The following is a 70,685-nucleotide window of genomic DNA, read 5'->3' as shown; positions in this document are numbered from 1 at the left end:
GTCCAGCGACGAATCGGAGCGGAGTCGCTTGGGCTCCCTCTCGCCCAGATGCAGGGAGAAGCAAATGTCTTCAGGTGAATTCTCTAGCTCCGCAAGGTTGTTCAGGTCGCCATTGGCTTCTTGGCCTTCGCGTGCTGGAGACATGCCAATGAGGAATTGGCGCTCCTCGACGTTGGTGACGCCTTCCACCGTGTCGACATGGAACTCATCGGGTCCTGTGGAGGTGGCTGAATTGTCTCTTGGAAGCTGTTGGATGTTGATTCCAAGAGGCTCGTAAATCTTGTCAACTTTCTCATTTTCTTGAGGACCAGCAACAGGTGACGATTCCCCAGCAGTTGAATTAGCTGCTGCTGCAGCAGCAGCTAGAATAATTCGTTGTTCCTCTAGGGCCTCTGTACCAAAGATCAAAGAGTTCCATTGGAGTTTCTCAGTTATTTGTTACAACCGAAAGGACTAAATATCATGTTGTGGTAGAGATTTCAGTTTTAAGAAAGCACAAACCTTGTAGTCCTTCACTTGTAGTGATTAGATCAAGCTCCAATAGATCCAGAAGCCGTCCGAGATCAACCCCACTTGTCCAGTTCTCAGGACCCTGACCACTTTTGAGCTTCAACCTCCCCCGATTGGCTGTGCCACCCCATATAATCCCTATGGGCTGTGGCTTTTCGCCATCTTTTCCTGTTAAGATTATAAGGCTTCCACTATCCCCTTCAAGATCAAATGTTTGTTGGTTCTCCCCAACAACAAGAAAGTCTGTGAAGAAGCATATGCCCTTCTCATCATTGTATTCAAGAGCGTATGCCACAACGGTCCCTGTCGTCAAACCAGAGCTTCTTCCAACTTTGACAACCTGTCTTCCGATGAGACTGCTAATTGGGGATTGTAGATCGATTGCCTTTACATCACCTATGACTCCAACTCCTTTGACTGAGGTATTAACACTAGTTATGTCATAATCATCAGCAAACGGTATAAATGCACCATCAGCTCTGACAAATGTCTCTGCAGATTAAATGATTTGTTACAGAACAAATATGTTATGAAAAATTAGATGACAGCTAAAGAAGCAATGAGCAGAAGTTAATGCATTTTAACAAGGATCTGGCACAAGATGCTACAAGCTGCAACCATATGCCAAAACATGAAGGCTCCAGAAATAAATTGTTCTGGCAGGGCAAAATGTTACCTGGATTTGTTCCCGCATAGATACCATACCAAACATCATCTGTGATAAATGATGTTGCTCGCTCAACAGCACCTAGGTATACACCAGGCCCAAGATTCGGGGGCAAGGGATGGAACATCTTCTGGTTAGGGTAATCCAGGTCAACCGCAACATGCCTGTTTGTCAGGAAGCCTACTTGCTTATTACCAGTTCGACTCTTCACAATGGCACCCAATGTACCATATGTTTCAAGGCTAGCTACCTGAAGATTAAAAAAAGAAACAAATGCAAGTTAGCTGTGTCAATTTCATGAAGTTGGGTGCGTACGTACAGAAGTGAAGAACTAAATATATTGTGCTCTACAGGGAAAATATATTGCAACGAAAAAGAGCAGAAATAATCTTTTCTCAGCAAAGAAGGCCATATATAAATAAAAACACGAGTACTTAAGAATGGCCAACCTGATAAAACAGTCAAAGAAAGATGCAGTATTAACCTATCTGTTTTGTCATGCAGAATCAAGAAAATGGTAACTTCAACATGAAAAGGCAATATAACCTGTGAACCAGAGCCGATAGATGGATCACTACCACGCAGACCATCAACAAGCTCGTCATACAATTGTTCCTTTGGAGTTGGTGCTGGTGCCCCATAGTAAGAGAATTCAACAACATCGACATCACACCACACTCCCCCCGGTCCCTATGTATGACACAGTAAATTCATTATGTAATTGCATATGACCTAAATATATTGCTAAACCACATGATCCGTATACCTCAAGGTGAGCCGGAAGGCACTGTGTAGGGCTGAGCCACTTCCTGTGCACCTTCCGAGCAACAAAAACAAGGATGGCAGGAGTATCAGTCAATGTACCCTTCTTGATTCGAAAGCCTATTGCTGTACCAAGACTAAAGCGACGTAGGATCTTGCTGTGGAATGCTCTTATAATCATCAAATCAAGCAAGGTGGTGGCCCTTTGCCCTGTTGGCAAGCGGCCAAGATGTCCAGGTAACACACCCTTCTGTAGGTTCCCAAAGTAATTAGCGCGGCCTTCGGCAGACCCGTGCATTAGAGTAGATGTTGGCCAAGAAAAATATGCAGCGCTGCTTTCAGAGTGCTGACCACCTGATGCAATTGGTTGGAGAGGAGATGGGCAACAGTTATGGTTGCATCCGTTTCTCTCCATATCCAGTGCTGATCCCTCTGACTGTGATGACCCTGCATGCGCCTTCCAAATATCTGAGGGCCACATTATGCAAGTATCATCTAGTTCTGTTGAGCTTTAGAAATCCTCACTGTTGAGTAACTTTACCACTGAGAATAGAAACATAAAGAAACAAAGTAGGTTACTCTAAGTTCATGGAGATTAATTAAGAAAACTAAAATAAAATTGCATCAGGTATCAGCTACAAAATGACAGGTTATAATAAGGAATTTACCTACAAATTTTGACTACAAAATCAGAATTCGTAAGCATGTATAACTGCCAGAGGAAGCAGGGGAATCAGTGTCACTGCACCGTATTCCAAGGAAATAAGTATCAAAAACGTTGCAAGATAGACAGCATAAAAAGCACTACAATGGGGATGGCGTAAACAGAATAAAGCTCTCTTTGCAGAGAATAAGTGCAAAGTTATCTGCAAGTACCATTCCTTCCACTGGAATAAAAATACTTGGACAAATGGAATGCTAGACAACTATAGAGGTCGAAGTTACAAAACTAAATGAAACATAACGCCAGCAAACATTTTTAAGGTAAAAAGCAAATACGGGGATACACAAATGTCCCATACATTGTCTGGAATGTTAAATATGACCACGAATGGAATCATCATAAACCTATCATATAGAAGGCATCACATAGTTTCCCATACAACATAGTGTAGTTTAACTGAGGGAAGAGATACATGTCACATCAAAATTGAGACAGCAAAGTATTTTCTATTTTATTTTATCCAAAATTCAGATGTAAAACAAGAGGTGCTATGAGAATATCTAACATATGGGCACCTTATGTGAGACACCAAAATTCTATGAACTCAATAAATAAGTTGTATTGTTTATGGGAAGTTCCACAGTGATGCACATATTGGTAAAAAAATAGTTATATTTATGTTCTAATATTAACTGCGTTCCCTCAAAATTAAAGCTGAAAAAGAAGGAAGAGGACTGGAGAAAGCATAGTTCACAACCTAGGAGATGATCACAACTACATGGGTGCATAGGGGAAAGATAGACCATCAACAATGAGGAAAATGAATGAAGCTAGGGAGATCAGAGATGTGTTCCCTCACAATGACTATTATAATCACTAAGTAATAAGGGATCTCTCACAATGCATATCACAGAGGACCTGGCCTAGACACTGGAAATCGAAATGGTTTATGACTTGGATTTTCAATTTCATCCCCCAATCAGGGCACCCATAGTGCTGCACCCGTGGATGGTAACATCACAGGGCCACATCGTGGGTGGGTATTCATCAACTGACCCCATTCCAATCATGCAAGTTATCCAAAAAGGCAGGCATATTTTCAAAGGAATCTATCTAAAAGAGAGAGAAGCGGGGGAAGAAACATAATTTGCTGTAATTTCCACTAATCTCTCAAACATGGATAAATGAGAAAAATACAACACAGATAAGCCTAAAATGCGAAGCAGCAGAGCAAAAGAACAGCACGGAGCATAATCCCCTCCATGTTCATAAAGACACCCTCCCAGTTTCTACTCAGAATGCAAAGGATCTATCCCTAAAACTGAAAGAATCGAAAACTTCACATCATTTCATCGGTAGCAAAGCAAGAAACAGGCCCTCTAATCTACAGACGAACCAACAAAATCGACATGGTCAAAGAACAGCACACCAGAATGGCCAAGAACAGCAAAGTCACCAACCAGCCGAAGCAGAATCAATCAGAGACGAGCCAAAATGCCACGGGAGCTCCTCTTCCTCCTCCTCCTCCTCCTCAGCACGGACAACGGCGACGCAGTCTCTCCCACCTGCTGCTGCAACCCATATCTGAACCTAAAATCTCCCTTTCATCCAAGCACGAGAAGAGCACCAGCAAGGGGCGTGCACGGGGAGGGGAAAAAAAGGCGAGAGACGCCGGCGCACTAGCTCTCTCTCTCTCTCTCACCCCACCCACCACTACCACGGATCGACCACCACCGCGCGCACATGGTGTAGGACCCCCCCCCCCACACACCCCCCGGGGTGGAAAAAGGAGGAAAGGGAAAGGACGCCGAGGAGCGCCCAACCGGCCGGTAGTTGAGTTGGAAGACGCCGCGGCTTTTCTCGCGCACTTGGCACCGGCGCTACTCGCCGCCGCCGCGAGCTTCTTGGATCTGTGACCCTCTCTCTCTCTCTCTCTCTCTCTCTCTCTCTCTCTCTCTCTCTCTCTCTCTCCGGCGAGATTCTTAGGGGGGCGGGGAGAACGGTACCTGCGGCAGGAGGAGGAGGAGGAGAAAGAGCGGTGGAGCTCCATGGATGGTCGTCGCCGGGGAGGGAGGCGGTGGTCGGAGGGGGGGGGACCACCAGTCCACGAGCCCAGTAGTAGGAGTAGGAGGAGGAGGACGCTTCTGTGGGGAAGAACGGAGGGGGAGGCGCTGTCAACGCATCCTCGTCCAGGGGAGGGCGGCTCGCGAGAGAAGGGCTCGCCGGCGGCCGGCCGGGCTGCTGCCGCGGGGGAAGAGCGCCGGTGAGGGGGGTGGGAGAGAGACGAACTGGGGGGAGGAGGAAAGAACGAGCTCTCATCGATTTTGGACACTTTGGTCTTTTCACGTGCCTAGGGGCCTAGGAGTGAAAAAAAAAAGATAGTAATTAAGATAAATAAAAACTGTCACAACGGTAAATGAGTACTACTAATAGAGTTGTCATCTCCCTTTTTAAGCCAAATTTTGGTAACTCTAACTGGAAATCATGCTCCAACGGAGTTGTCATCTCTCGCTACAAGCTTGACCAAATGAATCATTTCACTAGCTGAACTCGGGGAGTCATTTTGTGTTGCCAATCATAGGCCCCACCACTCAACCCCATCCCCTCTCTGTTTGTGGCATAGCCTCGCTAGAGACGATGACCGTCACCCGCCATCCACACTATTGGTGTTCCGTGTTATTGTCGTGCCGCCGTCCTACGCCATCATGCTCGTCGTGGTCGTCGCCTATCGCTGCCCCGCGCCATTACAACCGCCGTCTGTCGATATCCCACAACATCACCGCTAGGGGTGAAAATAGGGCGGGTATTTCCCAACCGCCTGCCCGACCTGAGGCTCGCGGGAGGAATATGGGAAAAAAAAACCTGATACTATCTGAGTTCGAATATTCGCTAGGAAAATATGGGGTACGATACGGGAAGACATGTATCCGCCCGTATGTCCCATATTATAAAATATGTATGACAATTTATTATAAATCCACCTAAAACGTGATAAAAGATTGGTTAATCATTATTTTACGTGTTCATATGTAATATTTTATATTTTTTCTTGATGTATCTCTTTAGTGCTTTAATTACCTTATTATATTTAATATATGAATTAGAGATACAAATTAATATCCGTTCCCGAATCCGATGCGAAGGAAATAATATGGGATAGGATTAGAGGATGAGTGATATGTTATTCGGTACTAACCGTACCCGGCTCCGAATTTAAAAGACAATACGGGTTATGATATGGGAATGTCATAATTTGATTTGTAACCGCCCGTTTTCACCCCTAATCACCGCCTTCCATCCATGTTGTCACTGTCGTCGCTTGGATCCACAGGATAGGAAAAGGGGAAGGGCGACGTCGTGCCACCGTCTATGCTACCATCTATGTCACCATCTATGTCATTGCCACAGCCAAGATAAGCATTGTGAAAGGGAGTGGAGGGATTGTGCAGGGAAGGGGAAGAAGAAGTGGGAAGGAGAAGAGAGAGAGAGCAGGGGTGAAGGAGAAGGGTGAAAAGGTAGGGAGACTAACATGTAGGATTCATTATTAGATTGGAGAGTGTATTGGAGAAGCTGTTGAAGTAAAAGGTAAATTTGACTATCTAATTTTTTGGCAAACTGATCATATGGGTGTTTTTAGGAGTTAAATTTGGATAAAGTACTCTAGAGTAAGTATATTGGCGGATGATGGTGATGGTATTTTAGGTTGTATCACGTTGGGACGGTATTGAGGTGAACAACGTTGGCATTTTATAATAGCAAAATGTCTCGTAGGTTAGCTAGAAATAAAAGTTGCTAAAAATCACTACACTACTTCTCGTTCACGATTGCCATGAAGATTTATTTCTTTATCCGAAAGAATAGCTAGCTACGATAATGGGTTAATCTGATCCATGATATTACAATTTAACAGTATTTAAGATATGCCACTACTTACCATTCGGTATATTTTCCAAAAGAAATTTTACTAAATCTAACCATTGAAGTTTTCCAAAAGAAAATATTTTCCCTCTAGCTCAGTTTTTGGACGCGACTATATGTTTCCTCTTTGTTGCTCTTCGAGTCTCTACCTATGTGTTTGTGTGCAAACTGCATACCCCTTTTTTTTAACGTAGAAACCAATGACCCTCTCTCCTTGCATCTTAGTGCAGCACGCAATTACCCGTTGCATCTCCCCTTCTCTTTCTTGCTCTCTCCAAGTAATTGTGTATATGTCACATGAATATATAATTTCTTACCTTTAAACTATTTTTTGTTGTTAAATTATTTATTTGATTTACGTTTCGATTGTGCCTTTATATCTGCAATTTAATCTTTATAACAAGATGTCACATAATTATATTCTAATACAAATATATTTCCTACAAAATTATTATTTCAATACTTATAAAAGAAATAGTCCATCATCTTGTAAAATATTTCAACTCAAATAGTGAAATGCTTCAAAGATATAAAACATTAAAAAACCGTAAAACCAATTACCACCGTACAAAATGTCCCAACGAGTGAAATACTTAATTTTGTTGCAATATTTTTTTATCATGTATGGAACATCAAAAGATACATGCTAAAAAAGCAAAGAACATCATGCATAATATTTACAAATAAATAAAGCATTAGAATATACTTATTGAAACATCTCAATAAAATCATGTGCAACGTTAAAGAAGATACATGAAAATAAAACTAAAAAGTTAGAAATATAATCATATAAAATCTTGCTATAAAATTTAAACATCAAAAGATACATGCTAAAAAAGCAAAGAACATCATGCGTAATATTTACAAATAAATAAAGCATTAGAATATACTTATTGAAACATCTCAATAAAATCATGTGCAACGTTAAAGAAGATACATGAAAATAAAACTAAAAAGTTAGAAATATAATCATATAAAATCTTGTTATAAAATTTAATTACAATGAGTACAAGAGTACAAATTTGATTGTTGATCGGATAAGCAATTAAGAAGAAAAAACATTTTTAAGATTGCTTAGAGTATACAAGCATGCATGCATAGTTGTCGTGGGTGTATGGACTCGCTAGCGAAGGCATCTGGTTTTTCCAACACTTTTTCTTAATTTTTGATAAAGAATATAAAATTGCTTATAGTTTAGAATGGGGAGGTGGTAACACTTTATTAAGTCGGTGCATCGAGAGTTTATGGTGTTTTATAGCTGGGTATTGTTTAGCGTGGATTCTTACGATAATTAATGTTTCTTTAAGAAGATACGCGTACGACTGTTTAGTAAGCAAAGTACTCCTAAACATGATAAGGGTGAGGGTGAGGACTTCTACTTATTTGGTAAGCAAGCACTCCTCCAAAAAACATGATAAAGCAAAATGGGAGTGAAAAATTGCATAAAAAAAGCAAGCACTCCTCCAAGAACAAGATAAAGCAGTTGGGCCAAATTAAAGTCGGAGTGAAAAATTGCAAATAATAATAATATGATAAAGCGTGAGTGAAAAATTGCAAAAAGAAAAAAAAAAGGTTGGCCCAAAATAAAATGGGAGTGGAAAATTGCAAAATAAAGAAAAAAAATCCGACCTGCCGGATTCGAACCAGCGACCTAAGGATTTAACTGCAACGACTACAGTCCTCCGCTCTACCAACTGAGCTAAGGTCGGTTTGTGGTTAACACTTCTTGTTATTATGTATAGAACTTAAATAAGCAGGTGGTGTGTTCCTGCAAAAGCAGGCTAACTCGATACAAATGGTTGATAAATTGATAGAGGCCTTTTCACTAACACACCATTCAGGTGATGTGTTACTGTACTAGATTGTGATTCCAGAATATCTTTTTGCATATGTTAGGGTCAAGCCGTCTGCCATTAGATGCGCGACCAAAGCACAATTGCCAATCACAAGCACTAGGCATATCCATACATTGTGGCAGTCATTCAAAACAGTTGTGAGGATGATCGAAGCAGTACATATGAGTCTTCTTCCATTACAGAGCTATAAACTGCCTCTAAACTGCTCGTGTAGATGAGGCAAGTTTTGCAAGCATATATAGCACAGCTGCTCAAGTGAACGGTGAAAAATCTAGTAAACTCGAAGCCAGTCATTGAGCTCAATCATCAATATGTTCGAGCAAACTAAGTCATGTACTCCTGTTGTGTCTCAAACATGAGTCGGATGGTGACTGACTGGCAATTCACATAATTTTATGCGCCGATATATGTTACTGCCTGTTCAAGTTGCAAACAGATCTTCGGCTCAAAACAACTGATTGTAACCATATTCAGTGGATCAACAAGAATATGCAGTTTACCGTGCTTGCCAGTCATTTTCCAATGCAAAATTTGCTGAATATGCTGCTCAGGACTTCTTCAGAGATATCCTCCCCGCTGATTGTTGCAAGAGCCAATGCTGCTTCCCTCAAGTCTATAGTCCAGAAGTCCATCGGCAACTGCTCGTTGATAGATGACTCTAGCCTAGTAAAAGCTTGTTGGGTCCTCAATAGCTGTTCAAATTGCCTCTGCATAATGCATACAAAAGAGTTTCACAAGCAGTTAAAGCATCATGCATATGCAACATTTTGAATTTCTTAACAGCTGAACTATTTCCCTTCTGTTATTGAGAATACTATGTTACCTACCTGATTTACAGTCCATCGCCGTCCCTCTGATGGTACAGGCTCAAGACCTCTGACCTCTATTATAGCCTTCTCCAACTCAGAAATGCCTTTACCAGTGACTGCACATGTTTGCACATGTTTTTTGAAAACTCCATGGAATTGTTCAAACTGTTCTCCTGAAATAAATGGTGCACAATCTACCTTGTTGATTACAAGGACCATTGGCACTGGAGCACCTGAAGATTTCTGATATTCAAAAGAGAACATAAAATAGTCACTATGTAGTACTGTTGAATGGACACAGACAAGATATCTAATAGGAGTTCTATAACTGTAAGGACTACCGAACAAGGAACGTAAAACTTATACCAAAGTCAGCTAGGCAGCAATACTGAACAAGGCAGGAAAACTGGCAAGAAGATGAAACTGAACGTACCTTACTGATCAACACATGCTCAATAAGTTTAGTGTCATCTTCAGTCCACCCATCAACTGCACTTATTGTCATAATAATCAGATCAGCTCCCAGTGCAGCAGCTTCTGATCGTTCCACACCTGTGTAAGAGCCCAATTAAAGACTTATGTCAGGACAAGCTAAGCGCCTAAGCCTTTACCATTATACAAGTATGCACTGTGCAGCATTGAATATTTCCAAGATAATATCTCACCAATTTTTTCCACGATGTCATCAGTTTCTCTTATACCAGCAGTATCTAGAAGGGTAATAGGGATGCCATGAATTGAGACATTTGCTTCTACTACATCCCTTGTGGTTCCAGCTATTTCAGTAACAATAGCCCTTTCACTCTGCAAGCTAATCATTTAAATTCCAATATCAACTATTTTGGATGCAATCCAAGAGAAATCACAACCACGTATGGCATTCCACGTATAAGGAATGTGGTGCATGAAAAAAAAAAAAAAGAGAACTGCAAACATTACTCCTAACTATCCACACTGTAGGAATTTGCTGAAAAAAGAACAAATTTTAGTTTTGTATTTAGTTCAGAATTTGCTGAAAAGGAACAAAGTGAAACCCGTCCAAATTTATGTGTGGCTCATGTAGTCCATGGGTCTGTGCCATTTGGTAAGCAGTACTAAGCTACTGACAAAAAGTGCATGTTGGCCTATGTGAGGATAAAAGATCAAGCGAGTTGCTAAGCATGCGCAACCCCGTCCACATCTGGGATTCAAGTGAATCTAGGTCCCATGACGTTACACAAAGTAAAACAATTACTCATACAAATCAGATGGCATTAGGAGCATAGGGCATGCACATCAGTGTCTTAGTATGGACATAGGTTTCATGAGCATGCTAACATAAAAAGAGACAACTGGAAAACACACGACGGTTAACTATGCAAAAGATATAGGAGGGATATCTAAGCACATACCTTACTCCAAGCATTCAGCAGGCTTGACTTGCCAACATTTGGGCGGCCAATTATTGCTACCTGCCAGAAATTATAAAATCATTTTTTATTTTCATATTCATCGTGTTTTTATTTCAACCCTTAAATAGAAATATACAATACAAAGAAAATACCTGCAGACCAGATTGTAGCAGCTTATCATAATTAGCAGTGTCCAAAGCATCCTGAACCTCTTGTCTCATACCATTAATTTTGCTGACCAGCATTGTTAGATCCAAAGGAGGCAATTCATCTTCAAAGTCTAGACGGGCCTCAATCTCAGTGAGCAATTCTATGCACCTTGATCTCAGTGATTTTACTAGTGCAGAAAAGCCTCCCTGCATCCAAAACATATTTAGAATTCAGACCACCACGCATGTTGTGCAAGCATTCAGTTTCTTAATAAAGCTTTCCACAATGGGCTTCTCAAAGGAGCTGAACTGAAGCTCGTGATGTAAAAATTTTCAAATTTACAGAAAGAAACAACAGTTTCAGTTACTTCCTGTTCTCGAGTATTTAACCATTCGGTATCTCTGCTAAATCCCAAACCTTTCTAACACTTCCCCACCTATATTTTATTTTGTTTTTGTGTACCCAAAACAAGTTGCCACAACATAAGCTCATGACATACTCACACGTACCTGTATGCCAGCCAATGCTGAGTCTGCCGCAGCTGCAGATTTGGCTGAAATGAGCCTTGACACATTCTCCGCTTGTGCCAAGTCCAACCTCCCATTCAGAAACGCACGAACAGTGAACTCACCTGGAAAAGACATAAATTTGGCGATGAGCCGTAATGCATTGAAAAAACATACTCCCTCCGTATTTTAATGTATGACGCCGTTGACTTTTTAACCAACGTTTGACCATTCGTTTTATTCAAAATTTTTGTGCAAATATGAAAATACTTATGTCATGCTTAAAGAATATTTGATGAAGAATCAAGTCACAATAAAATAAATTATAATTACATAAATTTTTTGAATAAGACGAATGGTCAAACGTTGGACAAAAAATCAACGGCGTCATACATTAAAATATGGAGGTAGTATATAGCAACAAATTATCTGTCATTGTTAGCTCTATGAGCTAAGAAATTTGTAGGACAAGCATGGTAAGAAGGGGAAATCAACATATCCATCGATTAAGTAGGAAGCCAACCAGGGTCAGCAAGCCTAGCACCAGCTTCCAAGCAGGCCCTGAGCACACGCCGCAAGCACAGGTCATTCCCATGGCACTGGAGCTCCACCACATCCTCCCGCGTGTACGATCTCGGAGCTAGCATCGGCACCACTAAGACCTGACAGGAATCGCGAGATTTAGCACGCGCGGATAATCAAATCAAAACAAAACCAACGCGCAGTAGTGTACCTCGTCGATGACGCCGCCATCGCGGTCGAGCGCGACCCCGTACTCGACGAAATGGCTGCGCGGCCGCCACGGCGGCGCCGCCCTCCTGGCCGGCCGGAACACGCGCCCCGCGACGGCGGCCGCGTCGGGGCCGGATAGCCGCACGATCCCCACCGCCGCGGGGCCGCCGCCGAGGGAGGTGACGATGGCGGCGATGGTCCCGGGGCCCGCTCCGCCTCCGCCGCCGCCATAGTCCGGCGGCGGCTGGACGGAGCCGCGGGTGGAGGGGGAGGGGGAGCGGTCGTCGGCGGGGAGGAGGTGGGAGTGGCGGGAGAAGAGGGCCTCGGCGCGCGTGGTGAGGGTTCTGGGGCTAGGGTTTAGGACGACGCGGCGGCGGCGGTGGAGGAGGGGTGGGAGTGGGAGAGGGCGGCATAGGAAGAGGGGCGGGAGGAGGAGGCGAGAGAGAGCGCGAGCCATTGGATTGGGATAAACCGCGAGTCGCCGGAGATATTGGAACGGAGAATAGTTGGGAAGATTTTGCTCTGCTTATTAGAGAAGGATAATAATGGAGCTCACTTTCTACTATTAGCCAATTTTAAAGCTATAAGGTTGGCTACAATTTTCTTCTCATCTCTCTATCTCTCACTTATATATTAATTGTATTTGTCTTGGAGCTTGTATTAAGTTAGCTCTTGCATGAGAGCCAACACCCTTAACTTTTTGTTACATCTCTCCTCCACGTAAGTATAGACTTATAGCTCACTATTATACTTGCTCTTATGGCGCCGCGATGGTTCTTTTGTGGACCGTTGGTTTGCAAACCTAGGATGCCGATTATACTCTATTTGCTTTGGGCATATTTAGATTAGGTACAATAGCGCTATTAAGCCGGCTCCAAAACTTATTAATCAGCTTAATCTGATATTAAGGAAAAAATTGCAGAGAAAAAAACAAGCGGGCGCTTGCACAACGGCCCAAACCGTAACGCTCGTGTGCAGTAAGAAGAGACGATAAAAAATGCGTTTATGTGGGTCCCACATAGATCCCTATCTGATATATCCATATAAGTATTTAATGTATGTATGTTTTAGCTAACTTGTAGTTAGCTTGTTGTATGAGTTGGCTTTTAAGTTAGGTTTGCTTGAGAGCAAGTTTAATAGCATAGCTCACTACTAGCTCCAAATCATTTATAGCCAATATAATAGCCAATTCATACAATAGTTGTTTGCTATACTATTAATATCTGATTCCGCCTGTCATACACACATTACGTTTTGGAGTCTGTGTTGCAGCTGACTACAGATCTGTAGCCCGCTGCTCTTCTCTCTCTTCGTTTATATCTTTAAAATATGTTTATAGCTGGCTTATAGCCTGCTATTGTACGTGCTCTGACACGACAAAATTTTATAGCTTGCTGCTAATTGCACTATTGACCTTGCTCTTCGATCCGTGTCATTGTTTTAAGAAAAATCTACTGAGTGCACGCACGATAATGTGGGCAGGTAACCATCCCACAACACGTAAAATGGTACTCCCTCCATCTAAAATATAAAAGACTGGTATCCAACCAAAATCCCTTATATTTTGATATGGAGGGAGTAGTAGCTAAACCATTTTTAAAATAGATTAATATATTTGTAAGGCAACTTCGAATTTTTTTAATAAGAAAACACTATTTAATAATTTTTGAAAGCGTGCGTGTGGAAAATAAAGAACTTAAACTTGTGGGGATGTGTACAAACGAACTTAACCTAACTTGTGCCATGTAAGGGTATTCTCGACGTATGTTTCTTAAGTAAAGTAGGACATATAAAACTAGGTTACAACAATAGTTGAATGGAAAAGAAAAAGAGTGAGACATGAGAGCGTTTAATGTTTTTTTTATGATTATTACCATGTAGTAGTGTTATTGTCTGGTATAGTTAGAGCAAGTTTAATAGTATAGCCCACTACCAGCTCCAATTCATTTATAGCCGATCTAATAGCCAATTCATACAATAGTGGCTTACTATATTATTAATATATGGTCTCACCTTTCATACACACATTATGTCTTAAAGTCCTTGCTACAGCTGGCTACATATCTATATCCCGCTACTCATCTCTCTCATCTTTTATCTCATTAAAATATGTTTATAGCTGGTTAATAGTCTACTATTGTACCTACTCTTATTACCTATTCTACTACCCATCTCCATAAATAGTAAAATAGGTAGTGAGGAGTCTTATTACCTACTTTAAATGGTAAAGTAGGTGGTATTACCCTCCTTTTATTCATACTGTGGATGCCCTTAAGAGATGCCAAATAATTTGGCACTCGGTTCAAGCTAAATGAGTATCAAGATTTTTAGATTTTTAGTATTGTCAATACTCCGGTTCTTTTGTAGGTTGTGCTCTATACAAACACTTTCTTAAATTTTACTTTCTCATTTTTCACATACATGTTTCCGAACCTGCTAAATTGTGTATTTTTATAAAAATATTTTCTATCAAAAAATTGTTTAAAAAAGTCATATTAATATTTTAAGTTTTTAAACTAATACTTAATTAATGATGCACTAATTCATGCTCCGTTTTGCGTGTCGAAAAGGAAACGCTCCCAATCTCCTCTTCTGAACTCAGCCCAAGGCCTCCTCAGTTTGGAACTGAGGGGATTGTATAGGATCGAGGAGAAATAAATCTAAATAATGATAGACATGAAATAAATTATCTCTAATCCCTTTCTACTGGGATTAACCGAATGTAAGTTCTAAATGAGTACTCCCTTCATTATAATTTACTTGTGGTTCATATATCTAAAATTTTTATATTGTTCTCACATAATATTCCAAAGTATTTTTAAAGGTGTATTTATCCTTTTCTACGATTCTATATTCTAAAGCATTTGATGTATTTCTCCTTCTACAAATCATTAGTACAACCAGTACTTAGAGCAAGTTTAATAGTATAGCCCACTACTAGCTCCAATTCATCTATAGCTGATCTAATAGCCAATTCATACAATAGTTGCTTACTATACTATTAATATATGGTCCCACCTATCATACACACATTATATCTTGGAGTCCGCGCTGCAGCTGGCTACAAATCTGTAACCCATTGCTTTTCTCTCTGATCTTTTATCTCATTAAAATATGTTTACAGCTGGCTAATAGCCTGGTATTGTACCGCTCTTAGTAGCACTTCTCACAAAGAATTTTAGTATTGCTTTGGAAAATGGTGACTAGAATTTTAGTGCTTACACATACAGATACTGACTTGAGTTAGAGCAAGTTTAATAGTATAGCCAACTATTAGCTCCAAATTATCTATAGCTAATGTAATAGCTAATTCATACAATAGTTGCTTACTATAATATTAATATCTGGTCCTACCTGTTATACACACATAACGTTTTAGAGTCCGTGCTGCAGCTGGCTACAAATCTGTAGCCCGCTGCTTTTCTCTCTCTCCCTTTATTTCTTTAAAATATGTTTATAGCTGGCTTATAGCCTGCTATTGTACCTGCTCTTATAGAGTATAGTAGTTTTTCACGAAGTACTCCTTCCTCCATAAATAAGTAATCCCCTTATCCCAATTTGATTATCCTGAAACATCCATCATTCTGAAATTAATTCTCATTGACTAAGTGTTCCATCTCTTCGTGTCTAACGAAAATTTATTCACACTTTAAATATTGCATGGGTTGAATCAATATAAATTAATCTTGATTGGTTGTATGCATGCAGGTCATTTCATGATGCATATTTACTCTTTACACAAATAAATAATATTTTTATTAGATAATAATATTTTGGAAAAATCTCAAAAATCTTAGGTGATGATTAAATTGTGATAGAGGGAGAACAATTTTAGCATATAGATTTATCCCCATGTAAGTATATAATAGAGTGATCCATTAGAACTCTTTAATACTATTTTTTTAATTTCTTCTCGTTTTTACTATCTCTGTTCCATTTTAAGTGCAGCCATGATTTTCCACGCCCCAACTTTAATCGTTCGTCTTATTTGAAAAAAATTTTGAAAAGAAAATAAAACATAAGTTATTCATGTTTTATCATGTCATAAAAAAAATACTAATTATAAAAAAAATTTAAATAAGACGGACGATCAAAGTTAGGTGCGGAAACATATAGTTGCAGTTAAAATGGGACGGGGGAGTAGCTGTCAAAGCAACACTGATTTCTCCTCTTGTTTTTTCGTCTACCTTACTTTTCTCTCCGTATTAAATGAATAACATAATTAGTCTTTTAATTTATTCATGGATATATTTAAACTACACTTATTTAGAAACATACTACAATTTTTTAGAAATGATGTACTCTGATTCTTGACGTTTTAAACATGTTCGTGGCTAATAACTTTAAAAATATTTATTTTATAAATATATTTGAGCAACCTATATATTTATCTTTGAAAGCAATATAATAAAAACAAAAATTTATTAATTGATTGTGTATATATTACAATAGAGAAACACAATCACAAATACTATTTTAGAGATCGTATCATTACTTAAAACATCATGAATTATGATACGGGAGGATATTACTAATATACATGATCATTTCTAAGTACATACTCCAATACATGCGGTACTATTTATTCAACATTCCAACCCATCGATCTACGATAAATTATGCCAGAAAACGATGGGATACTGTAAGCCAGCCACCCCGGCCCCTCGATCCCACTCCACGCATGAATGCTTCACAATTACTCCACTACTCTTGAGATGGTTCATCTTCCGAGAGCTTAGCCAAGTGTGTGTATACATGCCGTATGCGTGAACATCCCTAGTTACGAAGAGAGTTCTCTAGCTCGGGAAGCATTCAGCATCTCCTTTCTCTTCCGATGGCCACCGCCGCCTCAACTGCGTCTTCCACCACCAGCCCACCGCACACCACCACCATGTCCACTCACTCCACTGAGCTTGTCAAGGGCTCGCATGAGTTCACCGTCGCCGGCTACAGCCTGCAGAAGAGGAACGGCACCGGACACTTCGTCAGGTCCGGCTCATTCGAGGTCGGTGGATACAGCTGGGCGATCCGATTCTACCCTGCTGGCAGCACAAAGGAAGAAGAAAGACACGTGTCCGTGTTCCTCGAGCTGGGAAGCACTGTGGTAGAGAAAGTTACCGCAAGGTTCAGATTCCGCGTCAATGGCGCTACCGCGAGCTCGTGGGGCCAGTTTAACGACTTCACACTTAGCAGCAAAACATGGGGGTACCAGAAATTTATGGAGATAGAAACCGTGGAGTCGGAGTACCTGATCAACGACTGCCTGACGATGCACTGCGACGTGGAGGTTGTCAAGGAGTTGAAGACCGGAGCAACCATGAGCCGCTTCATCACGGTGCCGCCGCCAGCCATCTGCTGTCATCTCGAGCAGCTTCTGGAGAGCAAGGAAGGCTGCGACGTGACCTTTCAGGTCGAGCGCAGCGACTACGACGCGCACAGGGTGGTGCTCTCGGCGCGGTCGCCGGTGTTCCGCGCCCAGTTCTTCGGCCCAATGGCGGACACCGGCGGCGGAGACAGGTACGTGCGCATCCTTGACATGAAACCGACGGTCTTCGAGGCCGTGCTCCGGTTCATCTACACGGACAGGTTGCCGCCCGTCGAGGACGGCGAAGCTGCCGCCAGCAGCTGCTGGAGGGAAGACGTCAGAGAGATGGCCCGCAGCTGAAGGCGGTGTGCATGGAGTACGTCGCGTCGCCTGGCATGCTGGCAACTGTGGTGGCGACCGACGGGTTCAGGGAGCTCAAGGCTTCATGTCCCTCGCTGCTCGCCGAGGTGCTGGAGAAACTTGGAAGCTACCCTGGATGCCTGGAGCTTTTCGATGAAGATGATGATGATGTGTTATCATCGGAGCAGTAAAATTTTAGCCTTCGAACAGTGCTAGTGTTCAATCATTTCTTGATCTCCAATGTAACTGGTTTCTTCCTACAATGTTTTCGATCGTACTACTCCGTGTATTCCAAGCACAAGCAGTATCTGATCTTATTTCCTTTTACTACTAGCTAAGGAGAATAATATTGCTGATATTCCCCAAATTTCTCTTTTGGAGAATGAAGCTTTAACTTAGGAGTTTATTGAAAAAGTAATTAAGGAGGCCATTTTCTAAATAGAACACAACAAAGCACCGGGTTCTGATGGATTTCCTGCTAAGTTTTATCATGTTTTTTTAAGAATGTTATTAAAGTTGACTTGTTAGAACTTTTTAAAGATTTTCATAGTGGGTGTTTGCCTTTATCTTCTTTGAACTATGGTACCATTATTCTTTTGCCCAAGTGCGTAGAGGCAATGAAAATTCAACAATATAGGCCTGTACTTAATGTTGTACTTAATGTTAGTTTTAAGATTTTTACTAAAGTTGCTACTAATAGAATTATGAGTGTTGCTCAAAAGGCCTACTCAAACTGTTTTTATTCCTGGGAGGAACATTATAGGAGTGGTTATTCTACATGAGACGTTGTATGAATTACATCGTAAAGGTAAAAGCGGGGTAATCTTTAAGATTGATTTTGAAAAAGCTAATGATAAAGTTAAATTGTCTTTTGTTCAACAGACGTTGAGGATGAAGGGCTTCTCTCCTAAATGGTGTTAGTGGATAGATTCTTTTATTCAAGGTGATTATGTTGGTATAAAAGTTAATGGTAACAATTTTCGAACTTACAAAGGTCTTAGGCAAGGGGTTCCTTTATCTCCAATCCTTTTTAATATAGTAGATAATATGCTTGCTAATTAAGAGGGATAAAGAGGCGGGTCTCTTGAAAGGGGTAATTCCTCATTAGTAGATGATGGTTTGTCTATTTTTGCAATATGCAGATGATACCACCATCTTTTTGGAGCATGATTTGCAACATGCAAAGAATCTAAAATTGATTTTATCTGTATTTGAAAAGTTATCTGGCTTAAAAATCAATTTTCACAAAAGTGAATTATTTTTGTTTTGGCTAGGCAAATGAGTGTTATGATCAATATTCTAATATCTTTGGTTGTAAATTGGGCTCTTTTCCTGTTAAATATCTAGGAATTCCAATGCATTTTAGGAAGCATTCTAATAAATATTGGAAAGTTATTGAAGAAAGAATTGAGAAAAAACTTAGTAGTTGGAAAGGTAAGCATCTGTCTGTTGGAGGTAGATTGGTTTCGATTAATTCTGTACTCTCGAGTTTAGCTATGTTTATGATATCTTTCTTTGAAATACCAAAAGGGGTTCTTCAAAAAATAGATTATTATAGATCACGGTTCTTTTGGCAAGGGGATGATCATAAGAAAAAATACATGCTCAGTAGATAGGATATTACTCCCTCCGTCCCAAAATGTAAGCATTTCTAGCTATGAATCTGGAGATTCATAGCTAAAAGTTGTTATATTTTGGGACGAAGATAGTATTTGTCAACTCAAGGCCCAGGAGGGTTTTGGGTTACATAATTTGGAAAAACAAAATAAATGTCTTTTGAGTAAGTGGTTGTATAAGTTAATAAATAAGGAAGGGGTTTGGCGAGACTTATTGAAGAGGAAGTATCTTTTATAATAAGTTTATAACCCAAGTTGACAAGAAATAAGGTGACTCCCATTTTTAGTATGGGCTCATGAAAGTCAAGAGTACATACTTAGATTTGGGTTTTTGGATTGGAACAAATAAGATTTTGGGAAGATAAATGGCTAGGCAAATTGGCCCTCATAGATATCCATCTATATATGCTATTGTCCGAAGGAAATTGTCTTCTATTGCCACTGACATATGATCCGTTCCGCTTAATGTTTCTTTCAGAAGAGGTTTAGTTGGTCAGAATCTTGTATATTGGCATGAATTGTGTATTTGTATGGTACATATCTAGTTGAATCTTTCTTCTGATTGTTTTAGATAGAATTATCATCACAATGGTAGGTTCTCGGTAAGATCAATATACCTAGCTTTGATTAATAATGGTTATATTGAGAGGAATAAGTGTATTTGGAAGCTTAAGATGGCGCTTAAGATTAAGATATTTATGTGGTACTTGCTTAAAGGGGTTGTGTTAACCAAGGACAATTTGGTTGGACGGAATTGGAATGGCAGCTTGAGGTGCTGATTTTGTATGAAGAATGAGTCTATTCAACATCTCTTTATGGATTGTCATTATGCAAAGTTCATATGGATTATAGTTCAGTTTTCTTTTCGTTTTAACCTCCCTATTAGTATATCTCATATTTTTAATGAGTGGCTTTTGGGGTTTGACAAGAAAAAGAGTAAATTAATACTTGTTGGAACTTCTGCCATTTGTTGGACTCTATGGTTGAGTACAAATGATATGATTTTTGACAAATCACTATCTATTTCCTACATGCAGGTAATTTTCAGGGCAACTCACTGGCTTCGGTTTTGGGCACAATTACAAAGGTGTGATGAGGATGAAGAGTTTTTGAAAGTTGCATGCCACAAGATGGAGATGACGGTAATGCAATTTTTTTGCCAACTACGGATGGAGATTAACAAAAAGCCTTGAATAAATGTTTTCTCCTTATTTTGGCTTGGTTTCCTCTCTCTTTTTTTTTGGTGTGTTCTACTTTATTTGAACTACACTCTTTTACTCTTTTCTGAAGTGCTACTTTCTAATAATTGCCTATAGCTTTTCTTGAGCAAAGGCCGGGATGTTATATTCTATTATCAAAAAAACTAGCTATGGTCAAATTATATGAACTATTTGGTATCAGTGATGATATAATTTTAGTTTCATTGCATGTTACTGTTAGTGAATTTATTAGTTTAGACATTATCGTGAGCTTAGTTATATATGATCACCTAAATAACTTTATGCGGAATTAAGGTGGCACTACTAGAAAAAGTGTTTTTTCTGGCAGCCAAAACTAATTTTTGCTGGTGGTACTTCCAACTGCCAGCGAGTAAACGCCAGTGAAAATGAATGATTTTCGCTGGCGGTTTTGATCCGCTTGCGAAAATCGTGGTACTAGGGGTGGAAACGAGCCAAGCCAAGCCTCTTGCAGTGGCTCGCAACAAGCTAGGCTTGGCTTGGCTTGTCTCAGTTAGGGAAACAAGCTAAAACTTGAGCTCGGCTCGGCTTGTTTCTTGGCTCGAGCTTGCAAGCCTTCATGTTGAAACACCTCTTCGTATATATTTTGTGATTATTAAAAAACAAGAACAAATCATCAACATGTAAAATTTAAAAATATATATATATATATATATTCAATTCTTCAAAATCTTAACGATAAATTTTCAAGTTGACAAATAATAACGCTATAAAAGGTAAAATAATCAATATAAACAAATGATGGCCTAGGCTCGTGAGCCAAAACAATCGGCTCGCGAGCTAGCTCGGCTCAGCTCATTTCAGCCATGAGCTGAAAATGAGGCTTGGGCTTGGCTCATTTGGCTTACGAGCTAAGCCAAGCCAAGCCAACCAAGCTCGAACCAAGCCCGAGCTGAGCTCACGAGCCCGAGCTTTTTTTCCACCCCTAGGCGGTACCATTAAGAACACCACTTGTGATAACTTTTTTTTTAAAAAAAAACACATTCAGAGCCATTGCTTCATTTTCAAAATTCAAATCCAGATCTAGATTCAAATCCAATCCACATTCAAATTGGCATCCAACATCACTACATCAACTTCTCACTGCATTTTCAGCATGCAAACATCTACGTTGTCTATCGTCATTGCTAGTGACATTGGAGGTTGCCGAAGCCACCGTGGACGAGCTATTCTCATCGAAGCCACACGCCGCCGTCTCCTCCCATCCCGCCGCCGCTCCCTCTGATGCACCACCGCTGCCCTTCCCATCCGGATCTGAGAGAGGAAGGGGAGGGGAAGGCACGGACACCGCCGTTGGACTCCTCCCATCCCACGGCCGCTCCCACTGACGCGTGACCGCCACAGGCCTCCCATCCAGATCTGAGAGAGGGAGGGGAGGGGAAGGCAGGGACGCCGCCGCCGCACCACCGCCGTCGGACTCCTCCCATCCCGCCGCCGCTCCTTCTGACGCTCCACCACTGCAGGCCTCCCATCCGGATCTAAGAGAGGGAGGGGAGGGGAAGACACCCTCGCCGCTCCCTCTGCCGCGCCACCACCTCTGGCTTCCTCCCATACGGATCTGAGAGATGGAGGGGAGGGAAAGCAGGGACGCCGCTGTTGGTTCCTCTACCGCGCCAACGCTGTCGCCGTCTCCATCGCCAACGTCGTCGCTGTGTGTAGGGAGAGGAGGAGAGAGGAGCGTGGGGAGAGGAGGGAGGAGTGTCCTGAAGAAGAGAAGTGAAGATGTTGAGAAGAGAAGACTAGAAGAGGCGTGACACTATTAAATTGGGCATGATTTGTTTTGCATCGGTCTTTTTAGCCTCCACCCGTGCAAATGGATTTTTGTTGGCTGCCGCTTAAGAGGTCCGCCAGCAAAAATAGGGTTATTTTTGCAAGCGGACTTCTTAAGTAACCGCCAGCGAAAAGCGGCCCACGTAAGCAACCGCTAGTGAAAATAGATTTTCGCTGGTGGTCCTAAACCCTCCAGCACTCGTTAGAATTTTACAAGCAGATTTCTTATATGACTGCGAGCGAAAAGAATAGTATACCACCATGAAAAACCATTTTTCTAGTAGTGTGGTGAACTGACCGGATATATTGAAGAATCTATGGATGCCACTGCAGTCACTTTGTCAATGCGGATGTAGGCATTGGTGACATAGCAGTTGAGAGATGGCGTGAGGAAGTCCTCGGTGGAGTACATCGTTGAGTCGGTGAAGTAGCGAATGTCGGTGATGCCTATCATAAGCGACCTTACCCTGCAACCTTGAAACGCCGGTGAATGAGTTCACAGTTTGACCTCCCCCTGCATCCTTCCCCTGCCACAGTTTGACCTTTGGTCTCCCTTTAGCGCTCACGATTATGATCATTAGGAACGGGAACCACATCAAGGGAGAGGGATATATATCTTGCACAAGGCTTAGATAGCCCTCTTACCTAGTGCTATGGGAGTCAGGGCCGATTCCATTGGAATTTAGTGCGAGTGATCCGATCGACGCGCGTGTCGTACACACGAGTCCGTAGATTAGCATCTTTTCTATTAGGGAGAGCGTTGAACTCGGGTGGGCCGTGCTGCATGCCTTCATATGGCTCGATAGCTAGAGATCAAAACATAACATTTTCTCACTTGATCTTTAAGGCTAATGTGCCAAGTTTTAGCAAAGGTGTTCGCAACTGGCTTGACAAGTTATATGTGCAAGTGTTGGTCTTCGCGGAGGAAACTGGAGTAAGAAATAAAGAAGGAAAAACAGGGGAAAGGTTACTACAGTCTATACTACGCTTACTTAACTTCTATTTTTTTATTTTCACATGCATACTTCCAAAACTGCTAATGGTATGTTTTTTAAAAAAATATATAAAAAAGATGTTTAAAAAAATCATATTAATCTATTTTTTGAGTTTATAGACTAATACTTAATTAATTATGCACTAATTTACATATTGTTTTACGTGTCGAAGGGGTGGGCTCCCAATCTCCCCTTCCGAACTCAACCTAAGGCCTTACTCGGTTTGGAGGGGATTAAATGAGATTGAAGAAAAATAATTCTAAATCACAATAGATGTGGAATAAATTATCTCCAATCCTTCTCCCTTGTGGATTAACTGAATATAGATCTAAATGAGTACTTCCTTCGTTATAATTTACTTGTGGTTCAGATATTTAATATTTTTATGTTGTTCTCACGTAATATTCCAAAGCCTTTGTCCGTAAATGAGTATAGTTTTAGCTTATAGATTTATCCCTAAATAAGCACAACAGTGATCCACTATAACTCTTCAATACTATTTTCTTTATTTCTTTTCGTTTTTACCTATCAAAACAACACTAATTTCTCCTGTAGTTTTTTTCGTTCCCCTTGTTTTCTCTCTGTATTACTCCCTATGTCCTTATAAGGCTTATAATCCTTTTACACGGTCCTCAATGGTATACTTTTACAATTAATTTAATTTATATTATGTTATCAACAACTATAATATTACATAATTTTTTTAAAAATCGATATAAATCTAGTGATAAAACATGCATAATACTTAACAATATCTACATAGATATTGTTATTACAATCATTATTTTTTAAAAAAACAAGGATATCATATAATTTGGGATGGAGGAAGTAATAAATACTCCTTGATATGTTTTTACTAGCTTAAACTAAACTTAGAAACGGAGGGAGTACTCTGGTTTTATAATTCTTTGACATTTTAGACAAACTTAAGATCAATAACTTTGACTGTCAATAATTTCAAAAATATTTATTTTAAAGGCATTATAACAACATATATCATTATAAGCAATATAATAAAATAAAAAATTGATTAATTTATTGTATATACTTTCTCCGTCCCAAAATGTTGCTATTTAGGATGGGTCAAGATAACGAATCTGGACAGATGTAGTATCTATCTATTATATACTAAAAGTCCATTAAACTTTCTACAAACGCTCTCAAGCCGCCACGTGGGATTCCTACAAACGCTCCTAAACCACCACGTGCGCTCTAATAAATTTTGAGAAAAAAGAAAAATATCTAACCGTTTATTTTTATTTAAAACTGTGGGCCCGATAATACTAACTATTAGATTAAGTCCACCGATCCAATCACCCTTTTCTCTTGGACCCACATGTACGTATAATAGGTTCGTACCACCACATCTGTATTCTCTTTCTTTTTAAGGTTATATGCACCATAAGTTTTTGAGAAAAAATAATGTAACAATTTATTTTTATTTAAAACTGTGGGCCCGATAATACTAACCATTAGATTAAGTCCACCGATCCTATCACCCTTTTCTCTTGGACCCACGGGTACGTATAATAAGTTCGTACCACCACATCTGCTCCTCCCCTATGTATTCTCTTTCTTAAAAATGCACCATAATTTGTTACTATAAAAATTATTAGATCTATTTTTAAGTGGAACATTAATTTATATATGAATGATCTTGGTGTCATAAATAAATAATTACTTTTTAAGCCAATCTAGATATTCAATTTAAGACAAGCTTAATCGAAGCCATCCATGATAAATCATTTGTGATAGGTCTCATACTAACGAACGGATCAAAACGTAGCATGTTTGATATATGTTTGTAGGGATAATCCATCAAAGAAGTAAGATTATCTATGACAGGCGTAGTTTTGACGAATTACGCATATGAACTAACTGATGATAAGTCTTCGCTTTCCTCACTACCTCTCTCAGTTTTCTAGCTAATGAGATAAAAAAAGTCAATAATTAGATGGCTAAATATTTTTTAACATATTTGATTTTTAGTTTGATCCATATTGACCATGTGTTTGGTATGTAAGATTATATACTAAAAGTAAAATTCCTACCAACGCTTCTCAGCTGCCACGTGTACCCTATAAATGCTCTTAAGCCACCGTGTGGTACTCTGGTAGATTAGAGAAATTCTTAAAAATTCTAAGAAAAAAACAAAACATCTAACCATTGATTTTTCATTTAATCCGGTGGACCCAATATTTTTAACCATTAGATCAATCTCTAAAAGACAAGTGCGGGGGCCATGGTCGAAGAGCGAGACGTGGGGCCTCTTCTGCTCTGCGCACCACATGGGCAACTACCGAATGGGCGCCACGGCGGGCAACGGCGCCGTCGACGCCTGCGGCGAGAGGTGGGAGGCGGGGCGGTTGTACGTGTGCAACAGTAGCATGCTACCCACTGCGGTGGGCGTCAACCCCATGATCACCATATAGTTCGTGCACAACTGCACGTATTGCGTCGCCAATGTCATCGCTAACTCCCTGTCCAATAAAACGAATTTGGGTATGTTTGGATCATTATATTAGTCCCTGGTAGAAGATTGAGAGGGGAAATACCTCACTTTAATAATTCAATTTAGAAGGGAAATACCATCCCTTTAAATAAGAAGGGAAATACCTCACTTTAATTTAAATGCATTTTGTTAGACATGTTTTTGAAACGAAATAACAAGTATGCCCGCGCATTCGCTACCTTCCTAGTTATAATAAAAACCAAATTGTTATCAAGAGCATCATGAATTATGAAACCGGGGAGTATGTGCATGAGCATTTCCTCAAGTGCATAATGCATGCGCGCGGTACTATTTATTCAACATTTCAACTCGTCGATCTACGATAAACTATGCCAGAAAACGATGCGACACCGTTGGGTGGCCACCCTGGCCCGTCGATCGCATTCCACGCATAAATGCTTCGCGATTACTCATCTTCCGAGAGTATATACTACTAGTATGCTGTATCCGTGGACATCACCAGTAGCTCGGGAAGCACTCTGCATGCATATCCTTTCTCTTCCAATGGCCGCAGCCGCCGCCTCAACTGTGCCCCAGTCGTCTTCCACCAGCAGCACACCGCAAAACACCATCTCCACTCACTCCACTGAGCTTGTCAGGGGCTCGCATGAGTTCACCGTCGCCGGCTACAGCCTACAGAAGAGGAAGGGCGCCGGGCACTCCATCAGGTCCGGCTCATTCGAGGTCGGTGGATACAGCTGGGCGATCCGATTCTACCCTGCTGGCAGCACGAAGGAAGAAGAAAGACACGTGTCCGTGTACCTCGAGCTGCGAAGCACTGTGGTAGAGAAAGTTACCGCGAGGTTCAGTTTCCACGTCCATGGCGCTAGCGCGAGCTCGTTGCATATGCGCGGTAGTTTTGACGACTACACGCCTACCAGCAAATCATGGGGGTACCCGAAATTTATGGAGATAGAAACCGTGGAGTCGGAGTACCTGATCAACGACTGCCTGACGTTGCTCTGCGACGTGGAGGTTGTCAAGACGGTGAAGACCGGAGCAACCATTAGCTGCTTCATCACGGTTCCGCCGCCGGCCATCTGCCGTGATCTCGAGCTGCTGGTGGGGAGCAAGGAGGGCTCCGACGTGACGCTCCAGTTGGAGCAGAGCGAGTACGACGCTCACAGAGCGGTTCTCGCGGCGCGGTCTCCGGTGTTCAGCGCTCAGTTCTTCGGCCCAATGGCGGACGAGGACGCCGCCGCCGCCGGCAGCCGGAGGAACGTGCGGATCCACGACATCAAACCGGCGGTGTTCGAGGCCGTGCTCCACTTTGTCTACACCGACACGTTGCCGCCGGCCACCACGAGCTGGTCCGCGAGCCACCGCGACAAGCGTCCTAAGCTCAGCGACGTCGCGGCCGCCAGCTGCTCGGAAGAAGAGGTGAGAGTGATGATCGGAGAGCGGCTCGCGGCGGCCGACAGATTTGACCTGGAGAGGATGAGGCTGCTGTGCGAGGACGCGCTGTGGGAGACCATCGACGTGGCGAACGCGGCGGCGACGCTGCGGCTGGCTGACCGGCACCATTGCCCGCAGCTCAAGGAGCTCTGCATGGAGTACATCGCCTCGGCTGGGGTGTTGGCGGCCGTGATGACAACCGAGGGGTTCAGGGAGCTCAAGCTGGACTGCCCCTCACTTCTGATCGAGATCCTGGAGAACTTTGGAAAACGCAGCGAGGCCGATGAGGAATAATACAATATTATTTCTGTATTATCATTGGACAAGTAATTTAGTTTTCGAACAATGATCTTGGAATGAAAAGTGGCACGTACTGTGCAATCATTTTTTAATCCCTTGTATCTGGCTTGTAGTAAGAGCAAGTTTAATAATATTATAACCGATTGGGGGCACGTTTTAGTCGTCGTTTTCCCTCTTGGCCGCCCCTCTACCTCGGTTGGGCTATCGGGTAAAAACCTCGTCTTGATTCTCCTTAAGACCTTGACGGATGGGGACGTTGGTTTTATCGGCATTTTTCTCCCCTGGAGAAGTTGTCTAGGAAGCCTCCCTGCCAAAATTTCTCTCGAACAGCTGGTGCATGCTCACTGTAGACGGATATCCTCTTGCGGTGGCATCCTAGTCAATGCAAGCTGGCCATGTCTCTCACCCTCTGCCAAAACTTCTCTCGAACAGCTGGTGCATGCTCACTATAGACGGATATCCTCTTGCGGTGGCACCCTAGTCAATGCAAGCTAGCCATGTCTCTCACCCTCTCCCCTCCAACCACAAGGGCGTGAATAGAGATGAGCGCGGTGCCCATTGTTGGGGTTTGGCTTTGTGAAAGTGCATCTAGGACCCCTTATTTATTTTGGTGTTAATGACAACACAATTAGAGGGTAACTAATGCTTTTTGTTGAGATGTATGCAAGGATGAAAAAGGAGTGGATGTCAACACAATAAGTATTGCGGCATCTTTTGTGGTAATTGTCTTCTAATCCATGTATATCTTGTGTTCTTGAGTATTATGATGCCGTACTATTAAGAGGGATGCCACATGCATATAATTGGTAGAACACTAGTGCTCAAAATCATTTATTTGAAGTGTTCCTGTTTTATGTCTGTCGGACTATCCGATGCTCAGACTATCCGAAATTTCACAGAACTTTGCTCACTGTCTTCGGTCTGAGTGTTGGCTAAAAAATATCGGACTATCCGATATAAGGTCAGACTATCCGATACGTCGGACTATCTGAAATTTCTTAGAACTTCACTCTCTGTTTTGAATTGCTTTTTATTCCTTTTGAGTGAGTTTTAAATCAGACTATCCGATGTGATCGGAGTATCCGATGATCCAGAGACTCCAAAATTCAATGGAACTTGAGTCTATGTGAGAGGATGAAATTCTTGGTTCAAAAATAACAGAATATCCGATATGACATCGGACTTTCCGATCGATCGGATTGTCCGTAATCCTCCAGAATTTCGTTCTCTATCTCTGGCCTGCTTGGGGGTCAAAAACATCGGACTATCCGATGTCACCTCGGACTTTCCGAGGTGGGATGAAAAGATTCTCTCCCAACGGCCACATTTTGGGGGCTTCTATAAATACCCCCCACCTAACCCTTTTCTAGGGTTACCCAACTCATTTCATTCTCATTCACTTTGGGTTAAGCTTGGTGCTAAGGTGCTTTGGATCTTTGAGCTCTTTCTCCCTCTCTCAAATCCCTCCTCGTTCTTTGTGTGGTGGATCTTGGTGGTTGTGGATTTGGTATTTGAGGACCTAGTGTGTGTTTCACTCGATCTTAAGCACTAGGGTTTGACCAAGAGTTGTGTGGTGTTTGTTACTCTTGGAGGTTGAGGACTCCTAGATGGCTAGGTGTCACTCCCGAGCCACCGATCTACGTGTGGTTGGCCGGGAGAAGTTTGTGAAGGCCGGATCTCGCCTCTGCAAGGAAAGAGATACCCCTTAGTGGAAGGAGGAGTGCTTAGTGCAACCTCTTGAGGAAAGGGTTAGCAAAGACCCGGCTCTTAGTGAGCTCCTCAATGGAGAGTAGAATCCCCTCAAGGATTTGAACTCCGGGAACAACTTCGTGAACTTCATCATTGGTGATCTCCCTTCATCCTCCTTTTAGCTTTGCTTAATTGTGCCGCTATAGATCTAGTCGTTGTTTGTGCTTTACTCTTGTTTGTGTGATAGATCTACTTGTTGTGCTTCATTGGTGGATCAGACAGTCTGATCCAACATCAGACTATCTGATATTTTCAGATAGTCTGACTGTGGATCAGACTTTCTGACCTTATTTCAGTTTTAGCTTCTGCATAAAGTTTTAAATTAGCCTATTCACCCCCCTTCTAGGCCTAATTGACCCTTTCACTTTGGATGGCCTGGGTGTTGTTTCTTTGTTGGCCTAGGGGCAGCCGGTCACACTTACCGGCGCTCGGTCTGGTGCTAACCTTCTCTTGGATCTTGTATAGTTGCTGTTGGTGCGTGGTGTGTGGTGGTGGTGTATAGGTGCTGTCAGTGCGTGGTGTGTGGTGGTGGTGCTAACTTTTTCTCGGGTCACGTAAAATGGTACTCCCTCCGTCTATAAACTGCCTATAAAAGAGTGTAGTTTTAGCTAGTCAAATACTAAGTAAGAGATTCAAAAACTATAATGCCCTTAATTAATATGCAGAAAAAAAAGAGGAGGGGAGAAAACAAGGAGGATGGGAAAGAAAAGGATAAAGTTATGTAAAGGAACTAATATAACATTTTAAAATTAAACTCTTTTAGAGATGAAGGAAGTATATTTAATATGTGAACCAGTGGAGCGATGAACCAAAGGCCCAACTAGTTTGATGACCACATTTCGATTTTCCATACTCCAATAGTTAGAGGTAACAAACAATATGCCACTCCATTCATATGAGTTCGATGAAATGCTACTCGCTAGGATGCACAATAAAATGCCACTCAATACGCTGCCTTCCGGTAAAATGCCACTTTGAAGGGTTTTAACCATCTTATATCCAATTCACCCATGTCGGTCAAGAGAAAGGGTAAGGGCCATCACCTCCGCTATGACCACCGGTCCAGCGCTGTCCGCTCACTAAGTTTATACGACCACTAGCAGTAGTGAGCGTTGGTGGTGGAGGCGGTGATGGTGACGTGGCGGCCCGATGGTCATGGAAACCGGTGATGTGGCGGCAGAGCCCGGAGGTCGTGGAAGTTGGCAGGGTGAAAACTTGCTCCTTGGGAGGTCTACACGGGAAGGCCTGCGACGACCACAGCGACAGCTAGAACAGCAAGAGGTGGTGGTGAAGAGACCGCCAAGCTATAGGGGTGACGTACTAAATAGTATTTTATCCTGTGCATTTTAGTCCATTGAAACCACTTACATATATTAGAGCAGGTACAATAGCAAACTATAAGCCAACTATAAACACATGCCGAGGAGATAAAAGAGGAGAGAGAAGAGCAGCGGACTGCAGATTTATAGCCAGCTGCAGCACGAACTCCAAGACACAAAGTATGCATGACTTGTGAGACCATGTATTAATAGTGTAGTACTCCCTCCGTCGCTAAATATTTGACGCCGTTGACTTTTTTAAACATGTTTGACCGTTCGTCTTATTTAAAAAATTTTGTGAAATATGTAAAACTATATGTATACATAAAAGTATATTTAACAATGAATCAAATGATAGAAAAAGAATTAATAATTAATTAAATTTTTTGAATAAGACAAATGGTCAAACATGTTTGAAAAAGTCAATGGCGTCAAATATTTAGAGACGGAGGGAGTATATGTTTATAAATAACTATTGTACGAATTGACTATAGATGATTTGAAGCTACTAAACTTGCTCTTATCCATTTTCTCCTGGTATCCAACCGGATTGGGATCCTCAGACGTGACGTCAGAGGGACGTGGTCGCTGATAGGTGGGCCCGTTTCAGTGACCACGTCAGAGGAACCGCTTCCTATACAACCCTATCGGGTCAAGTCATCTCGATCCAGGTCATAAATTAATTACACGCCGGAATCAATGAGATACCACCGTTAGCCAGGCATGCAGTCAGCCCGGCCCCTCGATCTCAGTCATCACGCATGAATGCTTCGATAATTCAGCCAGCAGAAGAGAATACTATGGTTCAACTTCCCTGAGCTTAGTGTGTGTATATATGCTTTATACGTGGACACCGCTAGCGATGAAAGCTTTTTCCACCTCGACAATGGCCGCCGCCTCAAATGTGCCCCCGTCGTCTTCCACAAGCAGCAGCTCACCACACAACACCACATCCACGCACTCCACTGAGCTGGTCAAGGGTACGCACCGGTTCACCGTCGCCGGATTCAGCCTGCAGAAGAGAAACGGCGCCGGACACTTCGCCAAATCAGGCTCCTTCGATGTCGGCGGGTACAGTTGGGCGGTCATGTTCTACGCTGCCGGCGAGAAGGAGGAAGATCAAGGACATGTGTCCGTGTTCCTCGAGCTGCAAAGCACCGGCGTAGAGAAAGTTACGGTGAAGTACACATTCAACATCAGTGGCAGCTCGTTGCTGTCGGCAGGGTGGGGTGATTTCAAGCCTAGCAGCAAATGTCGTTTGGGGTTCAACAAATTCATGGAGATCGAAACCGTGGAGGATGTGTACCTGATGAACGACTGCGTGACGATTCACTGCGCCGTCGAGGTTGTCAGGGAGAAGAAGGCCAGAGCAACCGTGAGCCGCCGCATCGCGGTGCCGCCGCCGGCCATCTGCCGTCATCTCGAGCAGCTGCTGGAGAGCAAGAAAGGCTCGGACCTTACGGTCCAGGTCGGAGAGAGTAAGTACGACGTGCACAGGGCGGTGCTCGCGGCCCGGTCGCCGGTGTTCCGCGCCCAGTTCTTCGGGCCAATGGCGGCGGCGAACAGGCGCGCCAGCGGCGGCGGCGGCAGGTGCGTGCGCGTCCATGACATGAGACCGGCGGCGTTCGAGGCCGTGCTCCACTTCGTCTACACGGACACGTTGCCGCCGGTTAAGGAGGAAGAGGGCTTCCTGACGAACAACTCCGCGAGCCGCCGCCACCTCGTCAATCTCAGGGACGCGGCCGCCGGATGCTCGAAGGGAGAGGTGAGGGTGATGGTCCGCGAGTGGCTGGCGGCGGCGGACCGGTTCGGCCTGGAGAGGATGCGGCTGCTGTGCGAGGACGCGCTGTGCGAGAGCATAGGCGTGGCGAACGCGGCGGCGACGCTGCGGCTGGCGGACCGGCACCACTGCGCGCTGCTCAGGGCGTTGTGCATGGAGTACATCGCCTCGCCCGGCATGTTGGCGGCCGTGATGGCAACAAAGGGGTTCAAGGAGCTCAAGGTGGCATGTCCCTCTCTTCTCATCGAGATCCTGGAGAAGGTTGGATGCTGCCGTTCGGAATAAACGCCTGAACGATGCTCTCCCTGTTTGTTTACTTTCCTTTGGAGTAATTTTACGATGCTCTCTATTCGTAATCGGAATTGCTATATGTCTGGCGACAGATTTTTGAGTCCCATATCTTGCAGATTGATTTATGTATGTTGGATGGTGTCAAGATTCGTGTTGCATTCATGCCGACTCCATCATAATCGATTTGAGCCGTGTTTTCCAATGCTAATTTGTTTATGATCCCACGCGTACTAATTACATCGTATTTACACTGTAATTATATATGTAATTTTAGTGTATTTACGATGTAAGTCTAAAAATTACATATGTATTTTTAGTGTATTTACGATATAAGTATAAAATCTACTTGAACCCATTTGAGCCCACGTGAGTTTCAGATTATCTACGTGACCCGTTTGTTTGTTGCTTTGTATTTTGTTTGTGTATATTAATGTCATCTGTTAGATGTTCATCCAAAGAGTAAGAAATCTGCATGATAGTAGACTAAAAAAATTCTGTCACAATATATAGGCAGTCCCTCCTTCGTTCTAGTCGTTTAATGCTCGATCCCTACGCGGCCTACGCTATCACCTTGCGTTCCCCATCGAGGACGCCGTCACGGTTGCCTGCTCGCCGCCCCGTTCCGACAATGGCGCCCTACTCCGGCCACTATTTGTTGGCGATCCGTGCCAGACCATTGACGTGGCGAACGCGGCGGGCCGGCGGTGACGCTGCGGCTGGGCGACCGGCGCAATTGCCCGCAGCTCAAGGCCTGCATGGAGTACATCTCCTCGTCTGGCGTGCTGGCCACTGTGTGGCGGCAACCCGTAAGCTGCAGCTAGGAACAAACGGTACTTGAATCTCCAACCATTTTTTTAAACTATCATTTTCTCCGTACAACATTGAAATGTTTATGAATTTTTTTTGAAGATCTAAGACATGTTTTTATGTGTAAGGGCATGTTGTTTAGTGGTTACAGTGACCTGAGTAGCACTTTAAGGTCCTGAGTTCAAATTTCCATATGAGCCAATTTTTGATTGGACTGTTTACGGGACTAAGTTTCCAATTTAAATGGCTGCATGTATCTGGATGGATGTAGAGGCCGGGTAAAAATTACCCTTCTCTAACAAAAATGCATGTGCGGCTATGGGGCAGCGAATGCCGCTTCCTGGTGAGACTCGCACGGCACAGTGGAGGTTCTCAATTTAGATTGGGTTGTTTTACGGGGCTAAGTTTCCAATTTAAATGATTGCATGTACCCGGTTAGATGTAGAGGCCAAGTAAAAATATCCTTCTCTTAAAAAAAATACCCGTGCGGCTACAGGACAACGATGCCGCTTCCCGGTGAGATTCGCACGACACGGTGGAGGTCCCCCAGTGGTTTAGGGCTCATAATCCGGTAAGTTACCCAAATTAAAAAGCTTACTGGTTTGATTTGGGAAATTAGGGTTTTCTCGATTTTGGAGATTTTGAGAAATTTCAATCTAGTTTATTCCGTCTTCCCTAATTCCTTTACTTCTTCTACTGCTAGCTGAGCTTAATTGATGACAGTCTTAGTTAGCATAGTAGAACGACGTAGAACGACGATAAACCTTAACTGAAAATAATTTGCATTATGCCGAACGAGTTAAATGGGGATTTTCGATATGACTTGACCAATCCTCCCCTCTAATTTCTAACCAAAACCTTATTAAGCAAAATTTGTTGAACATGTAAACAAATTAAACACGAACAAAATTAAATCAGCCCTAGTATTAAACTTATTGACTTCAATTGATAATGGTTTTCATCAAGCCGTAGAATAATGAATTTAATTGAGGGCTAAATGGTTTCTGTCATGGTTACGGTTAAGGCATACCTAATATTTTATGACTTACGGAATATACAAGACTGGCATACCATATGATATATTTCCATATGATATATTTCCATATGCGGTAAGGAAGTATACAAGATATTATGGAAAGTATCCTCACAGGCTGGTGATTAACAGAGTCCTAATCGGAGAGAATTGGGTTGATTCTATATCGTGCAGGGTTCATTGTCTCCAAGATCTATTGGAGACTAAGGCAACACATGATATAAAAGGCACACCTCCCGGGGGGGGGGGGGTTTCAGATCATCGAACTATAGTGCTAGCACACCCACCATAGGTTACGCACGTACGTAGCATTTTTATTACCATCGCACCTACGAAGCGGTTCATGACCTCCTCTCCAGTTTGTCAACTCCAATATTGCCCTCCACGCCGAGACCGACCGCCTCCACTTTCATGCCAGTGCCCCTAGACCTCGTCCTCCTCAGCCTCGCCGTCTCCCTTTCCTTTTTCTCACACATAACAAACTACACCTGGCTCCATCCTTGTAGACCTTAGTGATTCCGATGACCCCCATGCCCTCACTAGCCTCCACACTCTCTCATGCTCAAAACGGTGTAGGAAGAGAGAAAGATGATAGGGGATATCGTTGGCGTTGGTGATGATGATCGAGGAGTCGAGGGAGGGAGGAGGAGGAGGACATGGATTGGTCCTCCAGCTATTGGGCTGGAGAAGTTGATGGAGGGAGGAGGACGGAGCCATGCTCAGTAGAAAAGAAAAATACATAAGTGAGGGAAGAAGCGGATCCGGGAGAAGATAGATATGAGGATAACATTTTTTTTATCCTGTCTCCGACGGGATCCCATGTTCTAGTTTTTTCTATATATGTTTTTAGATTTAGTTGCACAAAACTCTAGGCATTGTGATTCAGGATGCACAAAACCATTGGGATTTTGGCATGTGGTACTAGTATTTTACAAAGGAAAAAGTCCATATACCCTCTAAACTTTGGATGTAAGCCCATTTAGCACCATAAACCTTTTAACCGGACATCAAACCCCCTAAACTTTTTAATACCGTTTGTATTACACCCAAATTGATTTTGAACGGTGGTTTTGCACATTTGGACGCTTGGTTTCAAATAACTAATATAGCATATTTACATATCATCAATCGTGGGTCCTCAATTTATGATCTTAATGATGTCATACTACTTGTATTACATTGGTATTCGTTTGTAAGTGAGAGAGAACATGGGGGTAAAAAGAAATATTTAAGTGCAGGTCTTATTGTATATATATCTAATGCGTATGCCTCGTAGTCAACACATCTAATGTTTACACAAATTAGATAAAAACCACAATGCAAAACCACCTTAGAGGTTATTTGAATGGTATTGTGAAGTTTAGGGGATTAGATGTCTAGTTTCAAAGTTCAGGGTATCGGATGGACTTCGAATCAAAGTTTATAGGGTTATCTGGACTTTTTCTTTTTAAAAGTAAAATCATAGGGGTTGTGACATATGATAGTACATAACACCGGGTATTATTACGGTTTTGACACATGATAGTCCATAACACCGGGTATTATTACATTAGTATTTCTTAAAAACACACAATTATTGAGAACAACTACGTGAAAGTATCTTTTTAGATGAATCTACTAGTATCATTTATTTTTCAGATACAAAATCATAATATTTTTTTCTTATATTAGTGAGTAATGATCTTGAAATTTGACCTAACGATTGCGAATATAGAGGAATTAATAGAGGAATTAATTCAGGGTAGGAAGGATTGCCTTAACCTATTATTATCAGTTTCCTTCCATTTGTCTGTCATGACATTTTGGTTTATAGCAACCCTATTCACCATACAACTATTTCCAATTGTATATGCTATCACCAGTATTTCACTGAACCAGCTGATTTGACTATGGATCTATTCCTCTATATCATAAGTAGATGATACGCATATGCTATATAATATTGTTCATCATCTCTCTCTTTATCTCTCATCTATTTTTCTTCATGGTTCTTGCATCGACTTTCTTGTGCAGAAACGCACAGCGTCAGCAACCGTGAGGAAAATATTGTTACTCCCTATGTGCTCGTTGAGCTTGGATGACAAGAGCTTTTCCATGACGATGGATCCAGGATTTGCTAGGATGAGCTGCCAAATACACAATATTTCCATATTAATCATCGGTGCATTAAAATTGTAGGTTTTGAACAATGAGTTGTGAAACAAAATTGCCAGTGTACATTCTTTTCTTAAGCAATTGTTAACTGGTATTTTTATTCTTGATCTCTTCATATGATGTTTTTGAGACTACTCTGAATGTATTATATCTTAAGTATTTGGTATCAGTGGAAGATATAATTTTAGTTTCAGAGTACGTACCTGAATGTCTCTCTTCTTAAGATTCTTGTATAGATCTTCTAGAGCATGGATGCCACTTGTATCGATATCTATGACCGCTGCAAAAAGTATTAAGATTTGTATCAGCTCAATAAGTGATAAACTTAATTTATGAATTATGATACGAGACCACTAAATCACTAAAACTTACGGGACATCTCTATGATCAAGAAATTGATTTTAGACTGTCCCTCTGCTTTGGCTTTCTCTTCTTCCTCCGTCAACCACCTAAGAGTTCTGAAATGGACCAGATAAATGTCATGAGGCTATATGTTCATTTGCATTTCATTATATCTCAATTCTAAATGCAAAACTGAATAAATATATGTAGACTATACCTCTCCCGGACATAGTTTGAGTTGGAGAAGTAGATAGCAGAATCAACCCTCACTATTACAACCCCAGGAATATGTCTTGCTTCTGGATACTGATCAGTGTTCCTGTATATTGTGGTGCCTGGAAGGTTTCCCAGAAGTACAGTCCTTGGCCTTGTTACTTGAAGAAGAATTTTAGCAAATGAAATCGATACCTGTTAACGTCACAGAAATTAGGTGAATTTTCACTTATCTATATGCCTTTGGAAAAGAACTTGGCAAGTTGGCAGTCAAATCAAAGATTTAGTGCTTACAGCTATTAAAAGACCTATCTCAACAGATGCGAAGACCACACCAAAGAATGCTCCCATGCAAGAAATGAAATCCATTTTGTCAACTTTCCAAATGAGAATTACTGCTTCGTAGTCCACAAGGCCGATCACCGCAGAAATGATTATCGACCCGAGGATCGCATTTGGTGTGTACTTGAAGAGTGGTGTGATGACCAACAAGGTCAGGAGCACAACTGCTGACATAATGATATTGGACACTGGTGTTTGGCAGCCAGCCATGAAATTGACTGCGGAACGAGAGAAAGAACCTGATACAAACCAAATCAGCAGGTTTCAGCACTGCATTTTCAGATTATGTACCATCAGGTCATTGACCCTGATAAATTGATATAGTTACCTGTTGCAATATAACAAGATGTCATTGACCCTGCTATGTTCATAGTTCCAAGTGCTACCATCTCCTTGTTTCCATCTAATTGATAGTCCTTCAGAGCAGCAAACGTCCTCCCAATTGCCACAGCTTCCTGATAAGTCACCCACACAAATATTAAGGTCACATCTGAGAAGACGCGTTGCATGGGAAAGGGCACGGTTTATATTGAATACCTTACCGTTAAACCGATCATGGCGGAAATGACACCGATCTTGAAACCTTTTGCAACAAATGGACCAGTGAAATAAATTTTGTGGACTGATGATGGGTTTATGCCCTTTTTGATGTGGTTAACCTGTGATGACCAAATACCAGCAAAATTTTCATCCATGAAAAGCATGATGAGGTGTATATGAACTAAGCCTCAACTGTATTGACTTGAGTACTTACAATCTGAACACCTTGCTTGTCAGCACGAGTAATGAACACAAAAAGGGTTGCCAAAATAACTGAAGTTATAGGAGCAATAGCTGGCACCCAGAAGAACTTCCTATTCTTCTTTCCCTGTCAATCAAAATTTACTAGAATGTGAGACAGATTCTCTAGTTAGTAAAGAACTAAAGATCAATGGTGAAAATCTATGAATATAGGAGATGCTCACAATGTACTTGGCAAGCAGAAGGAATGCAAGGAAAGTTATGCCAATCACAATAGTTTGCCAATTCCACTGCATATGGAGCATAACTCCTTGTCAGTCTCATTATAGAATTCAGTATATAAAACCAAATGGTTAATTTCTTTAGGATCAACAAGATAAGTACCCCGTGATGAGCTGAAGTCCAAACAGAGCGCATAACAGAAATTATATCGGTTTTCTTTGTAAAGCTCTTGATGCCCAACACATATTTTAGCTGCTGAAGGGCAATAGTAATGGCTGCTCCTCCCATAAACCCAACAATTGCAGCATGTGACAAGAACTCGATGAGGAATCCTAGCCTGAAATTACATCAACTCTTACATTAGTGTATCCACAGTTTCTGAGAGCTTCCCGTAGATGTTTGTGTATACCTTAAAAATCCTAGGGCTGCTTGAGTGATACCAGCAAAGAAGGTAGCCGTGAAAGCAAGGCGCAGATATTCCTCCTTGTTTTTGACAGGGTCGACTTCATTCTGTAAAAGTGAACCTATTAAAAGCGAAACCACTGCAACCGGACCGATTGCAATATCCTTTGAGCTGCCCATTGCAGCATATATCAATGGGGGAACAAAGCTGGAGTCTGAAACCAAATAAACATAATGCCAGTTAAGGCATAGAACATTCAAAATTTTCATTTCAAAGCACTACAACAGCTGTAATGGGAGAACTTACATAGTCCATATTGTGCATCCAAGTTAGCAAGCTTCGAATACCCGATATCCTATTAGAGTAAAAACAATCAATGTCAGGCACAGTTTTAAGTACAAGTAAAATCATCGGTAGACTAGTCCCAGTTGATACCTGGGGAATGCAGAGACTTGCAATGGTCAATCCAGCAATTAAATCACCTTTGAACTTTCTTAAGTTGTAGCACCTGCCCCACTCAAAGATTGGGAACAGGAACTGCAGCGCCATCATGAACTTTGCCGATCCAGATTGGTCCTTGTACTGGCGTAATGGGTTGTCATGGAAGAAAGTCTCTCTCAATGTGTCTCTAAACTCTCTCGCAAAGTTCTTTTGAGGAGGACACCTGACCTTGTACACACGCGGTTCTTCAGATGATCCATAGGAGGGAAGCTGTGTGGTGGTGCTGACTTCATTTGCTGTTGACTCATCATGCTGATGAACCATATCTGATTACTGAATTAACTTTTAACTGATCTGGGAAAACCGTGGAATTAACATTAGCTACAGAAGAAACTATGGAAGCTATAGGTGAAAGTACTCCTAAATTGCAACAATGCACCAGGGCAAACCACACTAATTAAGGAGCGGTATGCCGATATACTTCCAAATAAAAGGTCAATAAAATAAATTGCAAAATACTAAGGAAGAGTATTTACTTGGAAGCAATGGATGCAACAACAATAAATTAAACAAAGTTGGTTAATCCCGCAGTTCCCAACTGAATCCTTGTACACCATCAGAAAGAAAATAAATTTTATGCTGATAAATCTTTGGGTCAGATGACAAAATATGGAATAGTGATAAATGCTTTCAGTTTCAGACAAAACACTGTCAAGGGTGGTGTGGCTGTTCGGTGAAACTCCGATATAGAAAAACAACCATCTTTTTATCTCAATTGCCAGCTATTAATTTTAGTATTATTTATCTGTCCAATATATTGCAGGGAGAGACATCAATTGGCTGTTATGTTCAGTGTGAACATGGACAATATGCTGGAGTGCCACTTCAGATAAACTCAAGACTCTCGTTTTCAGTCTGAAAAGGCCAAGCAGGTTTGTTCAGACCGCAATAATTGGGAAAGTTGAACAATTCTATTGAAATCCTGAACCAGTCCTAACAAATCAGCAACTGGTAAGACAACAACATTGATCCAACTTTGTCTAACTTATATGAAAGGGCGTATTTTGCCAGATGTGATTCCTTATAACATACATCTATGAAATTCTCCAAGCAGAGAAGATTGACAGAGGCAACTGTTCCTGTTGCAATCCCTCAGGACTGATCTGTTACTACACAATTATCAATTGCACAGACAGTCAGACTTCTACTTGTCTGAGTAGGTCCAGCAATACTAATCACATTTTTCTCACGTATGTGTTGTACTATTTGCTCAGCAGGATGAGTTTTGATATAGAATCCAGAACACCTGAACATTTCATCACAGCTTACACTATGCAACTCAATTGTCGATTGATATATATTTCTTTTGTCAGATGCAATTAAATTATTTTGCCGGAATGACCGAAGGAGGTCATTCGATGCAATTAAATTATATCGGACACTAGCATAGAAGCATATCAAATAATGCAGGGAGTTTCTGCTTTCTCTTGGTTGGAAGACAGGGGATAAAATAGTACTAACTTTCGAAATGACAAAATTAGTGGCAACAATATTAGACAACCCAAATTTAACAGCAGCAAAACAGCACAAATTAAAGAGTAGAAATTTGCACCCAAACATTCTAAACCACCAATAATATAGCCGAACATCCAAGAACTCCTCCCCAACACAAACAACAGAAGCACACACGAAACGATTGTTGCGCATTCATTCACCACGCATGCATGCAGGTAATCAAGAACAGCTAAATTCAGGCAAGAAATTTCTAACCGGTCGTCCAGGCGCCGCCCTGTCCGGGTTCCCGTTCCCCAGGTAGCCGGCAATGGCGAATCGAGCTTCAATCGCAGAAGGCAGAGCGCCACATCCTCCCCCTTCGCTTCACGCCAAGAAACGCAGGCGTTAGAATCAAGGAGGAAGATGAGCACCAACACATCATGGCGACCATTTCGAAGACCTCACCTACCGAGGAAAATCAGAAGAGAAATCAATCAAAGAATCAAACTCAACTCGTCGCCGTCCCAACGGAGGAGGAGTTGGAGGAGGAAGAAGAAGAAGAAGCAGAGCGAGCGGCAGCAATGGCGGATTCTGCTCCACCCCCAATTATACGCACGCACGAGCACGAACACACAAGAGTCGGTCGCACAGATTACAAATAGACGTGGCGCCATTATGACGCAGTGAGGATCAGATACGCCACGTGGAGGGCCCGTTGACCGGCTACAGTGAGGCTGCGGGTGGGGCCGGGGGCAGTGCGGTCAACGGCGCGGGTGGTGGTAGTACGAGCGGTGGTGAGTGAAGAATGGAAAGTGGTGAATTGACTGTGGAATAGTCGGCAGTTTCTCTGCTCGGGGTTCATGGGGATGAGAAGCCGTCCCTGTTCATCTGAACCTGGTGGGACATCGTAGGTCTGTTTGGTTGATGGTCATTAGGTACCACACTTTGTTATATTTAACTTAGACAGTTTTGATTAACTTTATTATGCGTTTGGTTCATGGTTACACTTATGATAAAATCTTTCTTCTAACACTTTAACCTCACACATTATTGTTTAAAAAAGCGTGGTGGGTTGTGGCTTGCTAGTAAAAGTGTGATGTCAAATTTGTTCGTATAATCTGAAGCAAGCTTGTTAGAAAATTATGATAACCTTGGACAATGTTGATCTATGAACCAAATAGATACCATGATAACAGTAGACAGTGTTGATATACGAATCAAACAATCTCTATATCCCGGATGGATGGGGAGAGAGAGCCTCCTGCTTCTGGCATATTTTTGCTGGGGAGGTGTCTTATTTCAATCACTTTTCTCATTCTTTTATGACAATCTAATTATTCTCGTTGTTTTTTCTTAAGTATAAAATGTTAAACAACATGTTTACACATATGAAAATTATTACAAAATTACATGAATTAAGTTTGCAATTCATAAGATTTACAAAATTACATAGACAATATTAGAACTTAGATAAAAATAAAGTAAAGCCATACAAAACAAAATGATTATAGTTAAATAGAAATAAGAACTGTACATGCATACTACTTCAAAAATTTAGGCTTAGTATGTGCAATTTTGGGTGACTAAATATTTATAAATTTTATGGCGCCTGTAATCTTGCGATGCTTCGTACCATTAAAGTGCAACTCTTAGATTATCGTGGACACGTTACTGAAACAACTAACAAATGTTTGTTTAAAATAAAAATTATATAGGATTTGTCAGGATCACCTTTTCAAATACTATTTTTCATTTTTTAATATTATTTTTGTGTGTCCTTAGCTGTTAATCACCATCTGTATGGTTGTATATCAGGGCAGCTTACTGTTTCACAAGAATTAGTTTATTCTCCAAAAAATATCTAAATTTTCTTCAGTTCAATCCAATCCATTTATCCAAAGAAGGCATCACATATAGATACTTTCAAATTGTGTGAAATTAAAAGAAAAGAACAACAATTTGAAGAAATTTGAATATTTTATATAGATAAAATCTTAGTAATCCAAGGACTACACGTTCACATCCAAATGTAACCCTTGATGGTACTACACACAAAAAGAAAAGGAACTCTCATATATATCCGTGGCCTTAATTCACTGCCACACCGCAGCGACGTGTTAAAACTGGTGGTACTTGGTTGGGTCGTAGTCATGAAACGCCCTGGTCGAGGGGTTACCAGATGAATAGGAATTGATCACGACATAAATATCGAGCAAAGATGACGACCGTAATGTCTTCTCTTGAGGGGGAAAAAAAAAGCATGCACCTTGGATTGAAAAACGGTGTGCAGATTTCTCACATGCGACCATATATATATCTGTGGTACAAATGTCATGTGTTATGCGGTAGATGGATGAGAATTCTAGCCTTCAACACGTATATATGTAAACACTTTATACTAGCACCCACATAAATCATAATATCAGTTATAAATTTCTAAATAGAGTTAAGGGAAATACTAAACTAAGAGTTATATATGAGTATATGAGTAGAAATTAATCAGCACTTACTCATTCCAAAATTTTAAACTATTTAATGAACATATACACCCACATGCATATATCATTTCCAATTAGCCTATCAAGTTCAATTGGGGATGTGTCCTATCACAACATTCTCTGTTTTTCTTTTCAAGTTAAAATCATATTGGTTTTATGTATTATTGCCAGAGACCGGGAATATAAAACATTTACATTATATAAAAGTATATTGCTTGTGATACAACAAATATTCTATATGATCGAGGTGGTTTTTCAAAAGAAAATCATGACTATCATTTTCTTCTTGTCAATCTAATTCACATCTTGAATTTGATTCATACATTTTACATGGCTGTAGAATGAGCCCTCCCCTGCGCATAGAACACAACCTTTTATTTCGAAACTAGGAAGGTAGCCCGCGCATTCGCGCGAGCATGCTTGTTATTTCATTTCGAAAACAGGTCTAACAAAATGAATTTAAATTAAAGTGAGATATTTCCCTTCTTATTTAAAGGGATGGTATTTCCCCTCTTAATTGAATTATTAAAGTGAGGTATTTCCCTTCTCAATCTTCTACCAGGGACTAATGATCCAAACAAGACCAAATCCAAATTAAACAGGTATTTCCCTTATTTATTTATGTCACCAAGATAATTCATATATAAATTAATATTCCACTTAAAAATATATCTAATAATTTTTATAGTAACAAATTATGGTGCATATAACCTTAAAAAAAAAGAGAATACAGAGGGGGAGGAGTAGATGTGGTGGTACGAACGTATTATACGTACCTGTGGGTCCAAGAGAAAAGGGTGATCGGATCGGTGGACTTAATTTAATGGTTAGTATTATTGGGTCTACAGTTTTAAATAAAAATAAACGGTTAGATATTTTTCTTTTTTCTCAAAATTTATTAGAATGCCACGTGGTGGTTTAGGACGTTTATAGGAATCCCACGTGGCGGCTTGAGAGCGTTTGTAGGAAGTTTAATGGGCTTTTAGTATATAATAAATTGCTAGAAAGCACGAGCATGTTCACTCGTGTTCCACCTCATGCTCTAACTCATATGTTCTTTTATCTTTCCCTTAAATTAAATGTTAGGAGAAAATAATATTGCTAGCTCCTTAAACCAACATACATGAGAAATCTGACTGACTGGCTTTAAGAGAGCTGGTTTTCTATAAGGACATCCTTAGTACCAATGTGCATAGCCTTCATTTTCTATCTACTTGGTGTTTGATGAGAAATAAAAATGAATATCCAGAATTCGCGAGGCTGAGGCTGAAACCGAATACCATTACCAATCAAAAGCAAAGATATTGGTGTTCCTGGTTTGGTATCCACATCCATCTCAACCACCTTAACGACGGTCTATCCATTTCCTTCCTCCTCGTGCTAATTAATTAGTTAACTCTCAAACTGTCCAAGCAGATTCATTCAACGATTTCGCTCAAAAAGGGGTGGCTTCAGAGTTCAGACAGTTCAGCGAACAGTGTCTAGTGTTCTGAAATTTTAAAACGCCTTGCCGGTTGCCACACTGTTAGTGCAAGTCGCCGGCGACGAAAGAAACGGTCCTGTTACGATGCCGGCCGGCTAATTTCGTCTCTGACGATATAGACAGCTCTTTGGACATTTGTGTGTGCCATGTAATGATCCATCTTTGTTCTAGAACTGATTGATGATTGACATTTAAACTAAATGTCAAAAAGGCCCTGCACCTAATTGATGATTGACATTTACTGATATGATCACCAAATACCATGTTCTAGAAGTGCAATTTCCTTGGCTGTTTTTAGCTTGAAGCTAACTATCTGAACTGGACAAACGAATCATGTGAGTAGTTGGCATTACATGTTTGACTAGACCTTGGAATTATCAGGCCGGAATGGATAGTCTGAGGAGTGATAGCCACATGACCGGTCATGGTCGTGTACACTCACTGACAGCATAAGAATTTTGTTGCCGTTTCACACCAAATTATGCTGCTGATTTCTGGCCTGTCGTCGTCGATCGACAGCAAGCGGTTCTAATTATGTGTTTAGATAGTTTTTAGCATGGTACAATAGCTAGTCTTTGCCTCAGCATATATACCTCAGATTGTCGCCGTCCTGCCCGCCCAGAATCTAAGTACTTGTTCAAATATCACCTGCGCAAAAAGAAAAATACTAGCTCAATTTTGTCTTTTTGTAATTAGTACTTAACTCCCTCCGTCCACAAAAGTTACACCTATTTCACATTTGAGTTTTTCCAAATAAGTTGTTCCTATTTGTAGTCTTTATATATTCAAAACTTAAATGAAAAGATAAATTAAATGTTTTATTAGAACCCAAGAGTAATCTAAATACTCATTGGTTGCATCCTTGCATTCACTCTTTGATTTTGTAACTTCCAAGATGATTTAATTTCTTCTTAGTCTTGGTGACAAAAGTAATAGGTGTAACTTTTGTGGATGAAGGGAGTACTTCACATTTGCTCTCTCCGTTCTAAAAAAACAAATCTAAAACTGTATGTAACACATTCTAATACAACGAATCTAGACAGAGATATATATGTCTAGATTTGTTGTAATATGATGTGTCACATCCACTAGTACTACGTTGGTTATTATATGACAGAGGGAGTACTATATAAGTAGGTGGCTAAGCTTTTTTTTATATATAAAGAAATTTGCATGATTGCCAACGTACATTTTGGCTGAAAATTACTTAGTGACGTGAGTTGCATGCGTGTAAGCGTGTTGAAAAGAGAGGCCGAGCTAGGTATTCTTAGGATCTTGCACTGATACACACAATCAGCACAATATTACTTATTCTTGGACTACTCTTTTGTATTTACTCGGTTGTTGGAAATGTACTGGGAAAATGACAATATTGTATATGGAGGTACATTTGTTTTGTTCACTGTAAGCTTCCTCAAAGTGTAGTTATCCTTGGACAAAAGCGTAGTTATCCTTGGATACGATAGATATGCAGCAAGTTGTTTACCCACAGCTCTTGTATGCTTAATTAAGTCACTAGTGCCTCTTATCATGCATGAAATTAAAAGCCTCTCATCAAACTCATGCATTATAAAAAGAACTTGGTATTCTCACAAATTCATATGGTTTTTACTAGTTACAAGCCCGTGCATTGTAACGGCATAGGACCAGCTGGTGAACGTGTTTCAATTTTTTCCTCTTCTCTTGTTTTTTTTTTCTATACTTTTTTTTTTCAGCGGTTGTTTTATATGTGGGATTGGGGCAGGAAGGAAAGAGGACAATTGTGCTTTTAAGATAATACTACCTCCATATTTTAATCTATGACGTCATTGATTTTTTATTTAACATTTGACCATTCATCTTAATAAATTTTTTTATGTAATTATCATTTATTTTATTACGACTTGATTTATCATCAAATATTTTTTAAGCATGACATAAATATTTTCATATTTGCACAAAAATTTTAAATAAAACGAATGGTCAAACGTTATACATTAAAATACGGAGGGAGTAGAAAACAAGCAAAATGTATTACCCGGTTTCGGGCGGAAAGCCTAAGAACTGTAACAGAGTTTTTCACGCACTCATATGAGCCAACAAACCATGTTGCTTGGCCCCTAGGCCCCAATCAGTTGGTCTATAAATCAGAACAACTTATTAACAACCAAAAAATAATTTTTATGGGTAAAATATTTATATACGTGCGTCTTTAGCAGATTAAAAGTCAATGCTTAGAAAAACTACATTGAAAATATCTAAAATCAACTTTAAAATTTAAGTTATAAATTTAACTTTTAACGATATAGGGCAAACCACTACTACATAATAGCTAATCGGTGCTGGTTGGAAATCTCCTTAGGTGCCGGTTTTTCCAACTGGCACAACGGAGACATCACTGATGACTTCGGTCATTGGTGCTGGTTTTAGAACCGGCATCTATATGGGTAAAGATGTTGGTTTTTTATGTTTTAGAACCGGCACCATTAAGGTTTCACGAATAAAAAAGCGCCGGCTCGATGCATCGGCTCAAATATTCGAGCCGATGCATTGAGCCGAGCAGCTCCCTTTCATTCCGACCAATTCAATTCAACTCGATTATTTTGCATGAACAAGAACAAGAACACATGAGAAAAAGAAGAACATGTACCCGATTCTTCTGTCGCTGCCTTCTCCATCCGAGGCCGTCGCTGCCGCCTTCCCTCCTGCCACCGCCCGCCTCTACCGCCTCTCACCGCTGCTGCACCTTGCGTCGGGCCAGAGCCTCCCCTCCCGACCGGATTTAGCGGTGGGGAGACGCTGCTGCCACCTCCCCTCCCGCCACCGCCTGCCTCTGCCGCCGCCGCCTTCCATCCCGCCACCGCCTGCCTCTACTACTAGCCTGATCTGGCGGAGGTCGCCGTCGCCTCCGCCGCCTCCCCTCCCGAGCGGATCTGGCGGAGGGGAGGCACCACCACCGCCTCCACTGCCGGGCCGCCACTGACACGTGCGAGAGATGAGGAGAAGAGGAGAAGAATTAAAGAGAAGGAAGAGAGAGCGTCGGTGAGAGAGAGAGAGTGTTGGTGGGATGGATGGATAAGAATGGCTTAGAAAACCGTGCGAGAGGGAGCGTGCAGCTCGGCTCGGTTTGACTGGGTGTCGGTTTTTCTGAAAAACCAGCACCTATTCCTTTTACAACAAATATACCGGTTCTTGGGTGGACCCTGCGCCAACTAAAAGATGCCGGATTTAAATTTAAACTGGCATCTATCTCTAACAGGGGTAAAATGTGCCCTCTTGGCATTTTGGCGGGTTGACGGCGCGTGGGCAAGTGCGTGGTGGGAAAGACACTATAGGTGCCGGTTTTACCACCTATAGTACTGGTATCTATTTGATGTTTTGTAGTAGTGAATGATGAGGTGGCTAAACTGTCCGATCCATGTACCCAACAGCGGAGTCAAATGACACAGCTTCCACTCGCACATGAAAAACCCTTGGCAGGGAGCTGGGGGCCCAAAACCGGGACGACGATGGAGCCGAATGCCTGCAGCTTTGCAATAACTCTGTTTGCAGGGTGTGCTCCTGCTCCAATGGCCCAGAGCAAATAACCCTGCATCCCCCAGTTTTGTCATTTGGCCCAAGCCCATCCTTCCCTTCCTGCACTGCCCATCGCTGCTATCACTTCACTCCTAGGCAGCATTTGTTGATGCTGGGAGGGACAGAATGCCTCGTTCCAGTGGCCCTTTTTGGCTCAGAGCGCTGTGCCCCATGGACTATCTGTTGCAAAGACCAAAGTCACAAGTGATTGTTCAGCTGCCGGTTTTCTCATTGGGATGCCATGGCATGGCATGGCAGCATTCATTCATTCATTCTGCAGAGATCTTGTGGGTGGCAATGGCATTACTGCCTGCAAATCTTTCAGGGTGTTGCTTTGGCATGGTCCGGCAAGAGGGGAATGGGAACAAAAAATGGATTGGGGGCAGAGAGATCAGGGCCATTCCCTAGGAAAGGTCGCATGAATGCATGTATTCGAGGTTTAAATCCAACAAAATATTGGACCGGGGGCTTGTAGATCTTGAGAAAATATGTAATGGAAACTTGAAAACTACCATTGGATCGAGAAATGGACATCCGAGATTTGTTCCACGTCACCATAAGTTAAAATTTAACTCGCAGATTCACTCATGAGTTAAAATTTAACTCTGATGGTGACGTGGACGAATCTCGGACGTCTATTTCTCGATCCAACGGTAGTTTTCAAGTTTCCATTACATATGTGGTTTACACTATATATTTTCCCGTAGATTTTTCGTCTGTTGCGGTGCCATCAAGTTACTGGTGCCAGTAAGTTAACCAAAAAGGTCTGAACAGAAAAATTTCTAGGGAGAAAGGACATTTGAACACACACTTGCCACGTTCTGCACCATACACACACATGCATGCGTTTGCGCGCTCGTTTACAAAAACATAATGGTGCAAACCAGACTTCTTGAGCTAGCTCAAGTGAACAAACCGCTCAAGTTTCTGATCATTTTTTTTAAAAAAAATAAATAAAACTAAATTTCAAATTTTGACAAAACAATTGTCACCGTGCTCGATCGGCCTTGATCACCACCTAGAGCCTCATCCTATTGCTGCCGGGAGAGAGGACGAGGGAGAGCGTTGGAATTACCAAAAGGATGCTCTCCAATAGAGGAGAGGGTGCAGTGATTGCGGATGTACAAGTAGTGCCACCTCAACGATCTAACTGTGCACGTCGCGCTCGTGGTGAGAGAACACCAACATCACCACCATACTCGACCTTACCAACCAGGGCCTCGCCGATGTTATTGACGCCGAGTCCCCTGGCCTCCTCCTCCCCATCGGGTAGTGAGAGGGAAGAAGGGAAGAGAGGGAGAGAGTTGAGAGAGACTGAGATAGGAGAGGTGGACTTCACAATCTCCTTGGCTTGGATTAATTTCACACGTTAATATAGCCGATTCACGTTCGGTTCAACCATACTACTGTTGTTTTTATCAGAAACATGCATACCAGTAAATAGCACCGGAGCGTCACCCTATGTAATGTCATCAGCACCGGTTCAATCATTACCAAAATCCAGTGATATATAGGGGGTTACGATTGATGGTCGTACGTGTACCAGTCAAAAAATACTACATCACCTTCACCTATAGCCGTCTCTAGCCTAGACGTACCACCTTCAAAACCTTGGTGTTAATTAACAGGTGTGTTAATACAGGAATATTACTCTGTACGCGAACATTGTTCTTGGCTCACCACAAGTACTCTAGCTCGCGAAGCAACGTACATAAGCATGCGCCGTTCAGAACATCCAGTACGGCCGGTAAAATCTGATTTGTCCGGGAAAAACAGACAAAACGACGTGGTCCGGGCCGGGGCCGATCAACGAGTCCAAGCCCCCCCGGCAACGAAATGAATGGTCTAATCTTGGCAGGACCCGGCGGCGATCAGGCTCGATATTTTAGGTAATGTTCGTTTCTACTCCTTCGTTCTAAAATACAAGGGATTTTAATCTGATAAAATGGAACACATACTATTACTATAAAAATAGAACCTATATCTAAATTTATGATATTAGAATGTGTCACATCCAGCTAAATCACTTATATTTTAGAACTGAGAAAGCACTACTAAGAATGAAAATAAAGTAAGAACACAAAAATTAGAAAGACATTAATGCATAACCAATTGAATTTTAATCACTATAAACTTAGGAAATAATTTAATATTTTAAAATAACTTATATAGAGAGAGTTTTATGTACCGTTTAGCTTTTTGAAAAACTTGCTAATAAAAACCGATAGAAAAAAAAAAACACTGCCTTAGATCGGACCCAACAGCATGTACGCAGATAGGCCGGCCGGCTGGCCGCTGGCCTCTGCCTGACTGCTGCCCAGTACGTAACGTGGCAGATCGAGAGGCGGGCTGGGCCCAATTAACCCCCATATAGGGCCTGCGTGATCTCCATGTTTTAATGTCCCGATCGGCACGGTGGATTCTAGTGAGATGATATTAATTGTAAGATTATTTACCACCAACGTCAAGGTTGTGGGTGTTGGGTTTTTGGTTTGTTACACGGAACTGTAAAAGCTATGCAAGCTCGTTAACGAAACTGGTCAGTTTCATACTCTAAACCTTAATTAGGCTGGCAAAGAATCCCGTTGGGTGATTGGTCACGTTTATGGGTTTCATTAGCCATTTGGCCCAGGAGGCAGGCCTCTAGGACTTGAGCCCTAGGATTACCTTTAGAATCTGGTTTAAATCTCTTAAATCACCGTGTAAATTTTGGATAGAGTAACGTGCATATGCGGTCCTTAAAATTGTAGAAGTGTGTCATCTATATCCCTGAACTTTCAAAATGTATATCTAAGTCTCAGAACATGTCAAAGTGTATCATCTAGGTCATAAAATTCTCAAAATGCAGATCCAGGTATCAGAACTTATCAAAGTGTGTCATCTAGGTCCCAAATCAACATAGTCCCTCCAGGATCCTACGTAACGCTGATGTGATATGCCACATGGACATGACGTGGCATCGTATTGATGGACAAATAGGACCCACTTAAAATTTTGGTCTTTTCCTTTTTTTCTCTTCTTTTCTTTTATTTCTCTTTCTTCTCTTTTTTTCCTTTTCTTCTCCTTCCTCTCATTGCAGCTGTAGGCCACCGCTGCACGGTGTGCTCAGGTCATAGAGAAAGGAAACGAGAAGAAAGAGAAGAAAAAAAATAAGTGGGTCCTATTTGTCAGTCAAGATGATGCCACGTCACATTCGTGTGGCATGCCACATCAGTGTCACGTAGGATCCTAAAGGTGCTATAGCGATTTTGGGACCTAGATGATGTAAAATCAAAGGTGTTTTTGATTATTATTCTGTGATGAACAATTGGGCATTGGAGATTATTGGTTTTGTTATTTGGAATTTATTCACGAAGTGGTTTTGGAGATGATTGGATTTACAGGTGAATCTATAGGATACTACTGTGATTTTATGTGGACCGATCAGATCGGGCTTGTGCTGCCGGTCAGACCGGCGTGTATTGCGCGGTCAGACTGGCCGACTCTGTGTCGGTTTCGGTTTCGGGTTGTTTTTCGTGAGTATGACTTCTAGATGGATACTATACGTATGTAATACTGTTGTTTGCTACTAATGAGTCAAGTTGGAGATAGCTTGGTCTCGGAATATGATTTCTTTGTTTGTTCCATGTGTAGGTGACTCGATGTCTCGGGAGAGTATTTGCGGTGATGGACCGGGAGTCGGCTTGGGGATAAGACAACGTCCATGGTGGTCAGAGATCATGCGGGATACTAAGGCTAGAATTGATGCACGTGGTTGATGGAGATTCCATATGGCATACGATGGAGTTATTGTGTGCGTATGGGATGCAGAGTTGAATTTGGAAGGAGTCCGAATTTGATACGATTGATTATGTAAAGTTTCTTTCTTGTACTAGAGGGTTTCCTAAGGTGTTTAGGACTCTTAGTATGAGTTTGGTTCGTGGCTTTAGGCTGCCTACCTCGGGTATAAATAGAGGGGGAGCGTGAGGCTTCCCGGTATCGCTTTTGAGAGCAATAGAGTTAAGTTTTGAGTTAGGGTTTCGAGTTTAGTCAAAATTTTTGTAAGGAGTGCTATTGGTGCACTTTGTAAACACAGAGAGAAGTAATAAAGTCGTCATCCACTTTAAGAGTTCTTCGATTTGTGTTTCACCGGGTTCTGGCGGTCTAACCGGCGATATACCGGCGGTCAGACCGGCGGCATAAGGGCGGTCCGACCGGCGGCGGCAGCAGGCGTGACAGGCGACTTCGGCGGTTCGACCGATCGATCTACATCGGTCAGACCGGCGTGTTCCAGGCGGTTAGACCGGTGCAACTACTTCGGTCAGACCGCGATTCGTCGAATTCGAGGGTAACTTTTATTTCTGCTAAAAGTTTTCGGTTTTTGGGTATACCAACCATTCACCCCCCTCTGGTTGGCTTAGTTCTTGCTATTCGATCCTACAGATGATACACTTTGACAAGTTCTGGTACCTAGATCTGTATTTTAAGAGTTTGGGGACCTAGATGACACACTTTGACAAATTTTGGGATCTAGATATGCATTTTGAGTGTTTGGGAACCTAGATGACACAACCCTACAAGTTTAAAGACTGCATGTGTACTTTACTCTTTTGGATAAAATCCACATCTACTTAGTTGAGCCCTGGTTTAGCCCTAGTTTTTAATAATTTTTGAGTAATCAAGAATACTATATATATATATACTACTTATATATCCATTTATGAAAACCACCCAAACAAACTATTCACATTACGGATCTCTTCTTTCTATAAAACTAATGTCCACTAAATACCTAAAACTCAACATGCAAGTATAATATTTATTAGCACTCCTAAGACCTATATGCGAGCATGTCACATCAACCCATTAAGCACACAAAGCTCAACATGCAAACATAAAAGAATTATATCTACAATTTATTTCATTCTAAAACTAAACATACACATGCTAAATCATCATTTTCAAACCATTTTCATAATATTTCAATCCAAATCATTTCATCATTTCTCCATTATCTAACATATATCCTGCAGCAAAGCGCGGGGCATCATCTAGTATTATAAATAAACTTTAACACCATTTTTCTTCTATACACTACACTACCTTTCAACTCTACCATTGAAACTACCCACACATTTACATGGTGAATATATATGCTTAAGTACTGATCTGGTGGATGATTGCTGTGGAGGTTGCTTGTTCTAAGTACATCACCCAACTCATTTGTGCGGATCAGGATGCATGAACTCCTGTGAGGTTTAATTTCTTAGCTAGTTTGCTACAAACCAAATTGTATATATTATCAACTCAGAAGTTTATACTTGACATGAACTCGTTAAAAAATCAGTAGGTGAATGGAACATAATCCAACTTACGACACTAGTACAGATCCTTCCATTTGTGACGGCCCATAACAAGACTGAAATTTGCGGGCCGTCACAAGGAAGTAATCTCAATCGGGCCGGTCGCACAGCCATGGTATATCGGCATAAAACTAAAGCCCATCACGGATGACACTTATCTGTGATGGGCCATAGTTGAGGCCCGATTGAGATGAGGGTTCCATATCTCAATCGAGCCCTAAAAGAAGCCCGTCACAGATGAGGGTCATCTGTGACGGGCTCCAACTAGAGGCCCGATTGAGATAAGTTTAATGCCTGTTACAGATGACACTCTTTTTTGACGGGCTTGTATTAAGGCCCGATAGAGATTACTTGTATGCCCGTCACGGTTGATTGTTTTAGGGCCGTTATAGATATTTGTTGCACAGTATAAATACCCCCCACCACCTAGTATAACTGTATCCCACTGTTCACTATTTTAGTGGGAGGCTGTAGGGGGCGATTTTTTTGTCTTTTTTCCAAGGAAAACAGAAAATTCCCAAAAGTGATCGAAATGGATCAATCAAGTGAGTACTGTTAATCATTAATTGAGCAATTTCATCACGTATTACTTTTGTAATACTGATATTATAAGATGTGCATGTAATTTGTTTTTTTTTATTTTGTAGCAATTGATCGAAGTTGGATGTATGCGAAAAATTTGAAACGTCATTCTACGGAGTACAGAAAGAGCGTAATAAATTTTATGAAAGCCGCGGAGGAGGATCGGAAAAGAAGAAACAGTGATTACATGTGTTGTCCATGTGCAGATTGCAAGAATGAGAATATGTTTGATAGCGGAGAGGACGTACACGGTCATCTGATACAACGCGGATTCATGAAGGGCTATACATGTTGGGTGAAGCATGGAGAGCAAGAATCAGGAAGTGGAGCAGCAGCAGACAGAAGTGGTGCGCATAATAAGGAAGATGAAGATGAGCATGACATGTTTATACCTTCTCCATTGGGCGATGAAATGGTTGATGTGGATAACGATTTGCTGCAAGACATGTTACGTGACGTTGAGGACCCAGCCCAGAATGAGAGAGATGGAATGAAGTTCAGCAGGTTGGTCAGTGATTCCGAGACGCCTCTATGCGCTGGATGCAAAGCAAAACACACTAAGTTGTCAGTTACCTTGGACCTAATGAAGCTGAAGGCAAGTATTGGATGGACAGACAAGAGTTTCACAGATCTTTTAGGAATTTTGAAGGCTATGCTTCCTGATGAGAACACATTGCCCGAGACGACATACGAAGCAAAGCAGGTTCTATGTCCACTGGGGTTAGAGGTCCGTAGAATTCACGCTTGTCCAAACGACTGCATATTGTACCACAAGCAATATGCGGACTTGGATGCTTGTCCTGTCTGCAAGGCATCTCGATACAAGCGAAAGAAAAGTGCTGACGAAGGAAATAAGTCAAAGAGGGGTGGTCCGGCAAAGGTTGTGTGGTATCTACTTATCATTGATCGTTTCAAGAGAATCTTTGCCAACCCGAACGAAGCGAAGTTAGCACATTGGCACGCCACGGAGAGAAGGAATGACGGTATGCTTAGACACCCAACGGATTCGATTGAATGGAGGAATATCGATCGAAAACACAAAGACTTTGCTGCCGACCCTAGAAATATGAGGATATGTCTGTGTACGGATGGCATGAATCCTTTCGGTGACATGAGTAGTACTCACAGCACTTGGCCAGTTCTTATTGCGAACTATAACCTCCCGCCATCGTTATGCTTTAAACGGAAATATATTATGTTGTGCTTGTTAATCCAAGGTCCGAGGCAACCCGGCAATGATATCGATGTATTCCTGGAGCCTGTTATCGATGATCTGGAGATTCTTTGGAAAGAAGGTGTGGAAACTTGGGATGCATATGGTCAGGAGAACTTCAAGCTAAGAGTTCTATTGTTCTGCACTATTAATGACTACCCTGCACTCGGTAATCTTTCCGGACAAACTATAAAAGGAAAGAATGCATGCTCCGATTGCAAGGAATATACACGAAGCCGGTGGCTGAAGAAATCACGAAAGATGGTATACATGGGTCATCGGAGGTGGCTCCCGCTACATCACGCATTTAGAAGAAAGAAGAAAATTTTTAACGGTAAGAGAGAACTTCAGCCTGCTCCCAAAGATTTGTCCGGAGATGAGATCCACAATATGATCAAGGACATAAGCAATGAGTTTGCGAAGAAAAGAAAACGTAGCAAGATAAAGGAGAAGGGTATGTGGAAGAAAAAATCCATATTTTGTCGGCTACCTTACTGGAAAGATCTTGATGTACGTCATTGCATTGATCTCATGAATGTAGAAAAGAATGTGTGTGAGATTTTGGTTGGCCTGATGTTGAATATTCCAGGGAAGACAAAGGACGGTTTGAACGCGCGCCTTGATCTACAGGACATGAATATTCGCAGTGAACTCCAGCCCATACGAGATGCAGAGACAGGTAGAGTGTACCTCCCTCCAGCCTGCCACACATTGTCGAAGGATGAGAAGATTGCAATGTTATCATGCTTGAAGGATATTAAAGTTCCATCGGGCTATTCAGCGAGGATAAGTATGTATGTTAAATTGGACGATCTAAAACTTGTTGGAATGAAGTCTCACGATTGCCACTTGCTAATCACACAAATCTTGCCAGTTGCTATCAGAGGCATTCTACCACCGAAAGTGCGTCACATGATCCAACGTCTGTGCGCCTTCTTCAATGCAACTGGACAGAAGGTTATAGATCCAGAAGATCTAGATGGGTTGTAAACCGATATTGTCAATACCCTCTGTCACCTGGAGATGTTTTTCCCACTGTCTTTCTTTGATATAATGGTTCATCTCCCTGTTCATCTGGTGAAGCAAACAAAACTATGTGGCCCGGCTTTTCTAAGGGAAATGTGGCCGTTTGAAAGGTACATGGGAGTTCTGAAGTCGTACGTTCGTAACAGAGCTAAACCCGAGGGCAGCATCATTGAAGGTTACACGACCGAGGAGGCTATTGAGTTCTGTGTCAATTACATGTCCGATGCCGATCCTATCGGAGTTCCTACGTCTCGTCACGAGGGAAGGATGTTAGGTGTTGGCACAATCGGAAGGAAAAGAATTAGGCCCGATCAAGCGTCGTACGCGCAGGCTCATTACACTGTGCTCCAACATATGGCAGAAGTTGGCCCATACTTTGAGGAGCACTTAGCAAAAATCCGAGATGAGAACTTGGGGCGATCTGATGCATGGATTAACAGAGAACATAATTCTCGGTTCAACGAATGGTTCAAGAATCATGTGACAATGTCCACGGATGTCCCAAATGAGACAGTACAGTTGTTAGGGATGGGACCGTCTTGGACCGTAGACACATGGCAAGGATACGATATAAATGGATACACATTTTACACCGTCAAACAAGATGACAAAAGCACAGTGCAAAACAGTGGCGTCCGTATAGATGCGTTCCAGGATCAAGTTGGGTCAAACACATACTACGGCCACATTGAGGAGATCTGGGAGCTAAACTACGTCAAGTTCAAGGTTCCTTTGTTCTTAGGTGAATCTACGCACTGGTGTCAAAGCCGACAAGGAAGGTTTCACTTTAGTAGATCTATCAAAGGTGGGATACGCCGATGAACCATTTGTACTTGCTAAACAGGTCGAGCAGATATTCTACATAAAAGACCCTTCAAATAAGAAGATGCACATCGTGAGGGATGGAAAGCGCCGAATTGTAGGAGTTGACAACATCGTCGATGAAGAAGAATACAACCATAATCTTCATGTAAGACCTCACATTGACCTGGACGATGATCCCCAAGAGCCTGTGGCATATGCTCGTTCAGATCATACAGAAGGCATAACCTTGTGACCGATGCATTTGTACTTATCTATTGTAATGAATGAAGTATTTTGTTTTATTGTTTTATTGCAAAGACTTGATATGTGTAGTCATTAATATGGCTAATTTTGTTTTATTACAAATGACCAAAAGAAAAGTTGTAGATCTTGATGAGAGGATCAACTTTGTTGTTGACCATATTTCCATTTGAAATCATTTAGTATTTACAAATGCTGTTTAGATTTGTCATATATTCAAATTCAATTTCAAGCTGTTGGGAAAAAAGTTATATAGAAAAATGACCAAAATAAAACTTGTAGATCTTGAAAGGCTCTACAACTTTGTTGTTGACCATATTTCCATTTGAAATCATTTACTATCCGAAAATGTATTATAGCTAATAAAATGAATTATTACACAGCAGCTATATATTTTGCACTCACAAATACAAAAACTTCAAATGAAAGATGGAAAATGAGTCATCGGTGACGGGCCTTAGTTTTACGGCCGATAGAGATTAATCTATCTCAATCGGGCTTTGCTGTAGGGCTCGTCACAGATGACTCATCTGTGACGGGCTCCATACTAATGCCCGATTGAGATGACATTCAGGTCCGTCACAGATGACTCATCTGTGACGAGCCCTAAGATAATGCCCGATGGAGATAGATTAATCTCTATCGGGCTTTAACTAAGGCTCGTCACCGATGACTATTTTTCCATTTTCCAAACAAGTCTTTATATTTGTGTGTACAAAATATATAGCTGCTGTATAATAATTCATTTTATTAGTCATAGTACATTTTCAGATACTAAAAGATTTCAAATCGAAATATGGTCAACAACAAAGTTGTAGAGGTTATCAAGATCTACAACTTTTATTTTGGTATATAACTTTGTTCCCAACAGCTTGAAATTGATTTTGATAAAATTTCAAATCTAAACAGCATTTGTAAATACTAAATGATTTCAAATGGAAATATAGTCAACAACAAAGTTGATTCTCTCATCAAGATCTAAAACTTTTATTTTGGTCATTTGTCTATATAACTTTGTTTCCAACAGCTTGAAATTGATTTTGACAATATGACAAATCTAAAAAGCAGTTGTAAATACTAAATGATTTCAAATGGGAAAGCCATAAACAACAAAGTTGTACAACTTATCAAGATCTACAACTTTTATTTTGGTCACTTCTTCATCCGACAAAGTGATAGTACAAATGTTTACAAAATTGACATATATGTGTTGATGCTTATAAACCAGATGAGAGAAATGTTATTTTTGTGAATAATATAACTATCACTTTGTCGGATGAAGAAGTGACCAAAAGAAAAGTTGTAGATCTTGATGAGAGGATCAACTTTGTTGTTGACCATATTCCCATTTGAAATCATTTAGTATTTACAAATACTGTTTAGATTTGTCATATTGTCAAAATCAATTTCAAGCTGTTGGAAACAAAGTTATATAGACAAATGACCAAAATAAAAGTTGTAGATCTTGTGAGAGGATCAACTTTGTTGTTGACCATATTTCTATTTTGTTGTTGACCATATTTCCATTTGAAATCATTTAGTGTTTACAAATGCTGTTTAGATTTGAAATTTTATCAGAATCAATTTCAAGCTATTGGGAACAAAGTTATATAGACAGATGACCAAAATAAAAGTTGTAGATCTTGAAAGGCTCTACAACTTTGTTGTTGACCATATTTTGATTTGAAATCATTTAGTACCTGAAAATGTATTATGACTAATAAAATAAATTATTATACAACAGCTATATATTTGTACGCACAAATATAAAACTTGTTTGGAAAAATGGAAAAATAGTCATCGGTGACGAGCCTTAGTTAAAGCCCGATAGAGATTAATCTATCTCTATCGGGCTTTGCCGTAGGGCCCGTCACAGATTAGTCATCCGTGACAGGCCTGAATGTCATCTCAATCAGGCATTAGTATGGAGCCTGTCACCGATGAGTCATCTGTGACGGACCCTACAGCAAAGCCCAATTGAGATGACTCATCACTCTACTATAACTAGGGTTTCTCAGATCGGATCGAAAATTTTTCTATGTCCCGTTACAATTTCCCGCCTCCTTAGAACCCTAGCGCCGCCGCCAACTCCTCATTCGCCGCCATTGTCCTTCCTCACCGCCACCACCACCGAGACCGCCACCGCCGCCGCCTCCGCCGAGCCTGCCGCCTCCACCGAGCCCATCGCCGCCGCCACCGAACCTCTACACCGACCGGCGTCGGCCTTCCTCGTCGTCGCCGCCTGCCTCTTCCCCGACGCGAACAGCTGCCCCCACTGAGCCCGGCGACGTCCTTCCTCATCGTCGTCGCCTACTCCTCACCGACGCCCAACGCCGCCCGCCCGACGCCGACCTCCCCGACCGGCGTCTACACCGACCGGTGACGCCCTTCACCGAGCCCGGCGCAGCCGCCGCGAATTCCCCCTACGTCGAGCCCGCCGCCGCCGCCAGCGAGCCCGCCGCCTCCACCGACCGGCGACGCCCTCCACCGAGCCCCCCCGGCCGGCCTCAGGTGAGTCCTCCATCGCGCCGCCCTCTGCTACCTGCATGTGGTGAATGATGAAATATGGATGTTGGGATGAATTTAGTGATAGATGATTTTAGTTGATTGATGACATGATGATGAATAGATGAAATGTGGTGCATTAATGAATTTAGTGATAGATGCATGATATGTGGATGAATAGATGGTATGAGGTGAATTTATGATTTTAGGATTTGATGATATGTTTAATTTATTTATATGTGACATTCAATTCATTCTATTACTGTGAGATGTGCAATTTAGTTTATTTATATGCTTCATTTATTTATAAGTGACATTCAATTCATTGTAATAGATTGTAGCACTAAATTGTGTATTTTTGTTATTTTGAAAAAAAGTAGACGATGTCTCAGCAAGGCGAACCAATGTCGACGACAACTAGTGGGTCCTCAAGGGCACGTACTCCTAGGACAGGGAACAAAATCCCTAAGGAACGGTTCCGCATAACAGCGGTGGACGCTGTAGGGTTGCCGACATCTCTAAAGAAAATATTGAGCCGATTTAGGTCTATCTGCGGGGTCATAGGGAGGCAGAAATTCAGTATTCTGCAAGATGACATCAAGCTTGTGCCGGCCGTAGAGAAGGACATTGCTTGGCTAACGTTCAAGGAGAGCTTCGATTATCCTGCGGAGCATGAGGACCGTCTCAGGCGGGCTGCTTTCAAGGTTATGGGCAATGCTTGGAAGAACTTCAAGACTAAGCTAGTCGGCGAGTTCGTCTACAACCCGGCGAATCTAGATCCAAGAGAGAAATTTCCTTGGATCACGAAACAGGTCTGAGAGGAATTCCATGCGAAGAAGTCGACCCCCGAGTCCAGAGCTAGTAGCGAGGCATATCGCTTGCTCCAGACCAAGAACCAACATCCGCATCGGCTTGGCACCGCAGGATATGCCGGTAAGGAAGAGGAATGGCAGCGTGAGGATGAAGAAGCGGAGGAATCGAAAACGCCGCTCGTGTTTGGCGATATCCCACACCCTCGGGCTAAGAACTGGGCCAGGGCCAGGTACCAAAAGAAGGATGATGGCACAATCTTCATGCCAAATCCAGAAGATCAACGAGTGTACGAAGCTATAGTAAGTGTCTAGTCAAACTAGATGTTCGCATTGTTTCCGATCATGCAGTTTATTTAACCCCACTAAATTGTAATGCAGAAGGAGTTGGTTGCCGAGCAACAAGCCTCGCAAGAGGCCTGCTCTCAAAGACGCTAGGACGACCTCCTCACGAAAGCGTTGGGCAATAAGGAACACCGTGGACGGACACGGGGCATTGGGTCTTATGTTCCCTGGAAGTATGGATTTCCAGACTACGCGTGGCAGTACTAGAAGCGGACTTCCAACAAGTCGGAGAAAGATGCACGCCTTGAAGCCAAGATCCGGCGTCGATAAGAGCTGAGCTGACATCTGAATTCGACGAAAAGCTCGAGTCGATGAGGGCCAAGATTAGGCAAGAGATCCGAGAAGAGCAACAGAACCCCCAGGCCGCCGCTGCTGCTGCGCACGAAGAGTTAGGAAGTCCCACCCAAAAACGCAGCAGTTGCGCATCAACTGAGGTGGCGGAAAATCCAACATCGGTCGACAGCGCCGTCGACCACATAACGGTAAAAATTTCGTCCACAATGCATGAAAGACTTAACGAATCCATATGCTATATAATATTCTAAAAAAATTGATTAATCTATCGCAGGAACCAACGAGCTGCACCCTCACAGTTAGGGTAATGCCGACCTTCACGGTTCCAGCAGCCGAGGGACTTGCGTACAAGCCGACCCCAGAGACAAGAGTGCATGGAGCGCAACTCAGGGGCGATTGTGCAAAAGTTCAAGTCGACTCGGTGAAGCCGGAAAACGAGCTATTCCCACTAAAGTATCCACTGAACGACGAGGTCCTCTCACTAGGAAATGCCCATGGTACCTTCATCCAATGGCCCAAGGACCTTATTGAGATCAGGGTTATAGCGAGGTCAACCACTGCACCAGGCGGTCGTCCACCAAAGAGACACGCCTCTGCTCCTTCAGCCCCTCCTGCTCAAGATCGTCATGCACAATTTTACGATGTGCAGTTGCAGTACGACACGGATTTTGGGGAGGACCGAACGGAGGCCGACAGCAAGGCGATTCATGAACCCCCACCGATGAAGAAGAGCAGGAAGGCACACTCTTCCCCTCAGAGAATTACTCTCGATAAACCCAAAGCAAAGGGGAGAGGAAGGGGAGGAAAGGTGCAGTCCTCGCTTCTAGCTCCAAGGAAGCTAGATTTGGGCAAGGGCCAGGAAGAGACTAAGGACAAAGAGATCAAGAAGAAATACGTCGCTCCATTGGAGTTCCAACTAGGCATGCCATTGGTTGGAGATGACGTGCTTGCCGCAATGGGCACCGCTTGCAAGGACCTTCACGCATACTACATGGAGAAATCTAACGCCAGGAAGCCGAATAAAGCTACCGATATCCTTGGAGAGCACGATGGAAAGCCATTCCTTGGTCCAACAAATTATATCGTCGTCGACTTCAAGGATCTATTCGACCTTGACGGAGCGTGGGGCTCGTCACCGGGAGACCGCGCAGGCCCCCCTTTGCCGGTTCGGCCGGGGGTGCTAAGTGAGGTTCTTCGCCCTCGATCTGAGGAACGTCAGCGAGAAAGGAAATGCGCAAGACACGGGCGACGTAGACAGGTTCGGGCCGCTGAGAAGCGTAACACCCTACTCCTGTGTTCTGGTGGATCTGTGTGTGAAGGAATCCAGAGGGCGGAGAGCGAGAGAGAGTTCAGGCTCTAGGAACCATTCGCCAGAGTCCCAACTCCCCCTCCTTTCTTTTTCCCCTTTCTTTTTTCTTAGGCCTGGGCCTCCTTTTTATCTGGTCAGGGGTCACCACATGGGCCTCTAGCTGCCTAAGAAGGGAAACATGCTTTTTACAATCAGGGCTAATCTACAGCCGGAAATGACTTCTGACAAGCAAAGCGCACGCCTCCTGCCCCGCTCGCCCGCTTTTCCCGGTGGACGCCCATTTCAACCTTCATTTAATGGCCAGCGACTTCCTTGCCATACTTGCGCTGAAGCCTGGAACGAATCTGACCGGGACTGACATACCAACTCCTGGAGTTGGCATGCCGGCTCCGGCTAGGGACGAGAGCCAGGAAGCTCTCATCATTCCGACGGGACGGGGCGAGGCGTGTGACAGGCCGCCTGTTGCCACCTAACCCGCGATCTGACCGGTCTGTGATCGGTCACTCACCGCGACCGGTCACGGACCGGATAAGCGTGCGCTGCGCCGCATTAAATGCGGCGTGGCGCGCTCGTCCAACCTGCTACAAATGCGGTTAGGTGAGCCCGCTGTGCTCACCTAACCCACACACGTGGCGCCAAAACCACAGGGGGTCGGGGCGCCCCAGCCCTCGGGGCCGGAACGGGAGCGGTCCGACCCCTCGGGGAGACAGAGGGAGGGGTGGCCACGTCACCTTCGGGCCCGACCCCCCCGAGGGGGTCAGGCCACGTGGGTGACCGCGGCTACCCAAGCCTCTAGTCACGATACCCCCGCCCCCATGTCACCGATAGACCTCTACAGGCTCCGAGCTGTGGACACAAGCCTCCTTAAGTGCTACTCCTTGTAAGTATTGTCGCCCAACTCAATCTGGTAATAACAATCAGATTAACTCGCTTACAAGATTGTTTATCCTGTGTGTAGGTTAAGTTGGCAATGGTGTCAGAAGAATGCACCGGAAGTTGCCTTCCTTGATCCACAAGTGGTCACTGTCACAAATCTCCAGAATGACCGTCAAGGAATGGTCAACTACATCTACGACACCTTGTGGTCCCGCCGAGACAAGGAGTACATTATGTGCGCCTATAATCAATAGTAAGTGTGTTATCTAAATATACACAACAGCATGACACATTCCTTGAGTAATTAATTAATTTTCACTATATTAATGCCGCAGTGCCCATTGGATCCTTCTGGTCATAACACCTAAGTGGAGTACATGTCACTACCTGAACTCCAGAATTGATAAGAACGCATATGATTGGACCCCAATTCAACTAGGGATAGATGAAGCGTGGGCCCAATACGTGCAAAGAGGACGCCTCAGGAAGACAGGACATGACACCCTCATCCACAAAAGGGACTTCCCGGTGAAGCAACAAATAGGTGACCAGTGCGGATTCCATGTGTGCCACAACATGCGCCTTCTGTATAGAGAAAAGGTGAAGACTTTGGCTGAATTTGAGGTCGGTGGTCTCAATTGTGATAGACTAACTACATTTTAGTACTTATATATGATCGATCAACTAATCTGGAATTATGACAATGTAGGGCACAATAACCAAGTCTCTGCCTACCAGCTTTGAGGAGGTTCACGAGGAGATAGCCAGCTTCATCCTCCGCGAAATAATTAACCCAAAGGAATGTTTAGGCTTAAACTAAAATGATGAACAATGTTGAACTTTTATGTTTAGGCAATGATGAACACTTATTATGCAACTGTGATGATGTAACTGTGATGCTTATATTTATGTATATATTTCATATGTTTATGTTAAGACTTGCTAAATAAATATTTGATCCAATTAACTCGGTTTTGCAGGTGAAATATGATAAATATTTGAATGGATGTGAAATATGTGAATGGATGTGAAATATGAGATGGCTGTGAATGTGTGGTTGTGTGAAATATATTGATGTCTGTGTATATGAATGCATATGTATATGAATGGGTGATGCTGGGGAGCTGGGGATATTGGATATCTGTGTTTGTTTCTGTCATTTCTGTAGCGGGCATGGCTAGCAAAGGCCTGAGGCTAGCCAAAAAACAAAATTTATTTTTTTTGTGGATTATAGTCATCTGTGACGGGCCATAACTAAATGCCCGATTGAGATGATAGTCATCTGTGACGGGCTCTAGTTTAGGCCCGATTGAGGTCAGTAGTCATCTGTGACGGGCTCTAGTTTAGGCCCGATTGAGATGAGTATCATTTGTGACGGGCTCTAGTTTAGACCCGATTGAGATGAGTATCATTTGTAACGGGCTCTAGTTTAGGCCCGATAAAGGTTAGAAGTCATCTGTGATGGGCGCTAATTATGGCTCGATTGAGATAGGTCATATGTGACGGGCTATAGTTTGCCTGGTCGTCTGGGTCAAAGCTATCGGTGACGGGCTTTACTTAGGGCCCGATTGAGATAGATTTATCCGTGATGGCCGTTTGCCCGATTGAGATAACTCTTCACATCAGTGACTTTTAGCCTGTGACGGACGTTGTGCCCGATTAAGATAGGCCTTACCGCCCGATTGAAATGAGGGTATCCGTTCTAGTGTGACACGCACACCAATTAATTAATCAGTCTAATCAAGCATCACTTAACAACTAACTAATCCCTCCCAAAACGACAGCAGCCTACGCATAAACAGTGATATAAACCAAACCATGCATGCATTATTTCAGCACATAGATATGTACACAACATATATATACTTCCCCCGAAAAAAAAAACATATATATACTTATACACAAGAAGTACTAGTAGCTTTGTATATATTAGTATTATTCTAGTAGCTTTGTATAAATTAGTATTATTCTAGATTCCTCGCCAACGAACAGCAAGAGCAAGAAACATTAATTATATTTAATCTGAAATAGTAAAAACCAAAGAAGACAGCAGGAACAAGAGAAACACATACCAGATAGATCGAATCAAATCAGTCGGCCGAGAACGAAGTGGTCCACAAACACGCACATACTCCCTCCGCCCAATAATATAATATAAGAAATTTTGAGTTTTTGTTTACACTCTTTGATCACTCGTCTTATTCAAAAAAGTTTTAAAATTATTATTATTTTTTGACTTGCTTTATTATCTAAAGTACTTAAAGTACAACTTTTTGTTTTTTATATTCACATAAATTTTTAAATAAGACGAGTGGTCAAACAGTGCAAGTAAAAACTCAAAATCCTTTATATTTTAGGATGGAGGGGGTATAATTATATAGAAGCAAGCGGCTGATCTCGATCGATCAGACGGCTGTCATACGTACTATATGCGCATGCCACGACGAGATAATATGATTGATCGACATATATGCCGGAATAATTCTCATCAGCATCTAGCGTTTGTTGCGACGTCGCTGCAGTCTTTATACTCCACATGTCCCCGGCCGCGGCCGAATGCGTGCAACATGGCAGCTGCGTGTGTGTCGATCGATCGGATCGCATGATATGCTCGACCTGCCGCGTACGACCACCTGTACTTTAAGCTGCCCAACTCTCTCAGCACGAGACATATATGTCGCGTGTACGCTTGTTGTGCTTTGCTAGCTTCTGATAGCAAATCGCATGGTCCTACATGGTGATCATTGATTTTGGACTGGGTCTATATATATGTGCTCTCGGTAGGGTCTTAATTTGTTGCCAACTCAATTATATTGGTTGATGACGTGGAAACGTTATCTTGATCCTGGATCCTATGCTCTAATATATATAATCGAACGATGATGATGTGTATATATATTTTCTTTCAGAAATTTTTTCTGGGTATATCTGTGTCAATCAGTTTCTGAGATGTTAACTTGCATCCGGTGTTTATCTGTGTCAGTGGCACGAGGCGGCCTGGGCAAATTGGTCAGGGAGGGGCCAATCCAGCATATTGTTCTGGGTCTGGGCTGAATTCACTTGAGTTTTGGGATAATATCCTGGAGATGTCTATCATACAGATCACTTGAACTCTTGGATCCTAGAGATGATGTCTATCCTAGAGAATGTAGGGTGGTTCTCGCCCAGAACCGTATTATTCCTAGTTCTGGGATTCTAGACTTGTTCTGAAAATGTATATAAATCTATTAATTCTGTCATTTTTTATAGCGTATCTATGATGGAGACAAAATCATGTGTCTTGTGGCAGTAACCACCTGTCACAAATGGTCATCACTATCGGGCGGTAATTTTACCCGTCAAAGATGATCACCATCTGTGACGAGTGTTCTTTTCCACCTATCACTGATGAATCATCACTAACGGGTGGTAAAACATCAGGTTGCAAGGGAGAACCGCAGCTGTGACGGGTGTTGGTTACTTCCCATAAAAAAGAAACTAACACCATCAACAGGTGGGAGCTGACGCATTTAACAATCATTTGTGACGGTAGAAATTACCACCCATTATAGATGGCCACTATCAGGTGATAATTTCACCCGTTAAGATGAACAATTCATTTGCGATGTTTTTCTTTTTCATCTATCAGAGATGAGTCATCAGTGACGGTGGTAGAACACCAGGTCCTAACGGAGAATCACACCTGTGATGAGTGTTGGTTATAACACCCCGTCAAAGATAACTAACACCATTAACGGGTGGGGACTTGAGAGTCCTGACATAAATGAGGTTTCCACATTGTGACCACTCCCAGACAGAGATGAGGATTACAATCCATCACTGCTGGCCAGTTCCACCGTAGTGTCCTCACTTCTTGCCGTGTCTTACCCTATCATGTCTTGGAGAGATGACCGGCTCCTCCCATGCCATTCTTTCTCCTCTTTGTAGCCTCATCCTCGATCGTTAGTGCTTCACATCCTGTGTTTTTAACAGCTTTACGCTACGATCTTCCACCATTATATATATATATATATATATATATATATATATATATATATATATATATATATATATATATATATATATATATATATATATATATATATATATATATATATATATATATATATATATATATATATATATATATATATATATATATATATATATATATATATATATATATATATATATATATATATATATATATATATATATATATATATATATATATATATATATATATATATATATATATATATATATATATATATATATATATATATATTTTGAACGACCTGCACAAGATGGTGCGAAGTTAATATTGATATATCAGGAAAAAATTACAATATTACAACCGAAGGAGGCTATAATCAAGAAAAGAGAAAAGGAGACCATCCCCACATGCTAGAGGCTCCAAAAACACACACCCTGAAGAAGCACTAGCACTGAAACGACCGCTGCTACGCGTGATCAATAGCCGTTAGCCCTACAAGGAGATCGCACTACAAGGAAATCGCACACGCCTCCGCCTCAAGCCAACTCCAACAAAAGATCAACGACATACTCCTGGCCACTCTCAGGGAAGGGTTAAGGGTAAGGGCAAGAGAGAAGAAAGATCCACTCATTCTCGTGCCAACCTAGAAAAGAGACCGAGAGAATGCCACATGCCAAATTGAGGAGAAGACAACAAAGACAAAGGAACAAGACCTCCTAGATGGCGCATACACGGAGGTCTTGACTCCAAAGGCGCCATCATCGCCTATCCAACATGGACTAGGTTTTCACCTAGAAAGTCCAATCGGGAGGAAGAGGTGACAGCTCGACAACGCCCACTAGTACAGATGTGATTATGCTGGACGGCGGCTCATTTTAGTACCAAGCGGGCCATAAGTGGCTCCGCCTGGAACCAGGCGAATGCCGGGGTCGGGCAGTGGGCCGCACAGGATAATAGATCATCCCGTGCAGTCCACTTAGGACAACCGCACGGGATAATACTATTATCGCATGCGGTTGTCCTAAGCGGACTGCACAGGATAATCTATTATCCCGTGCGGCCCACAGTAGGCAACCGCTTGCGATGGTCAGGGGGCATATAAGCCCCCAGCCCGACCGTTGCCATGAATTTTCGGCGGTTTCTCTCTCCTAAACATCCACAAATTAGGGGGGAAGGTTTTCGACCTCAAATCTTTGATTGGGTTCCATATAAAAGGTGTAGAGCTCGTTCTCCTCCTTCATTTGCTTCCATTTTTTTCAGTTTTCATCGGTGGAATACGAAGAAACTTGCACTTTTATAAATGGAATAGTGTAGGCACCTTTTTGTTTTTTTATTTTTTAAGCAAATACATATTGCAATCTTTTACATGTTTATAAAAGTAATTAGCACCTAAATTGAAACGTTGGGTCTGCCTCTATTAAGTTTATTTTCATTCGGATGAAAAAGGACGAATATTTTTATTTTTCAGAAATGGATAGACAATATTCTATTAATGCTTAAAATTGATGTGCAGCTGTTTAAATAGTCCGTTCAACTTTAAATTACTACGTGATTAGTTCCCTCCAATTTAAATACATTCGTGTTTGAATCGGGCATGGATGTATTAATGGCAAGCTTTATTGTAGGTCATGGATCGGACATGGATGTACAACATGAAAAGAGCTCATCCAACGTTCTTGAAGGAAGCAGCCAAATTTGTTGAGCTCGCAAAGGCACATGCTGCGAGGGAGAATTTGAGGAGCATTTTTTGCCCATGCAAAGTTTGTAAGAACGAGATCTTGCTGCAAGATCCGAATGAAGTATTGTCGCACATCGTAGAACGAGGATTTAAGAAGGGATACGAGATATGGACTTTTCATGGGGAAGCCGGTGGTCGTAACGAAGAGTTAGATGATTTCTGTTTTGATGATGCAGAAAATTTTATAATCGAAGACATGTCTCAGGGAAACATCCCGGAATACAGTGGCTCAGGTATAGAGAATGAAGGTATTGATTTCGATCTGGAAGATATGTTGCGGCACGTTGAACCAGAGGTCCTAACTGGTACAAGACGAGGGTTGGACAATTGGGAAGCGTTGGAAAAAGCAGCGAAGGAGCTTTTGTACGACGAAGCCAAAGGATGCGACAAGGACTATTCAGTCCTGCGCTCGGTGCTCGAACTTCTCAGATTGAAGGCCAGACATGGATGGTCGGACACGAGGTTCAATGATTTGATGGATCTTTTGAGAGTAATGCTTCCTAAGCCGAACCTGCTACCGACGAACACATATCAAGCGAAGAAATTGATATGTCCATTGTCTCTAGGTGTTCAGAAGATGCATGCATGTGAAAATCATTGCATACTGTACCGCAAGGAATTCGCGGATTTAGACTCTTGCCCAACATGTGGGACGAGTCGGTACAAGACTGGCAACGGAGCCTCCGATGGAGAGGTGGTCGACAAAGATGATGCACCGGTGGATGAGAACAAAAAGATTCCTAGGATGGTGATGTGGTACCTGCCAGTTAAAGATCGCTTGAAGCGGCTATATTCCAACCGAGACGACGCCGAGTTGATGAGATGGCACCAAGAAGGTAGGAAAATTGACGGTAAGATCCGACACCCCGCTGATGCTCGACAGTGGAAAAACTTTGATGCACTACACCCGGAATTTGCAAAGGACCCGAGAAATGTCAGGTTTGCATTGAGCACGGACGGAATGAACCTGTTTGGTGACCTAAGTGGCACACACAGCACCTGGCCAGTTCTTCTAACGATGTACAACTTGCCTACATGGATTTGCCAGAAGCGAAAGTACATTCTTTTGTCTATCCTTATACAAGGTCCAAGACAGCCTGGGATTAACATAGATGTGTTTTTGGAACCATTGATGGAGGACATGCAAGAACTATGGGAGGAAGGGTTACGAATGTGGGACGAGTACCGTAGGGAACATTTCACTCTGCATGCCATCATATTCGTTACGATCAATGACTTACCGGCAAACTTTTCGCTCTCAGGCCAGTTTAAGGGGAAGTTC

The 70,685-nt window shown here is 42.1% G+C and overlaps 7 protein-coding genes and 1 non-coding gene across 24 annotated transcripts in view; 4 read left to right on the top strand and 4 right to left on the bottom strand.

Annotated features, from left to right (window-relative positions):
- The window catches only part of LOC4345535 (protein NARROW LEAF 1-like), a 5,205-nt gene extending 328 nt beyond the window's left edge, over positions 1 to 4,877 (bottom strand). The window contains exons 1-7 of one of the 3 annotated variants that reach the window (XM_066303341.1): positions 4,610 to 4,877; positions 2,608 to 2,681; positions 1,944 to 2,482; positions 1,724 to 1,867; positions 1,187 to 1,427; positions 502 to 1,002; positions 1 to 392 (exon numbers count right to left, since the gene is read on the bottom strand). The exon at positions 1 to 392 is cut by the window's left edge and continues 328 nt beyond it. In XM_066303341.1, the coding sequence (XP_066159438.1) occupies positions 1 to 392; positions 502 to 1,002; positions 1,187 to 1,427; positions 1,724 to 1,867; positions 1,944 to 2,420 (1,755 nt within the window). In that variant the 5' untranslated portion in view covers positions 2,421 to 2,482; positions 2,608 to 2,681; positions 4,610 to 4,877. Of the gene's footprint in view, positions 393 to 501; positions 1,003 to 1,186; positions 1,428 to 1,723; positions 1,868 to 1,943; positions 2,483 to 2,607; positions 2,682 to 4,063; positions 4,175 to 4,609 lie in introns of all 3 variants that reach the window. The other 2 variants (XM_066303340.1, XM_015794780.3) reach the window with 2 other exon arrangements.
- A 3,267-nt stretch (positions 4,878 to 8,144) lies between these two features.
- On the bottom strand, positions 8,145 to 8,230 carry TRNAY-GUA (transfer RNA tyrosine (anticodon GUA)). Its single transcript is given in 2 exon segments — positions 8,145 to 8,180; positions 8,194 to 8,230. It is a non-coding gene; the product is annotated as a tRNA-Tyr (tRNA).
- A 227-nt stretch (positions 8,231 to 8,457) lies between these two features.
- On the bottom strand, positions 8,458 to 12,462 carry LOC4345533 (uncharacterized). Of its 3 annotated transcripts, none has more exons than XM_015792835.3 (10): positions 11,967 to 12,462; positions 11,757 to 11,895; positions 11,237 to 11,358; positions 10,730 to 10,933; positions 10,578 to 10,637; positions 9,852 to 9,990; positions 9,620 to 9,738; positions 9,205 to 9,429; positions 8,878 to 9,084; positions 8,458 to 8,794 (listed from the first exon to the last, which is right to left on the bottom strand). In XM_015792835.3, the coding sequence occupies exons 1-9, from the start codon at positions 12,420 to 12,422 to the stop codon at positions 8,890 to 8,892; spliced, it is 1,659 nt and encodes a 552-aa protein (XP_015648321.1). In that variant the 5' UTR covers positions 12,423 to 12,462; the 3' UTR covers positions 8,458 to 8,794; positions 8,878 to 8,889. The 3 variants fall into 3 exon arrangements, with proteins under 3 accessions (XP_015648321.1, XP_066159752.1, XP_015648320.1); XM_066303655.1 differs by having other exon boundaries at positions 8,887 to 9,084; XM_015792834.3 differs by having other exon boundaries at positions 8,458 to 9,084.
- A 4,325-nt stretch (positions 12,463 to 16,787) lies between these two features.
- LOC107281952 (BTB/POZ and MATH domain-containing protein 3) lies at positions 16,788 to 17,630 on the top strand. The gene has a single exon (XM_015793796.2). The coding sequence runs from the start codon at positions 16,800 to 16,802 to the stop codon at positions 17,628 to 17,630; it is 831 nt and encodes a 276-aa protein (XP_015649282.2). The 5' UTR covers positions 16,788 to 16,799.
- An 8,590-nt stretch (positions 17,631 to 26,220) lies between these two features.
- Positions 26,221 to 27,608, top strand: LOC4345530 (BTB/POZ and MATH domain-containing protein 3). Its single transcript, XM_015794211.3, has one exon. It carries the CDS (start codon positions 26,245 to 26,247, stop codon positions 27,448 to 27,450), a length of 1,206 nt encoding a protein of 401 aa, XP_015649697.3. The 5' UTR covers positions 26,221 to 26,244; the 3' UTR covers positions 27,451 to 27,608.
- Positions 27,609 to 31,241: 3,633 nt separating this feature from the next.
- LOC4345529 (BTB/POZ and MATH domain-containing protein 3) lies at positions 31,242 to 32,795 on the top strand. The gene has a single exon (XM_015794218.2). It carries the CDS (start codon positions 31,360 to 31,362, stop codon positions 32,587 to 32,589), a length of 1,230 nt encoding a protein of 409 aa, XP_015649704.2. The 5' UTR covers positions 31,242 to 31,359; the 3' UTR covers positions 32,590 to 32,795.
- Positions 32,796 to 36,170: 3,375 nt separating this feature from the next.
- Positions 36,171 to 41,413, bottom strand: LOC4345528 (sulfate transporter 1.2). Of its 13 annotated transcripts, none has more exons than XM_066303564.1 (15): positions 41,064 to 41,413; positions 39,522 to 39,647; positions 39,288 to 39,434; positions 39,159 to 39,207; positions 38,859 to 39,066; positions 38,612 to 38,786; positions 38,452 to 38,517; positions 38,241 to 38,354; positions 38,029 to 38,145; positions 37,815 to 37,941; positions 37,439 to 37,725; positions 37,149 to 37,339; positions 36,962 to 37,047; positions 36,793 to 36,869; positions 36,171 to 36,561 (listed from the first exon to the last, which is right to left on the bottom strand). In XM_066303564.1, the coding sequence occupies exons 2-15, from the start codon at positions 39,615 to 39,617 to the stop codon at positions 36,418 to 36,420; spliced, it is 1,884 nt and encodes a 627-aa protein (XP_066159661.1). In that variant the 5' UTR covers positions 39,618 to 39,647; positions 41,064 to 41,413; the 3' UTR covers positions 36,171 to 36,417. The 13 variants fall into 13 exon arrangements, with proteins under 13 accessions (XP_066159661.1, XP_015650738.1, XP_015650744.1 ...); XM_015795252.3 differs by having other exon boundaries at positions 39,288 to 39,647; positions 41,064 to 41,169; positions 41,253 to 41,413; XM_015795258.3 differs by having other exon boundaries at positions 39,288 to 39,642; positions 41,064 to 41,169; positions 41,253 to 41,413.
- A 28,186-nt stretch (positions 41,414 to 69,599) lies between these two features.
- The window catches only part of LOC136351590 (uncharacterized), a 3,054-nt gene continuing 1,968 nt past the window's right edge, over positions 69,600 to 70,685 (top strand). Inside the window, exons 1-2 of the mRNA XM_066303772.1 lie at positions 69,600 to 70,254; positions 70,666 to 70,685. The exon at positions 70,666 to 70,685 is cut by the window's right edge and continues 76 nt beyond it. Coding sequence (XP_066159869.1) covers positions 69,600 to 70,254; positions 70,666 to 70,685 — 675 coding nt within the window. The remainder of the gene's footprint in view (positions 70,255 to 70,665) is intronic.

The sequence above is a fragment of the Oryza sativa genome, chromosome 8 (assembly GCF_034140825.1).
Source record: "Oryza sativa Japonica Group chromosome 8, ASM3414082v1".
Classification (NCBI taxonomy): Eukaryota; Viridiplantae; Streptophyta; class Magnoliopsida; order Poales; family Poaceae; genus Oryza; species Oryza sativa.
This window is presented reverse-complemented; position numbering and strand designations above follow the sequence as displayed.

Bases quoted from the DNA above. Each gene is read 5' to 3' on its own strand.
- LOC4345533 (XM_015792834.3), bottom strand. From the start codon at position 12,422: ATGGCTCGCGCTCTCTCTCGCCTCCTCCTCCCGCCCCTCTTCCTATGC. The intron at 10,638-10,729 runs GTATTTTCTTTG...AATTTCTGGCAG, and splicing joins TGCTACAATCTGGTCTGCAG to GTAGCAATAATTGGCCGCCC. The intron at 9,085-9,204 runs GTAGGTAACATA...TGCATTATGCAG, and splicing joins GGCGATGGACTGTAAATCAG to AGGCAATTTGAACAGCTATT.
- LOC4345528 (XM_015795252.3), bottom strand. From the start codon at position 39,617: ATGGTTCATCAGCATGATGAGTCAACAGCAAATGAAGTCAGCACCACC. The intron at 37,048-37,148 runs GTATAGTCTACA...GGTCCATTTCAG, and splicing joins TCAAACTATGTCCGGGAGAG to AACTCTTAGGTGGTTGACGG. The intron at 36,562-36,792 runs GTACGTACTCTG...TGTATTTGGCAG, and splicing joins TTAAGAAGAGAGACATTCAG to CTCATCCTAGCAAATCCTGG.
- LOC4345530 (XM_015794211.3), top strand. From the start codon at position 26,245: ATGCATATCCTTTCTCTTCCAATGGCCGCAGCCGCCGCCTCAACTGTG.
- LOC4345529 (XM_015794218.2), top strand. From the start codon at position 31,360: ATGCTTTATACGTGGACACCGCTAGCGATGAAAGCTTTTTCCACCTCG.
- LOC107281952 (XM_015793796.2), top strand. From the start codon at position 16,800: ATGGCCACCGCCGCCTCAACTGCGTCTTCCACCACCAGCCCACCGCAC.